Genomic DNA, 63,765 nt, shown 5'->3' on the forward strand with positions numbered 1-63,765 from the left:
AAAATGAAGGTTTTCCAGCACAGGCCAGAACCTCTGGGTCTCAGCCACTCTAGTCACAAAACCCCATGCAGCCAGTTCACCCCACATCCAAAATCAGGCATTAAGCACCCTCTCCATTTGTCACACCACTCCCATGGGGCTTCTGGACCCCTGCTCCTACTTGGCTGTCTTCTGTACACTCTTATCCTATGCTTGCCAGAGATCATTAAATGAACCACAGCACTAAAGTGATCTTTCATATCACTCTTGACTAACTTCTCTAGGAAGACAAGACCTCAGGACCTTTGCACCTCCTAAGAGTATCATTGTCATTGACCTAGGGGCAGGGTGAAACTGGCCCAAGGACCAGGGCACCTTATCTACAAACCCCAAGCCCCAAATAAACAGTTCTTTTATCTCTTCACAGAGCAGTAACAAGATTCAAAAGTCTCACTACCACCTAAACCAGGTTTAGATAGACCTTTTTTTTTTAAGATTTTATTTATTCATGAGAGAGACACACACACACAGAGAGGGTGAGAGAGAGAGAGAAAGAGAGAGGCAGACACAAGCAGAGGGAGAAGGAGGCTCCATGCAGGGAGCCTGACATGTGCCTAGACCCCGTGTCTCCAGGATCACACCCCCAGGGTTGAAGACCGAGCTAAACCGCTGAGCCACCAGGGCTGCCCTTAGATAGCTCTTTTATAAAGAACCTGGTTTATAGCTTGAGGGGGAAAGAGAAAGAAAACCACTATTTCTCTTCCCAAGTTACCTTGTACCTACCAACCAATACTCCTCTGATTTAGGGTTCAGATAGGTAGGACTTAGGAAGGAACTTCATAAAGAAAAGCCAGGCAGAGCCCCAAAGGAACATTGACCTCAACTACCTTCTCCGTGACTTCAAAGTTCCGCTTATCAATATTTGCTCCCAATTTAGTATCTTACAGATTATTTCCTCCTAACCCTAGAATAGTCTGACCTGGTTTCTGCTCTCTAGTTAATCATCCACAGACACCAACCAGCTGACCAGGGGCCTGAACTCCAGTGCCCGCAAGACAGGAGGCATTTTCAGGACGAGGCTACCGAAGGGATATTAACTATTATTATTAAAATGTTTTTTTTAAAGTATTTATTTATTCATGAGAGACACACAGAGAGGCAGAGAGAGAAGCAGGCTCCATGCAAGAAGCCCAATGCAGGACTTGATCCTGGGACTCCAAGATCACAACCTGAGCCGAAGGCAGATGTTCAACCGCTGAGCCACTCAGGCGTCCCCAAAATTTTATTTAAGTAATCTCTGCACCCAATGTGGGACTCAAACTCACAACCATGATATCAAGAATTGCATGCTTTACCTTCTGAGCCAGCCCGGTGCCCCCCGCTCAAAGAGATAAATCAGAGTGGCCATAAGGGTAACCTACTTTGGAGCTCTAATGATTGGAGGGAAGGTGAGAAACAGCAGTGCTTTTGACACCGTGTCCTGGAGACTAGTATTATGAAGGCTTTATGGGCTTGTTTTGAAGTTGTTTAGTCTTGACGTCAACTACTATAAAGCCAGTGGGAAAGCCCAGGGATCAGAAGGACTAAATGTTACCTCCCAGAAGCTAACTTAGAATCTCTTTCTAAATGTGAATGGGACCTGGGGAAGAGAGAAGAAAGGGAGGACTGCTATGAATAAAGCAACCAAATGAGCATTAGGTCCAAATACAACTAAGTGCCTGAGGAAAGGGGGCAATGGAGAGAAGGCTGACAATTGAGGTCATGTTGACCTTGCAAGGTCCTCTTTAAAATGAAGAGGCAATGGTGCCCCCTGGTGGCTATGGGTAAGCTGGGGGTGGGGGAATGCAATCCAAACTTCAACTTAAACTGCCTATATTAGTAATAGCTAAAATTTATACTTACAGGGATGCCCAGGTGACTCAGCAGTTGAGCATCTGCCTTTGGCTCAGGGCCTGATCCCAGAGTCCTGGGATTGAGTCCCACATTGGGCTCCCCAAATGGAGCCTGCTTCTCCCTTTGCCTGTCTCTGCCTCTCATGAGTAAATAAATAAAATCTTAAAAAAAAAAATGTATACTTACAATTTTCAAGTACTATATAAATATGGTACACCCATTATCTTAAAATTAATCCTCACAACAAGTCTAAGGGATGTAGGTAATAGTATCTTTACAGAGGAGGAAACCAAGGTTTAAAGTATCCAGCTAAGGATTATAGTTCATAATTGGCCAGAAGCTGTATCTTAACTAAGCTGTATTGTTTTTATGGTGATGAATGTGAATTATCAGCTGCAACTCAGGATGGGGACTTCTGAGTCATTGTTAACTGCCTCCTGGGCACATCAGCTCAATGTGTTCTATATTTTTAAATATTTTACAAAATAAAAACTATAGTCTTACTCATCTGTAAAACCTTTGTACATCCATACCTGAAATAAAGGTAGGAGAGACGAACATTTAGCACCTAAAGTGACCAAGGAGTAGGATAGATTTCTTCAATGAATAATCCGTCTGGAGAGATAGTTGAAAGTTGGATAGAATGCCTTTTCACTATTGATTATTAGAGTCAGAGGGCATGTGTCCAAACTTAGAGGTAGTTTTCAAACAAAAGTACTAGTGTACACAGCCACTGGGGACTACATGGAGAATCCACTACAGGGAATGAGATATAGCAGAAAAACCACTGGCCTAGGGATAAGACGATCACTAAGTCTTGGCTCATGGAAGTCTTGACTCCCCATGACACAACCTCTTTGAGCTTAGTTTCTTCATCTGTAAAATGGGAATAACATCTACTTCTTAGAACTGTAAAGATTAAATAAAGTATGTGCTTGTTATGAATATTCACCATATACTAGTGCCTTTGCCCTTCCTAGTCATCCCTGTCCTATATTTAAAGGACTCTTATCCCTGCTCTTAATCCTCTTTAACAGAATAAAAACTCTCTAAAACTTATTTTTATTTTTTGTTAAAGATTTTATTTGAAAGAGTAAGCAAGAGAGAGAGAAGCAGGCTCCTCGTTGTGCAGGAAGCCCAATGCAGGGCTTGACCCAGGACCCTGGGATCATGACCTGAGCCAAAGGTAGATGCTCAATTGACTGAGCCACCCAGGTGCCCCTAAAACTTATTTTTAAAGGACTAGATTTTCACATAAAAAATTTTCTTAGTCACATCCAGATCTCATTGAATACTGTCTTTGAGGAGGTTTCTTTAAGTTCTAACATTTTGATAAACTCATTTAGAAGGCACCTAAAGCTTAAGGTGTAGTAACCAGATATGTGACGTTACTATTTGATCTGCCAAATACTGGGCTAGAATAATTTGTTGTAGGGAGCCTCCAGAAGGGTTCAGACAAATTCATGAATTCCTGTGGTAACCTGTGATATGAATAAAGAGATGTGCAAACTGTATCCTCCTAACCTTCTGAAGATCAAGTCAAGGCAGATAATGTCCAGTCTTTCCTATGTAGGACACACCTCTGTGTAGCAATGGCAAGACTCTGGGCTGGAGAGTTAACTGCTGACCTTGACAGGCTAGGGGGACATATCAAAAGTAACTTATTACCAACTAACAGTATTTTATTAAAATTTGTAACTAATTTTCTTTCTTGTACATTAAAACAATTTCAAGTTCCCTATAAGAGTACTCTCACACTTCTGATAAGCTCTCTGATGGAAGAGTAAGTTTTTGGACACAAGGCAATGGACAGAATCCTGGGTAATACAGGGGTATGAAGCATGTGAACATTATTCATGTGCATCACAGAAGAAAAAAATGGTTAGTAACAGCTGGTCTGGAAAATGGACTTGACAGGATACAGCATTTCCTATGTCTGATGAGAAAAGAAAGAATTAATACGGGGATCCCTGGGTGGCTCAATGGTTTGGCGCCTGCCCCTTTGGCCCAGGGCATGATCCTGGAGTCCCAGGATCGAGTCCCATATCGGGCTCCCTGCATGGAGCCTGCTTCTCCCTCTGCCTGTGTCTCTGCCTCTCTCTCTCTGTGTCTCTCATGAATAAATAAATAAAATCTTAAAAAAAAATGGATTAATACTAGATCCTGAGTTTAGCTGTCAACTAATATCAGGATGCTTGCTCCAAACTAGTGCTTCTGTTAGATTTCACAGGGACTTATGGTACAAGAAAGCTTCATTGAACCCAATCACTTTGTGTGCCAGGCTTAGTGCAAGGTATTATTAAGAGAAAAAAAGAAAATAGAAGCTACTTTATAGCTATCTTAGATCAGACTGACACTTGGGAACTTTAACTTATTGATCCAATTTTGGCACTACAGAACTTCAGGACCTGTGGTATCCCTGGAACTCAGTTTTTTCATCTATAAAATGGGCAGAGGTGAATGAGATGACCTCCAAGGTCCCTTTAGATTCAAAATGTTTAATTTTAAAAGCTTCCAAAATGTTTATTCAGGTGTTCTCTCCCTGAGGCATTCTGGGATAGAAATGTTCCATTCCAAAAAAAGAAAAAAAGAAAGAAAGAAATGTTCCATTCCAAACCCCGAGACAGACACACCTCTCGGGATCAGGGTGTTTAAGAAGCTCCTCAAAGAAGGTATCCTTTAGGTTTTCATCCCTGTGTCCCAGTACAGAATCTCCACACATACAAAGTGGGGACAGACTTACAGTCCAGAGTGATAGATGGAGATGATAAAGGTATACTTTAGTGTTGCAGTTGGCATCAAATCTAAAAGCTTAGGCCAGCAAGCAAGGGGCTTCATTAAATAACCCTCATCTCTCCTTATCTGATAAAGCCCTTACTTTTCAGATGAGTTGATCATATCCATTTCCCCTGTGTGCTACTGCTGATCCCTCCATCTGGAAGAGCAGGAAGGGAAGAATAATGCATGTCTATTATTTCTTTCAAGATCAAGCTCTGTCTTACTTTATGCTTCATCAGTATAAATACAAGAAATTTCTAGAATCCCGTACTACCATACACTTACCTATGTTCCCTTGCTTATTCACAGAAGTTCCTCTTCTCTCCACAATTATACTCTAAACACATGGTATTGAGTAAGCACTGATAAATGCTTATCTAGTTTGTGAGTCCAGCAGGAATCTCAGACGGCAAAAGAATGAAAGGCTCATCAGACTCCTCCTACCTTCATGCTACACCACTTCCAAAGCTCTTCCCTCCCTTTCCTTTCCTACCTGGAATCCCCTATCTTCAAAGCCTACTTGTAAGGGTTGATTCTGGGCATGAAAAGACAACACAGTTCATACTTTGGGTTTCACAATTTTTCAGTTCATTTCAGTAAAAACATAATATAAAAGGCATTGCCACCCTCTTCCCCTCCTGGGGGTGATCCATCAAGCCTGCCAGTCTGGGCCGCTCCAGTGGTTCATAGCTCATCATGCGATATGTGCAGGGCATGGTCACATAGATCTGCAAATAGCATATAACAGTTTGAAGGAAAATGCCACTCTCATACCCATATGTGCCACTGTCAAGAAAATACCCAACACCAAACAAGCACACACCATCATTTTCCAGAGCAAATCCTGTTAAATGACAAAACATTCCCCCTGTCCTTTCATCTGTATCTCAGATGAGGGAGCCACAAATTCTGAAAGCTGATAAGAGCATGGAGAGGAACAACCCTAGTCCCTAAGTCACAGGTAATGGAAAGCAACTCTTGACCTAATATCAGAGGATGGGAGGTGGGGGTGGGAGGTAGAGGAACATGCTAGAGAATGTGCCAAATTCCAAAGGACTGTGAGGACAGGCAGTAAAGCGGGAGTTGTTTACCTGTTCTCTTACTACAAAGTTTGTCTTTAACATTGTCAGCCTCTCGGGAAAAGAATTCAATGAGTTCGTCCTCATATTCCTCCACAATGCTCTCACACTGTCAACCCAAGGGAGAAATGAGTGAGAGAGGGCAGCAAGAAGCCTTTTGCCTCCACCTCCAGAGAGGAGGAGGATTTTAGCACAACTTGCCATTAGGCTCTCCAATAACTCCCAATCTTCAAACACCAGCTACCCACTCCCAAAGCTCACCGCAAACTTGAGAGTGCCACTGATGTCTGAATCAATTCGGATGCCCTGTAGGTCCAGTTCACTGGATTCTCCATTCCGGCCCACTACACGTACGTAGTTCTTGCGGTGCGTGGAGGGGTCAATCTGTTCCCCATACTCCTTCATCCGGTCACATACCTCCTCTAGCAGCTCTGTGAGGTGGGCCTCTGAGCGAGCATAAGGCACCTAGAAATGTCCTCAGCCTTGGGTCACATTCTTCTACGTCTGTACATCAGTAATTTACATCCTTACTTTTCCTTCCAAATCTAGTTCAACCAACCTATTCTAAAAAGCCTTCCCTAATTAAAAACAATACAGTTTATTGTATAGTTCCTAAGTGCTTTCAAATATATAATCTTATTTTACCTCACTATACAATCCCAAGAAATAAAACAAGTGTCCTCGGCTACAAATTCTAGATAAACAGAGACCTCTTTGCTTAATCTTAGTCAACTATGTGTCCTTTCCCCTTGAATTTCCTTAATTCTTTTGGGTGTAAGCTAATGTTTTTCTTTCTTTGTATTAAATAATACTAATATCTGTCCTCAATAGGAGCATTAGTGAGATAGTGTAGGCTTTGAGGATAACAATTATTAAAGCATCTCACAAACATCATAGCCTTAACTTTTCTTTACAGATGCTCACTAGATACAGCTTTGTATATTTGCTATGTTTACCACTAAAACATAAATTTCCTAAATACAAGGATAAGACCTCCTTTTTTCTTTTTTTGAATGAATGTTTGTATATATACGAATTGTGCCACAGTAAAAACTGAGTGACATGAATTAAGGATGTGGAGAAGGGGGTTGATTAGGGTTTGCTAACAACTACAGCAGAAATAAAGTATTAAGGTTTGGAGCCAGGAAGCAAGCACATAGAGTATAAGGCTCTAACCTCTTACAAAGGAGACAGCCCAATCTTTTAGATACCTCTCTGGGTCAATGTTTTCTTCACTTCTATTAAACCAAGGTCCTTCTTAATTAGTTGACTTCTCATTCAAAGTCAGAGTGAGCTACTTTATTTGGGGGAGCAGTAACAGTTACCTCCACCACTGACTGGCTGCCATCTGGATTGATTCGGAAAGAGCCCATCTGAATGGTCTTCTTGGGATCCACCTGGGCAATTTCCCACTCTAGTTCATCCACCAGAGCCCTGCAAGCTGGTGTGAGGGGAGGGAAAGGAGGAGGGAGGAGGGGAGAAAGGAATCACCCAGGGATTTCCATTCATCCTTCTCCCAGACCCTGGATCTCTTGCTCTCCCAAGGCTCTGTCTTCCCACCCTCCTTCTCACTTCTTCTCTTTGTGCCCTTACCTCCACAGTGTAGATCCTGGCTCCTCCGAGCCCAGGCAGTTCCCAGCAGGGCCCCCAGAAGCAGGGCCAGACAACCCCAGCCTTTCATCTTTAGCGTGATGGGGTGGCTCCACCTGGGTTTGGGTTGGAATAAAACATAGGTGTGAGCAGCCGGCTCCATTCCCAACCCCCGCAATCCCTCATCCCGAGGCCTACAAAGGCCGCACTGTGACTCTGGCTCTCCTTTTCAGGAAATGGCCAGGACACAAAGGGGCTCCTGTGTGCCCAGCGCTAGAGGGCTCAGCCTCAGACACTGCGGCGACAGGTGAGGCCCCACGTGTCGGTCCTTCAGCTTCGGCCGCGGGGGCTCCCAGGGTGACGCGGCAGCTGCGGAGCGGCGGCGGGCGAGGAGCGGGGCGGCCGACTGCGGCCGGGAAGCGGCGCGGCGGCGGGCGGGAGACGAGCGCTCGGCGACCGGCCTACGTGCAGCCAGCAGCGTGGATGCCCGCGCCCGCGCCCCCGCCCCCGCCTGCTGCCTACTCCCGCGCGCACCAGCCCCCTTCTCGGGACGCCGCCGCTGCCCTCGCTCCGGGCCACCCCCGACTCTCGGTGCCGCTCGCATCCGTCCCACCTCTGCTCCCGGGGCCGCCGCCGTGGCCCAGGCGCTCCGGACCGCCGCACTCGCCCTTCGGCGCCGGACCCAGCACCTGGCGGCTGGGGAGCGGGCTGCCCAGGCTTCCCCGGGGCGCGCCGGCTCTTCCCGGGCACCTCCGCCCCGGCGACTGCCGGCCCCGGATCCCCGCGCTCTAAGCCGGCGCCCAAGCGGGGTCCGGGGCGCGGCGGCGCGAGCCCCACACCGGGGACCGACCCCACACCCGCCCCTCCAAACTCTCGCGCGAACAGGCAGCTCCGGAGCGCCTTCCCGGCAGCGAGGACCCCGGGGGCTCGCAGAAGGACCCAGACTTGCGTGGCGAGCAGCTCCACGTGACCACCAGGGGTCAGCCGAAGAATAGGAGTGGCCGGAGCGCGGCCGGAGCGCGGCGTGGCGTCGGCAGGCGCAGGGCCGCGCGCCGGGCCAGGTGGGCCAGGGCCTTCCCCGAGAGGTGCGCGGCCGGCGGGCGACCGCCCTCGTTTCAGGTCAGCAGACTACATCTCCCAGGAAGCACTGCTGCAGCACGGACCCGTAGTACCAGCGGGGCTTAAGATAGCCCGAAACCTGTGTAGCCCGTCAGCTTCCCCAACTTTCCATCTACGCAATTAACCAGGAAACCAAGCCGCCCGTCTTAAAGGAATCCAGTGTTAGGGTACTCGGCAGCCATAAGGAAGACCTAACATCATCCAGGAAAGACACACTTCTATTTCTCCAATATCCTCGACCTTGAACTCCAGAGCTTCACCTTCATTTCCATGTGGGAACTTGAAAAGTTGTTTTTGTTTTTTCCCAGTTGTTATAGAAAGCCAACACAAAGAAAGAAGAGGAGGGCTGAAGTTAGAGCATCCCATACTCGCAGGTCTCTAATGACATAGATGCCAGCCAATAATATTTTTGATTTTATTTTATAAAACATGCAGTTTAAAACAAAATTTTAAAAAATAACAGAACTTGGGACAGGAGAGTGGATGGAAGACAGATGCTTCTCAGCTGTCAGCAGGAGTGAAGCCAGCAGCCAAGCTTTGTCTAGGACCCAAAGGGCCTTTTGGCAATGATGGTGTTGGCAACACTGGTTCGCTAGGGCCACCGATGCTCCTATGTCCTGGCCCCTCCAGGCATCCCTCAAGCAGTCAGAGACCTGAGCTGTCTTAAGTTACTGTTGTTAAGCCTGTCACTGTCCAGGGCTTCAGTCCTTGGCCAACTAGGAACCAAGAGTACTGGTTCCCGGAGTGGGTTGTTTGTTTGCCTGGATATTAATTACCCAGGATATTTATTGAGAATACAAATTACTTTCCATTTGGGTCAATCCTAGACTCTTTTTCTGGCCTGCTATTTTGCAAAGGATGAAAAAGGAATCTGGGTCCTCTTCCCTTTGCAACAACTCTGCTGCATTCCAGTTCTATTAATAGCACCATCTGTAGACCCTGAGCAGGTCCAGTTCTGGAAGCAGATAAGGTAGAGCCAACTTGGGAAGCCATCTCCTGGTTCTGGGGCCACAGAACTTCCACAGAAGGGAGAGGGCGTAGTTTGCTGGGAGAAGGTGAGGTCAAAGCGCCAACACTGAAGAGAAGACAGCTGCATCTGTCAGAGACAAAACCAAGAGCGTTGACTTTTAAGGTGAGTGGAGAAAAAGCAGAGCAAACCTGTGGCAAACATTTTAGAACTGGGCAAGAGGAGGTTAGGATCAATGGAGAGTTTCAATCAAAAAAATTTATTTTACTGAAGATTAAGTGCTTTGTAAACTTTTGAGTGCTTTACAAATATAAGGTAGGGGTGGTACGGTTGTTGACATCACTATGATCGTTATTATAATCGTGGGCATAATCTTCATATACGCAATCAAAACCCACCCTGTCCCATCCCAGGTCTTACTCTTGGGACTTGTCTGGCCCTCAGGTTCAGGCACCTTCCAGTCCATCTTCCGGCCCTTCTCATAAAGACCCTTGAGCACTTTGTGGAAGGACTCAGGCTCAGTGCCATTTTTGCTTAGCTCCAGATATTTTCGGTAGAGCTGAAGGGCTGTGCGGGCATCCTCAATACTGTCATGGGTTTCCCCTTGAATCTTCAAGTCTACGGGAATTAGAGGTGGAATAGTTTGGGACCTAGCAAAGGAAGATAAGAACATGTCCCCAACTCACATCTCCAGCCCCCAATAAATAATGAAAAACTTGACTACCCCTGCAGGAAAGAGCCAAACACCATCCCTAGTGCAGAGGAATACTGAAGCTACTTAAATCCATTAGTAAGTCTTACTACTCAGGGCCCTCCCTACTCCTTTGACAACTCCCAACATTTTTTCCTGCTCTTAATGAGCACTACAAGGACCTACAAGGTACACCAACTCACCTAAAAAGTACCAAGCAAGGAATCGCAGGGAAATCATTCGTTTTCGGGGCATATGAAAGAGATAGACAGTGTCAAGGACTTGGTCCTTGGGCACCTGGCAGAGATAAAAGAGTGGGAGACTGAAGGCAAGCGATCTGTAATTTCCCATTCTCCAAAAGCACAATATATACCCTAAAGGGCCCACATTCACAGAGTCTTAAAAGAACCCTGCCCGAACCATGAGGTTGATGACCCGGAAGTCCTTCTGTAGACCGTGACCCACAAACTTGACTCCAATGTCTATAAGAAAACGAAGCTTTAAGTAGGTAGACTTGAGAGTTGTGAGGTGCTTAGAGGAAATCTTGGCATCTAGGTCTCCTGGCTTTATCCCCGAGTACTGAGTCAAGTAATCCACCACCTAGGCATACAGAAAAGGATAAGTCACTCAGGAACTGAAGGGCAGAGTCTCCTCCTACGCCTCTTCCCTGTGTTCTAGAGCACTCTACATAAGCACAAGGTCTGCCTCACTTGTGAGACTCTGGTCTGTCCATATCTTAATACCTGTTCCTGGGTAGAAATGTAGTCATCAATGAAGGGGATACCCTCATTGGGTCCTTGGCCTCGAACACAGGTAATCCTTGCTACTGACATCTGGCTTGGTTTGATGGTAGACTTGGTGCCATCACTGCGTAACTCTGCTTCCTCCTACGTGAGAAGAGTTGATAAGGAAATCAGAGAACTGCTTATGACTTCTAGTATCTCCAGAGTTCAGGTCTAACACCACATCCTTTTGGACTTGATTACCTCATTAAGGGTGACAAACTCAGCATCCAGGCCCACCAAGTCCCCAACCTGTGGCATCTCATTCAGCATCAGTGGAATAAAAGTAGTGTGTGTTTTCCGTTGCTTCCGTGCTAGTGAGGCTTCAGCCAGCAGGACACTGGCTTCAATAGGGTTCTTGACTGGAAGAGAAAATCCAGAAAACATAGGGCTGGGGATAGGGAAGTAACCAGGGGAGGGAAACCCACAATGGCTGACCAGAGACTGGGTCTACACTGTGACCCTTCAATAATCAATGAATGGGAGTAAAAAGATCATGTCTGATAAACAGATAGATGGAACACATCAACACTATTAAGAGAGATGCTAAGAAAAAAAACAAAAAAGCAGAGAGGAAAGAGTAAAGCCGTGGACTTTAGCTTAAAAAATCCAGAAGAATAAAGTTGCAGGGAAACTATGTCTAAAGGCACCAAAAAGGAACTTAGTAAGGAGCTAATCTCCAAAAGAAGGAAGCTTCACTTGGGGAGAAGAATGGTTAGACTCAAAATCAAAACCTTAGCCATTCTGATCAGATTTCCCCCTAGTACCTCTTCCCCAATATACCTCAGGATCTCCAGGTTCTAATTTTAAGGCCTGATGAACAGGAATCTCTTTAGTATCCCTGGAAATAGTGAACACTGTTACCTATCCTCACCTTAACAAGCTCTCTTTCTAAAGACTAATTTTTTTTTTTTTTCCTAAAGACCAATTTACACTGCCCACACCCTTCAGTCTATTCTGTATCACTTACTGTTCAGGTTGTATTTGGAATTAAGATTCCTTTTGACGTAATAAAGGATAGCAGGCACTTTCCAACTCATGTCAAACTGCACAGCTTCATGCTATAAAAGAAAAAGCACTTAATGGCCTATGTATATGCCCCCTTTTCCTTTTTTCCTAGCCAGACAGAAGACAGAAATCAGATGCTATTTTTAATTCTGCTAATGCTTTTTATTCTTGAGGATCCATCCCTCCCTCCTGAATCTGCCTGGCATTCTCTAGGGCACTGAGGATGAGAATGCTAGGAAAATGGGAGATAGAGAAAATGGAAATGTGTTACAACTAACCTTATCAATAGGTTCAATAAGAAAGTCATTGAAGAGATACCACTGCTGGTGGGTAACACCCTGTGGAGAAGATACAGAAAAAGACTGATGCCAAAGTGACAGCTGGACCACTCCGGCTAAGACCTGGGACACCACTGTGGCTACCACCAGGAGTGTCCCTGCCTTGTGTAGTCTCACTCACCTCCTTACGCTGGTGGTAGGTCTCTCCAACTTTGATGTGAGCCACCAGGCTGCCCCCTGTGCGTGAGTCCAGGATGTGTACCACAGTAGCCATCAGGTCATACACATAGACACCATGCTCCTCCTCTGCCCTGGCTGGGCCCCACTGTGAGGGGGGTACCCAGGCTGCTAAGCTAAGTTTAAGGATGGGGAAGGAAGGGGAATGGGGATGGAGGGCAGGGAGTTTGGGGAATGAGGATGGGGGACCAGGGCAGGTTATCTCTATCCTAGCCCATCTATGATTCTCAATATTGAACTGAGTCACTCTGGAAAAGCCCACAACTGGTAAATACGTGGCTTTATGCCCTTCCTTTTCCCTATACCAAGTTCCATCTACCCCTTGTCCTGCTTCTGTCCCAACCTTCTCTCCCTTATTCCCCTTTCTCTTCCCAGTTGTTCAACAACCTGTATCTCATCGCCATCAGTCCAATTGCAAACATCCAGCCCTTTGTTCTTGGTCATCTTCATGCGAATGGAGAAAGGAAGCCAGACGTTCTTCAGTTCCTCAATGGAGGAACACATCAGCATACCCTCTGGACTCCCTAGTTCTTTCCTATCAGGACAAGAGAATTAGAAATTTGTTCTGAAATCTAGCCAGTGACAAGAGGAGCCACAGGGTAGGTAGCTCAATCCTTTGACTACACCCCCAAGTCAGTACCTACCAATCAGCCAAAGCAAACTCTTTGTTTTTGGAGATTTCCCCACCATGCTTCTTTATGGCCATCTTAAAGGCAACCTGAACACAAAAGAAAAACTGATTTCCAGGGTGCGTGGGTGGCTCAGTTGGTTAAACGTCTGACTTTTAAACCTCCGACTCTTGGTTTCAGCTCAACTCATGATCTCAATGTCATGGGATAGAGCCCTGAGTCAGGCTCTGCACATAGCAGAGTGCGTTTGTCCCTTTCCCTCTGCTCCTCCCCCTCCATGCATGCGCATGCGCGCGCTCTCTCTCCCTCCATCCCTTAAATGGATACATAAAATCTTTAAAAAAAAAAATCTGATTCCCCAGAATATTCATCATAAATGGAGCACAGAAGGGAGAGAAAATGAAAAAGTACACCTAAAGCTCTGCTTCCAGACCTGGCCCTTACCTCAGCCTGTACTCTCCAGAAATCAGCTTCTTTCAAGCTGTTCACCTCACAGTTGATGACAAGAATATCTGGCAGATGGCGGATGTTGCGGGTCTGAATCTGAGAGAGAAAAAAAACAACAACAACCAAGGAATGGCAGGGAGCCTACGGGACAGAAACCAGGACAGGAAGAGTAAAACCTGGACCTGTGCTTTCAAGCTGAGGTCTTCCCACTCCCTAAATCCCTGGATGGCAGCGCTGACCCAGCCAGTCCCGGACGCGACCACAGGCAAGTCAGTCCCCAACATGGGAGGACTCACCGTGGGCTGGTACTTCTCACAGTTGTCACACCAAGCCTGTGTATTCTGCTCCAGGCAGATGCTTCGCTTCAGCACCTGAGCAAAGTCACAACTCTTCCCGGTTTTATCTGAGGAGAAACTGGATGCTTCACTCTACGTTCTTCCTTCGGCCCACTGTTAGCCCCCCAACACCCTTTGCTTGATGTTATGGGACATCTGGGGGAGCCTTCCCACCCCAGCTGCAGGATATACCGCTGGTGCTACCCTCGGGGTAGGAGAGCGTGAAGAGCAGGGTGGATGAGGCTCGCACGGTCTCACTGCCACAGCGGCAGAGGCTGCAGTTCTCCATCTCACAGCTGAACAGCTGCCCGATGACAGAGTCCCCCGATGAGCAAAAGCTGCTAAGAGTGGGGAAGGCAACGCATGCACATGGACGCAGTTAGGAGACCCTCTAAGTCACAGAGGGGCCTGTCACATGGCTTTCACTGTTCATGGCCTGATTTCATACCTGCCTCCAGCACCTCGATAAGCCTGGGGTACTTCGAGCTCCTGCATATCCTGATGCAGCTGAGTAAGAATGAAGCGATTCCACCTCTGAATAAGCCTGGCCAGACTGCCTTTGCCTGACGCCTCATCTGAGTCAGCCAGGATCAGACCAAGCGCCGATGCCTCAGGGATGGTGCGGAATGCCCGAAGAAAATTACTGCCCTGGAATCCAGGAAGTGTGTTGGTAAAATGGGGCAGTTTTTTCTTTTGTGGCCATTTGCACAGCACTGTCCCTGCCTGCTCTCCACCCCCCTTCCCCTTTTATGCTCTCAAGTCTCTAGACACTGACCTGACAAGGGTCACCTCGAGAGAGATCCAACATGTGGAAGAGGAAGCCCAGCTCACATGCCAGGCAGAACTCCTTCTGGCAAAGATGGTTCTGGATTAGACAGCGGACAGGCTCCAGGAAGTAGAGCACCTGGGGGGAGAGCGAGAGAACTTGAGGCAGGAAGCCAGTATAGGGAAGAAAAAAGATAGGAAAGTTAAGCGAGCTGGTGAAGAACCCAGAGCAGGAGTCCACTGCAGGATGGAGCGCACAGAGGAGACCTGAAGGCTGTACAGCAAAAAAGAGCAGTAGCAGAGGCCATGATAAAGTGGGCTTGGTTGGAGAGGCCTAGAAAGAGAGTGGCTGTGGGACCCCAGAGAAGGACCAAGGCAGTAGGTATGTTCAAGTCACAGGCATACCCACTCTTACCTGGATCATGCAGTTACAGTAGGCATTGGGGATGTGGGGCTCTAATCCAGCAAACAGGGTCTTATTGTAGTGTTTGAAGTCAAAGTCCTCCAGCCCTAGCTTGGAGTATTTGATGGTTACCTGAGGCAGAAACAGTCTGAGCAAGATGAAGATATCCTCAGGGTCCCCTAAATCTTCACAGTAGTCATACCTTCCCCAGAACTTCCCCCCGGAGTCCAGGTGGTAGGTGAAGGCTTCTCAACAGTCCTTCAGTCCTTTCCCTTATGACACCCTTTCCCCAGGGAACCTTTCCCCACATCCCAGAGGGCTCCGTCCTTGGTATCCCCCCGCACCTTGCGGTATTTCTTAGAGACCATGTGGAGATGTGGCTCCTCTTCCCGCCCTATCGGTGACTCAGTGACCTGGCTGAAGCTGTCAAATTCACTGTCTGACTCCTTGAGTCGGTAAGGAATCTAGAATTTTTAAGAAGTAATTTTATTGGATGTCTTAATTATCTTTGGTTTCTCTCTCTCTCTCTCTCTCTCTCTCACACACACACACACACACACACCTTTATCCCCACACTGAACCTTCTAATTTCATGGGGTTTTCAGCAGCCACTGCTTCCTTTTTATTCCTGCTGCTACCACCCCACCTCATCACAGCTGGACAACTAAGATGGCTTCCACACCAGGCTCTGCACATTCACTCTATCGGGTTCCCCCTAACAAACTCTCCCAAAATTTCAGTGCATCACTTCCCCCACTATACACTGGCATTCAAGGCTTCACAACTGGGCCTTTCCGACCTTAACATCTTGCGATTTCCCCACACTAACCACTGCTCTAGCCAGACAGGTCCAATCACAGTCCCCATCAGACATGCCTTTTGCAGTTATGCTTCTTGAGACCTCTGCCAACACTAATCTCTCATCTTGAACATGCTCCCGTGTTACCTTCTACCTATCCATCTTTCATCTTTCCAGCTCAATATCAGTACCTTTCTCAGTACGTCTTCCCCGACCACTCTGGCCCAGAGTAACCCTTTCCCTGGCACTGAATACTTAAAAACACTCCTTCAGCATTTAACAAGAGAACTTGTCACAGACAGGTCTTATCTTTGCCAACCAAATACTAAACTTCTTAACAGCAAAGACCGTCTTCTGTGTCTCTGAATTCCCCCTAATACCCAGCATGGTACCTTCAATTCAGTAGGCCTCAAAAAAACCTTTAATGACTAAAAGGAAAACCTGAGGACCAGTAAGGAAACAAGACAGGAGAAATGCCAGGGGCTGCTTTTGGCGCTGAGCCTCTCTCCCCTGAACGTACCTGATTGCGCAGCCTGGTGCGGGGGTTGGGCGCATAGCCAATGAAGCCCACCTTCTTCATGGTGCGGAGAATCTCTGCATCCACAGGGGGCGCTCGCCTGTAATGCAGTAGAGTTCTATGGCTTGAAGGTTGTGGTGTCTGGCCATCAAATCCCCAACCCCCAAGGAACCAGAAAAAAAGAAGATACTGAGGGCAGACAAAAATCAGGAAAGGAAGAGACTACTACAGGGCTTCCTGAGAAATCAGGTATCTCAGCCCTTTCCCCCTCCCTCCTTTTGGCTCAGATGCAAGGTATAACCTGGGGGCTGGCGCTGAGTTGGCGGCAGGCCAATCCGAGAGAAGCGCGTCGGTAGTGAGTGGGACAGGGATGAGGGAAAGAGGCAGCAGGTCCTGACTCCAGTCCAGAGGAGGCAGTGAGTCCACGAGACAGGGCAGAGCAAACTCGGTCTCACGGGAGTAAGGGTTGAAGGAAGGCTCAGGGGAATCAGTCCAGAGGTGCACACAGCCCTCAGAATCCCCAAAGGCTAGGGCCTGCTTGCTGGCCGATACATCAAATGTCATTAGTAGAGGCCCCACAGGATTCACATGAAAGATGTCTGCTGGGTTGGCCAGGCCTGTGGGCTCACAAAACTGGCACTGCCCTAGAAGAGAAGAGGAAGCCCAGTGAGCCCTGGAAGCTGAAAGGGGGCCATCCTGTTATGCCCCTCCTACCCTCTTGCCCTGGTGTCAAAGAAAGATGGGGCCTAAATTCATGCCTAGAGATACAAAGAATACCATCAGATGCCTTCCCATAAACCACAGGCAAGTTTGCTCCTCAGTAAAGGCAGTTCTAAAGCTGTTTTGCCTGCCCCACCTTTATCTTTTTCTGTGTTCTTCACATTCAGGAAGAAATTAAAGCTCTAATCTCTGATCCAACCTAAGTGAGACCCTGATAGCCTGCTAAAAGGTTCCTAGTTCCTCCGACAAAGAGGTTCCTGGGAGTATAGTCCTTCTGCTGCCTAGTTCTCCTTCATACATCAGCCCCTCCTACCCCTCCCTACATTCCTTCCTACCTGACTGGGAGATGATAGCAAGTCGGGACGTGTAGGTAGGGATGAAGCGCAAAAAGGCAGGATCCACGTGTACTTGAAGTGGTGTGATGGCACGCATCATACGCAGATCATACACCTTCAGGAAACGGTCACAGGCCAGGCCAGTGAGGCGACTGGAGAAGCCACAGGCGGCCAGCAGGTTGCCATGCACATCAAAATCTGACAGACTCCCTGAGAAAGCGTCGAATTCATGCTCCACCTTAAAAGTGCGAAGGTCTCGCAGGGAAACCTGAGGAAGAGATGCCTCGGTTATCTTCCAACACTGTCATCAAGAAAAGTACCTGCCACCTACCTAACCCTGTGAGGCCCCTGCCCAAAGAACTAAGGCTCTAGGATACAGGCAATGAAAACACAGAAAAGGCATTAAAAAGAAAAAAAAAAAAAAAAAGAAAGAAAGAAAGAAAAGCCAAGAGCTGGAAGGGACCCCAAAGAGAATTCTTGTTTATTCCTTTGCCTCCAAGGTACAATCTCATTACCATAGAAAACATGAGGCTAAAAGATAATCTAGAAGAACGTGGCTGAGGAGGAACTTGGTTGATTCCTCCCGTCCCTCCCGCTACCCAGAATGCGAGGGAAAGGAGGAGCCCAAGCACATGTGTAATGAAACAGGGCCTTGTGGTAGGAAGAAATACAGAACCAAGCCACCTTGCCAGATGTGTGGCCACAGAAGAAGAAGCGATTTGTCTGTCTCATAATGGTGACTCCGGGCGTCTCGACTGCGTACTGCGGAGGAAAGCAGGAAATACCCGTGAGAATAATTCTTCCCACAGACCAAAGGAATAGAAAGGTCGCGCACACACTTAGGCATGTTCATAGCCCAGCTACATCCCCGGCCCCCAGAATGTCTCAGACCCGGCCTGGGTCTTTCCTGCCCCAGGCCTGTACCTTCTGAGTCTCCTGGACAGTGTTAAGGTCAATCTCCAGTATGTGGTTCTGCAGCCCGCCAACAAGCAGAGTGCTGCTATCCGTCAGCAGGACACTGTGCATATCCTCACTCTCATCTAGCCTGTGGGGGGAGGAAAGGCTAAGGGACCTGGTTCTCAAAAGCTTCCAATTCTTTAGCCTTCCCATTCTAGGAGGGACCCTCTTTCCCAGGCCAGAGCTGAGAAGCCACTTACAGGTAATCAAATATAATGAGGCCCCCACGGGCCATATACTTGAGGTTGTTCTTGGTGAGAAAAAGGATACCATTTTCCAGGCTCTGGATCTGTCGAATGTCATCACTGCCATTGACCTGAAAGGATGAATAACGCTCCAAGGCTGGGCCAAAAAATGAAGTGGCATGGCCCTGTGGGGGACAGAAAGATGAGACACACCCTGAATGGTAGGGCAGCGCCATCCCAGATACAGGTCAGGGAATGGATGGATGTTGCTCAGCTTTCCTCCACTCTTGCTTGGCCTTTCTGGTTGGCAGCACCTGAGGTGTAAGGCCAGGATCCAATCTAAGTGATAAAGACACTGAGAATACTATCTGTGTTTAATGCTTTACAAAGTACTTTGTAAACTCTACCTCATTTTATCCTCACAGTGACCCTGCTGAATAGGTAATGGCTCAGCTGGTTAGAACAGTTTCAGGTCAGGGATGTGGGTCCAATCCTCCACTGGCTTGCTTGCTTTCTTTCTTTCTTTTTTTTTTTTAAAGATTTTACTTATTTATTCATGAGAGACAGAGAGAGAGAGAGAGGCAGAGACACAGGCAGAGGGAGAAGCAGGCTCCATGCAGGGAGCCCAACGTGGGACTCGATCCCAGGTCTCCAGGATCACGCCCTGGGCTGAAGGCAGGCTCTAAACTGCTGAGCCACCCAGGGATCCCCTCCATTGGCTTTCTTATGGTCCAGTCAAGTCTTAACGTCTACCAGCCACGTGGGAAATATGTACTGTGGGTCACAGGCTGGAATAGAGAGAATGTGAAACTCATTCCACCCTTGGCTCCTATGACATCATTCATCATCATCTCTCCTGACTCTTAGCTCACATCTTCTCCTTATGTGCTTCCGTTCAGACCACTCTTAAAAAATAGCTATTTCCAGTTCACCACTTGCTCACTTGAGTCTTCCTAGGTAATCTCATCCACTCTCAAGGTTTTAACCACCCCTGGTCTTAGACTGATGGATTCTAACTCCCTTCCCTAGCCCAAACCACTGCCTCAAGCTTCGGACTTATATATCTTAATACCTACCAAACATTGCTCTTTAGATATTCTGTGAAAACCCCAAACTCATTACATTCCAAACTAAATTCATCAATTTTACATCTCAATCTTCTTAACTGTATTCCCTATGGTAGCACGATCAATGTAATGGACTAAGTCACTGGTCATCAACTTAAATCTTACTTACTTCCAAAATATTTCCCAAATCTTTTCTCACGTATAAATCTCTACAGTGCTTCATTCAGGCCTTCATGTTGTATATGAACTGCTACAATAACCTACAAACTGATCTCAGAGTGTCCCCCTTAAACTCTAAATTCTGCTACCACGGTACTCATATCTGATACAAACCTAACCTTATCATTTTTTTTATTATTATTATTCATGACAGAGAGAAAGAGAGAAAAAGAAAGAGGCAGAGACACAGGCAGAGGGAGAAGCAGACTCCATGAAGGGAGCCCAACGTGGGACTCGATCCTGGGTCTCCAGGATCACACCCCGGGCCGAAGGTGGTGCTAAACCGCTGGGCCACCAGGGCTGCCCTAACCTTATCATTCTGGATAAAAATCTTCAATAGTGTGAAAGCTCAACTTCAAGCTCTTATAACCCTGCATGTGGTTTTTCTAGAATGTTTTCCCCCCAGATATCTCCATGGCTTCCTCTCTACATTCTAGAAAACTTAGAATGGACATCCTGGCCTCCAGGTCGCTACTCAAATGTGCCTTTATGAGAGAGACCTTTCCCTGACCAAATAATCTAAACAGTAACACCTCCCACCCTTCATTACCTCAACCACCTTACTCCACTTTATTTTCCTTAAAGATGCTAAACGATACCTAATATATTATAAATATATTTTGGTTGGGGACGCCTGAGTGGCTCAGCAGTTGAGCATCTGCCTTTGGCTCAGGGCGTGATCCCAGGGTCCGAGATCAAGTCCCACATCAGACTCCTTGTGGGGAGCCTGCTTCTCCCTCTTCCTGTATCTCCGCTTCTCTCTATATATCTCTCATGACTAAATAAAATCTTTAAAAACATATGTATATGTATATATATTTTGTTGTTGTCTTTTTAAATGTTTTTTTCTAAACCTAGACCACAGAGCAAGGTCTGGCACCTAGTAGGTGCTCAAAAAACACTAGTTGAATGGAATAATGTCTAACTCTTCACCTTTATCTTCCAGTACAGTAAATCTTAATTGCTTATAGTTCCTGCACTCTGAAGTCAGTGTATATCATCCTGGGAATGTTATATTCTATTGCTTTTGCCAAGATAGCATTTCCTCCTCTTTTCACCGGACTCCCACTCACCTCTCAGAAAAGGACTTCGGTGTCACTTCCTTCTGGAGGCCCTCTGACCCTTCTCCACCCAGTACATATTTTTATACTGGCACTTAGTCTATATCTTACATTTATAATTAATAAGTGAAACAATTTAGTTTCTTCTAAAATATCACAAAGTTATCTGTTTATGTATCATTTCTTCCTCATTATTCTATAAATTCCTCAGGGCAAGGATTATGTTTTATTCTGCTTTATTCCCTACACCAAGCATAACAAACACTGCCTACTGAAATGAATGTATTAACAAAAAAGGTCATTCTTTCTGATTAAAAAAAAAAAAGCACAAATCATGCTCTATGGAAGGTAAATTAGTAAACCAACGATAACATGTTATTTCTTACAGAATCTTAGGCTCTCTAGCATATTGGCAATATAGATGCACATTTTTTTAAAAATTAACATTGATAACTGCTCTTAAGAGAGATTAAAATCAGCCAGAGAAGACAAAATGACTCCATATAAGGTATTCAGAAACACGTTTGTTACATTCTATAATTATAAAAATGGAAAACAAAGGAACAGCATTAGAGATTGGATTTGGACACTACAGACTTAACTGATGAGTACACTTATCAAGATTAATCAAAGCTTGGAATGGGCAAATAGTGGTAGAAAAATATGCCTCTGAATCTTCTCCCTAGATCCTATGGCTCCGTCCACTCCCCTCCTCCTGACTTGACTTAGAACCCAACTAACTGGGATCCCTGGGTGGCGCAGCAGTTTGGCGCCTGCCTTTGGCCCAGGGCGCGATCCTGGAGACCTGGGATCGAATCCCACATCGGGCTCCCAGTGCATGGAGCCTGCTTCTCCCTCTGCCTGTGTCTCTGCCCCTCTCTCTCTGTGACTATCATAAATAAATTTTTAAAAAAATTAAAAAAAAAAAAGAACCCAACTAACTCTCATCACCTCAACTCAGTTCTGCCTCCCAGTAAAGCAGCTGCCCTTGGGCTAAAGCCAGATAAAAGACCTCCAACATCTCCTTTCATCCCTTACAAAGGGGTACAGTTCTTACCCCGTGGCTTCCCACCCACAGCATCTCCTCGTGCAAGTCAAAGTGGGAGACGGAGACAGGCACACCCACTTCGGCCACCACACTGTGCAATTCAGAGTAGACACCTTCCATTATGTGTACTGACTCCGGGACGGGAAGAGCCTCCAAGGCCACCCCGTCCGGATCCAGCTCCACATTCTGTAGCAGACTTGAATTCAGGTGGGCATCCAGGACAGGGTCCAGGGCAGAATGCATGGCGGGGGCATACTCTGCCAGTCCAGGGTCCAGGCCCTCGAAGTTCATGATAACGACGGCAGATTAGACCCGTGGCACACCCTCCCTTGCAACAGGCCCTTAAGGGGCCTGACCCAACCTTCAGCAGAACAGCACCAGTGGGCCTAGAAGGGACATCCTGGCCTGCAAAGGGAAAGAGGTAGCTGAGTCAGTGGCAGGCCCAGGTACTTGTATTCAGTGTGTTCCCGATTATCTGGGCAGGAGGGAGATGAGGCAGGCAGATGTGAGAATGCCAGGTAGGGGAAGAAGCAGGCAGGAAGGGCATGGGCAGGGCGGGTAGGGGTGGAAGTCCTGTCCCCTCTTCTCCCCCAGGCCCTCTGTACTCCCCACCACCCTACTATCTAACCTAAGACTTGGCTTCCTTTCCATCTCCCTTCAGGCCTGCTCACTTGCCTGGTTCACCCCAGAACCATCAGTGGAAGGGGCAGCAACTGCGAGACAGGAGTTAGGCAGTGGGGCTAGGGTGCTTGTTTCCCAAAATTAGGGATGAGAGGTGGGGGGTTGGGAGGTGAGACCAAGAGGAGTCAGTTTCCCAGAATCCTCTGCAGTGTTACCCAGGATTCTTCAGGGAAAAATAAGAACGTCCAGTTACCCACAATTGGGGCGGGGGTGGGGGGACATGATGAAAGTGGCTAGTTACCCACAATTCTCTAGGGGAGCCAGAGAAATCAATTACCCACAATTCTTCCCCGGCAGCGGGGAGGGGAGGGATTAGGGCAGGGGTCAGATGTGTTCTTGGGATGCTTACGGGGATTGGGTCATTACCAAGATTTCTCCATGGCGGATATTTTGGAGCGCGTGGAATTAAAACGAGTAGGGGGAGAGCAAGCGCCGTCAGCTCCGCGGGAAATTCCAGTTTCCCCAATTCTCCCCCGCGCCTGATGCTCAACCAAACCCTACGGCGGGAAGGATGGCGCGTGCCCAGTCGCAGCGTCCAATCAGGAAGGGCGCGGGGCTGCCCTCGGCCAATCAGGAGCAGCCAGATGCCGCCGGCGCCGCGGCAGACGCGTGACGCACGCGCTGGGGCCGCGGGCTACGGGCCGCCGGCGGGGACACACGCGGCCGCCCCGCTGTGCTACGCGTCGGCAGCGCGGCCGGTTCTCTTTCAGGCTTCCTTAGAACCGAGCTGGAGAACTGGCTGGGAAGCCGAGCTTCCGGCTCGCCGCGACTCGCGCCTCTGGGAGCGGGGCGCCCGGGGTGGAGCCCTGGGAACGCTGGGTATTCCCGGCAGGGCCGGCGCGCGCCCTCCTCCCGCGGTGCTCGCGGCAGCCGCGCCGCCACCTCACCCCGCTGCCCCCGAAACTCGCCGAAATTCGCCGGCATTTCCTATCATTTCCAGGCATGGGGGAGAAAACAGGAAGCGGGAGCCTGGCCCTTGGCCGGCCGGCCGCGCCCTCCGCGGCCCCGCTCGCATCCGTCTGAAACTCCCCGTCCGAGAGGCGCCGCCGCACACGCCCGGTCGTCCCGGGCAGCGAGACCCTCGCCGTGCAGTTCCCCGGCCCCGGAGCCGGCCGTTGTGCCTCGGGGATGAGCACGGCAGGCCGGGACGTCCGCCCGCCCCGACGCTCACGCACTGAGCATGGGCGGTAGTCAGGGATTCGGAGCTTGAGCTGCTGCAGGATGGGAGTTGGGGAGCGGCCTCCACGCCCGTCTGCTCAGCTTCCAAAGGACGCGTAGGGGTCCGCCCCGAGGGAAGGCTCTCACGGGGGCAGAGTTCGCGCATTCTCTCCCAATACTTGGCTGCCAGATACGCTGCAAGGAAAGAACTCCAGGATTTAGACTTCTGGAACTCAGGGATCCTAGAGTCCGTTGGAAAAGTCAAAGACGCCTTAATTCAGAGGGTCTCTCAAACTGATCTGACTTCACAGGTCCCTAGATTTAAAATCTCGGAAAAAGGGATCCCTGCGTGGCTCAGCGGGTGAGCGTCTGCCTGCGGCCCAGGGCCTGACCCCAGGGTCCCTGCACGGAGCCTGCTTCTCCCTCTGCCTGTGTCTCTGCCTCTCTCTGTGTGTCTCTCCTGAATAAATACATAAAATCTCTAAAAATAAAAAAAAAAATCTTGGGAAAAGATGGGTGCTGAGAGATTGGACAGTTTGCACATCGTACACTTGGAGAAATTTCCATGTTGAGGTCTCAGATTGAGAAAGGCTTCGCAGACCTATGAGAATTACATGGGGGAAGACCCATGGCAGAGACAGACACCTGGGCTAGATGAGCTGCTTTATAAAGCTGCTTCGTGTCTCCTCGTGGTGTCTAGTGTAATAGAATGATGGAGAATGCAGGATCTGAAGCCACATTGTCTGCCCCCGAATTCTGGCCACGCAGATCCGTGATCTTGTATAAATTACTCATTTCTTTCTTCCTCTGTAATATAGGGATGATAATAGTACCTACCTCACTGGGCTGTTGTGAGAATTAAATGGGTTAATACATGAAAAGGCCTTGCACCAAGTACTTGGCATAAAGTGAGAGTTGCGTGTATATTAGCCCCAGTATTAATTACCTAGGGGAACTTCAGCTGGATTTGGAGTTTGGGCATCCAACTGAAAAGGCTGCTTAGGAGTGTCTTGTGAATGTGATTTGCATAACGGTTGTGGCCCTGCTGACGTCAAGGGGTCACGGCAGCTCCAGGTCAGATCAGTCCTGGAAGTAGTTCCTGCCACAGAACAGTCCCACAATCACCCCACCAACCTTGCTTCCTACCCAAATCTCTGAAGCATCAGGAAGTGAAACAAAGCAGCAGAGCCCCGTGCCTACAACTCACCCTTGTCTCAGTCATCCCATCCCCCAGGAGTCTACTTCCTCCTCCTCCTTTTACCTTTCATCTCCTGTCCCTTAGGCCTCCCAGAATGGGGCCACAGGAGATACTAAACACAGTAAGGTGAGCTCCTCTCCTCCCCCTACAATCCCCGTTTCCTTATTCCATTTGTGTCTACATAGGTAGACAGAGGCAAACCATTTCCCACTCACACTGAGATTTATCTCTCCTGATGCTGGAAATATTTTATCCAAAGGAAAGTTACCACAGAGTCATAATATTTGAATCAAAGGTTTCATTGGGCAGTTTTGAATAGTTCTAAGGGAAGGGAGACCTCTATCAAGGGTAAGTTACTCAGAGAAGGGTGAACTTCTTGGGGAGGCCTTAAGGACCATCTGTGTGGTCAGCCATGTCCTCATTCTGACGTCCAAATTGTTCTGGGACCCTCCACTGGGGTTGGGGCAGTCCCAGATTTGGACCACCCCCCACTCCCACGCCCAACTTCACATTCTCAGCTGTTTCACTGGATGTTGCATCAGGGAGGGTGATGAAATCAGTGTCAGTGGATTTTACCCATGGATGCAACAGGCTGAAGGACTGGCCAGGGTCACTGACATAGCGCACCTCAACTCCCTAGACCTCCTGGACTTCCTAGCTGTGGGACAGGGATTAGGCGTTAGAATATCTAGCCCTTGCTTACCCTGGCATCCCAAAAGAACCACCACCTGAACCCCACAGATCCTATGAAACATTGGGCCACTAAGGCTGAGGAGTCAGAAGGTTCTCAGCAACAATTCTCTCCCTCCAAGAGCCCCCAAGCCCTCCTAGTCTCCACAATGAGGCCTGAAGTGGGGGCAGTAATGTTTTATGGCATTATATGGCTTCCCAGTTCACAAAGTACCATCGAGTCCATTCTCTTCCAGTGAAAATAATTGTTCTCAAGAGAGAAAAAGAAGCCCCCTGGTTCTTAGATAGAGGGCACCAGGTGGAAACCAAACTTCATTCCAAACAGCTCACTATCCTATTGGGAAATAAATGAATGCTTGTTTTTTATTTTTCTCAGGCAGGAGGTAAGGAAATTAGGTGCTAGGGGGAAGTATATAGCTTTCAGAGGCAAAAAGATGAGGGAAAAGTTAAACAGGAAGGAACTTGAGACTAGATTCATTTAAATATTCGTTCCTCCTACCCCCACCCCCTCTACAGCCACTTCGATTCATGGAGAGCATTACACATATGCCCCATCCTAGGCCTCCAGCCACAGCAACCACACGTCTCATTTCCCTTGGAACTAAGGCTGCATACCTGGGCTCCCCACGGAGGGGGATGATGCAGGGAGGGGAATCCCACCTGCTGTGAGTCACCTGCTAGTATAAAGGGCGGGTCTTACAATGCAGGGACCTTAAAAAGAGACTCAGAGACAAGGGGAGAAAAACAGCAGGAAGCAGTTCAGAAACAGAACAGAAGGAACCAAACCAGAGACTCACAGAGCGGAGAGCATCAGGCTCAGCACAGGGAAGTGGGCAGAGATTCCACAAGGACCAGTGCAAGGCCCAGAGCCAGCCAGATTTGAGAAGCAGGCAGCGAGATGCTGGGAAGCAGGGCTGTGATGCTGCTGCTGCTGCTGCTGCTGCTGCTGCTGCCCTGGACTGCTGAGCCCCGGGCCATGCCTGAGGGCAGTAGCCCTGCCTGGATTCAGGGCCAGCAGCTCTCACAGAAGCTCTGCACGCTGGTGTGGAGTGCACATCCTCCCATGGGACATGTGGTAAGTGGCAGGCTCGGGCACCAAACAGGAGCCTATCCAAGCTCTCCAAGGATGCAGTGGGAGACTCTCTAGCTTTGGAGGAAGCTGGAGGGTCCGGAGGTCATCAGAGAGTAAGAGAGGACAGGGGAGTGAGGTTCTGGGGAGAGTCATGGGCCTAGTGGAGTTTGAAAACATTTCTCTTATCTCTTTAATCTTCCCATTCCCTCCTGCATTCCAGGACCTACCAAGAGAAGAGGGAGATGGCGAGACTACAAGTGATGTCCCCCGCATCCAGTGCGGGGATGGCTGTGATCCCCAAGGACTCAAAGACAACAGCCAGGTAGTAAGATGAGGGTAGACCACAAGGACGAGGGGACTGGTACATCATTGGGTATTGTGGTGAATTAGTAAAAGTTCGATCTGTCCTTGTCCGTTCAGCCTACTGTAACCAATATCACAGACTGGGTGGCTTATAAACATCCAAAATTTAGTTCTCACTGTTCTGGGGGCTGGAAGTCGGAGATCAGGGTGCTAGCATGGTAGGTAAGGGCATTCAAGACTGCAGGCTTCTGGGACCTTTTTCTTTCTTTCCTTTTTTCTTTTTTTTTTTAAGAATTTATTTATTTATTTATGACAGACACAGAGAGAGAAAGAGGCAGAGACACAGGCAGAGGGAGAAGCAGGCTCCATGCAAGGAGCCCGACATGGGACTCGATCCCTGGTCTCCAAGATCACACCCTGGGCTGAAGGCGACACTAAACCACTGGGCCACCGGGGCTGCCCAGACTTCTGGGATCTTCATACAGCAGAGGGCCTTGGGAGTTCCATGGGTCTCTTTTAGAAGAGTACTAATTGAGTTCAAGAGGCCTCCACCCTCATGACATCATCACTTTGTGAAGGCCTTTCCTCCTAATACCATTATGCTAGGGGATTAGAATTCAACATCTGAATTTTGTGGGGACACAAACATCCAGACCATAGTGGTGTCTAAGAACAAAGCACTGGGTGGGTCTTTGGTGAATGGAGTAGGAAGAAGGATGTTTTCTTTCACTGCTTTCTTTCCTCCCACCAGTTCTGCTTACAAAGGATCCACCAGGGCCTGGTTTTTTATGAGAAACTGCTGGGCTCAGACATTTTCACAGGGGAGCCTTCTCTACTCTCTGATGGCCCTGTGGGCCAGCTTCACGCCAACCTTCTGGGCCTTAGGCAACTCTTGCAGGTATGAACTAGGGGCCTGGAGAATGGGGGCTTGCAGGTATCAGACACAGGGACTGGACGAGGGACTGGACGGTGAAGGATCTAGAGTTCTGATTGTGTACTGTATCCTTTCAGCCAGAGGGTCACCACTGGGAGACTGAGCAAACTCCAAGCCCCAGTCCCAGCCAGCCATGGCAGCGCCTCCTCCTCCGCCTCAAGATCCTTCGCAGCCTCCAGGCCTTTGTGGCTGTAGCTGCCCGGGTCTTTGCCCACGGAGCAGCAACCCTAAGCCTGTAAAGCCAATGGCTTAAGGATGGTACCCAGATCTCCATGGCTCAGCAGTGCTAAATGAATCAGCCCGGGCACCTGTGAGCCAATAAGTTATCAGTCCATTAATTCTAATGAGACTTGCATATGTTGCATACTGACTAACTTATGATGCTGACCTAGGACAAAGTTGAATATTTATTCAATAGGAAGGGAAAACTTAAGATTATTTATCCTCATGGCAGCAGCTTGGGGAGGATTATTTATTATATTTATATTGAATTATGTACTTTTTTCAATAAAGACTTATTTATGTGGATATCTGAGTCTGATTTCTAGGCTTGGTTGGGAAAAGGAAAAAGAGGGCCAAAGGACTACTGTATGCATCCTTCTGCAGGGCTCCAGTGGACAAGGATATATTTTCCTGACCTACTGGTATATACATAGAGTATCAAGGATCTTTTAGGTCTAGATCCTGGCATAGCTAAGCAAGCTGAATCGGATTACAAAGGGTTAAGATGAGGAAGCTGGGCCCCTAAATGTGACTCCCTTTGCCACCTGACCCTGTGCCTCCTTACTTTCTTGGCCAAGAGTGTATTTGGCCAAAGACAGGAGTCCCGATCACTGCAGGATCAAAAGTCAGAGCTGTTTTGAGCAGAAAGGGTATTCCAGGAAGATGGTGGTAAATCCCCCAAATTAATGGGATTATCCCTTAAGGACATCTGTGAGCCCCATCGGAGGGCCTGACTACCCAAGGGGAGGTAAACTATCTTTGAAGCAAAGAGAAGGGGGAGGCTACTGTGATCATTTCCCTTCCTTTTCTCCATAGTCACAACATTAAAAAAGCACAGGCTTTGAAGTCAAACAGAACCAGGCTTGTATCTTGGCTTTGTCACTAAACAGCCAAGTGACAATGGGCTAGTTCAAAACTGCCCATTCTAGAACCGTACCCACCCCCCCAACTTATATATGGCTCACAGACTTCTGGAAGAATCTAAGGGACAGGAAAGGCTGTTCTAAACAGGGGAGTAAGAAAAAAATTACAAGGGAGTGCCTACTGGGGTGAGTGGAATATGGGTCCTGATTTGCTGACCTTGATCTTACATGGCCTGCTAGTGTCTCCAAGGACATTAGTCTTTGTGAGCCGAGAAGTAAAGAAGTTCAGAGAGGAAACACTTCTAGGTCAGCACGAAGTTTATTAGCCACATCTGCTCAGAAGGGCCTCTTTCTGAACAGGACTATTCCTCTAACATACCAGCCAGAAAACAGCCCCATGTGCAGGGCCTCACTTCTGTTACGTCTCAAGTCATACTAGAAACATATTTTAGAACAAAGGCAGTTGTCCTGGGGTTCCCTGGGAATGACTAATGTGTGAGATTGTCTGGAGCCCCATGAAAAACATTCAAGGTTCTAAGTTCCAGGAACCTGGTTTTTGCCCAGGTCCACACCCAAGGAACAGAAACTCTTTCAGAAAAACAATATATTGCACAAAAGAATGAATGATATCTTAACAGAGAAATATCCAAGACGCAGAGCAAGATCTTGCTCTGTAAAAATATCAAATTCTACCTATACTATAAAAAGCGATTCCTAAATGCCCAGCAACTCCACCATCCTTGACCTCCAAGAGTAACAGCTGGTCTCCTAAGCAGTGAGGAAGTGGAGACTAGACAGAGAGAATTATTGTGCAAAGCTTCACAGGCATATTAGATTGGCAGGATCATTTTAGGGGAAGGAATGGGTGTGGCCAGCTTGGGAGGCAGGGGAGGAGACTGTTAAGCAGAGGAGGTTTATCTCCTATTCCCTTCTTTTGAGGGGAGCTTCACATGATAGGCTGAAGCAGAAAGCTCTCAATTTCTGCAGGAAACAAAGGAATTTAGGACTTGAATCAGGAGTGAGAAGAAGAAGGAAGGAAAAGATTATTCTAGATCTAGACATGAGGGACCCAGAAGAGAGAAATGGAATCCCATACATGTCTCTGTTCCCTACCAATGGCCAATGCTGTGGGCACCACCACATTAGCCTTACCAACTATTCGAATGTTGACATTCCTCCCACACTGGAAAGAAGCCACTCCGAGTGCCTGAGCCTTCTAAGTACCTCCTAACTGTCCTGGCCTACCCTCAGAACTCCTGTACCTCCCAAAACAGGCCTAAAATACTAGTTAGAGCCATCGCTAACATCTATTCTGATTCATTGGTGCCTCTTTCGTACCCGTAGTATGGTTTTACTTTCCACTCCAAAACCCAGAGTTAACTTAACCAGCTTAGAATGGGTTTTCCATTCTTAGAAAGCAACATCATGATGTAGGGGGTAGCAGGGACAAAAGATACAGGAAGAACAGGAAATGCAGTTCCTAGTAGTCAGAAGGAATCAAAGGTCCATCCGTGTAGAAATGGCTGGAGTGGAAGACGTAAGCCTCATCCATGATGTTCTGGCCAGCCAACAGTGGGTCACCATTTGGCATGATTTCCTCAATCTTCATACTGTTTCTGAAAACTAGACAGTCCAGAAAAAGAAATCAGTCCCCGATCTTTGGTAAGAAGTTCCCAATCCCGCAGGGAAAATGAAGGAGGATGGCAGTAGAGGCCTGGACAAGGTGTGAGGAGGCACTTAGGTCAGGGAAGGAGAAGGCGTGTACATTTCATAATAAAAGGGATCACAAAGAAATGAGCCTCCCTCCAATGAGGAGCTTAGAGTTTAGCCTTTTCTATAATGGGAAAGGGAGGGCAGTTGGTAAAGGGAATGTGTCCCCACTTCCCCAGGCCCATCTCACCACTTACTTTCCATTTCCTCAGTGTTCAAGTGTCTCAGATCATGGGGCAGATCTGGCTCTGGCACTGCCTGTGATGCAAGGTCTGGGAGAGGCTCCAGCCTCAGCTCTGGTCCCAAGTCTGGCTCTGACACTCCCTGGGGTACCATGTCTAGCGTAGGCTCCAGCATGGGCTCCAGTGGTGGCCCCAGATCCAGCCCAGCCGCTAGCAGTGGCTCTAACTCCAGGCATGGCTCTTGCTGTGGCAACGGGGCTAGTCCTGTCTCCAGCTCCAAGGACTCTGCTTCTGGCTCCGGCTTAAGCTCCAGCGGTTGTTGCAGCTCATCCACCTGTCTGGATGCGGTAATACACACAAAAGGGCAGGGCTTAGTTGTTTAGGTGAACTGGAGAATGGCGGAGCAAGCGGAGACTATCTCTCTCGACTGAGAAGGCAAGAAAGCAAGGGCACCTGGGTGACTCCGTTGGTTAAGCATCTGACTCTTGATTTCTGCTCAGGTCATGATCTCAGGGTGGTGAGATTGAGCCCTGCGTCGGGCTCCATGCTCAGAGCGGAGTCCACTTGAGATTCTCTCTGCTTGTCCCTCTACTCCTACCCCGGCCCTACTCGTGCATTCTCTCTCTCTTTAAATAAATAAATAAATAAATAAATAAATAAATAAATTTTTTTAAAAGGCGGCAACAGGGCAATACAGCAGAGGGTTTAAGAGCACAGGCTTTGGAGTTAGGCTTGCCAGAGTTTGAATCCTATCATTTATTAGATAGGTAATCTTCAGCTTTCTGTGCCTCAGATTTATCATCGATAAAATGGAACCATCACCACCTAATAACGCTTCAGAGAGTAGGATGGTTAAAAGCAGGACTTTGGAATCTGACAGACCTGGATCATTTACCAGCCATGTACCTTAGGCATGCCATTTCACCACACTAAACCTCAGGTTCTTCGGCTGAAATACCCATGTCTGCCTCACAGGACTATTATGGAGATTCAATAAATAAGAAACTAAATGCAAAATATTTAGTCCAGTACCTGCCACATAATAAACTTTCTTAAATGTGGCTGTTATCACCTAATTGGATGGGTTCTCAGAAGAATTCAATAAAATAAAAAGAAACCTGTTTCTAAAAAAAAAAAAAAAAAATCTAGTACTATGCTTCAAGTAGATGCCCATTAACGTCAGTGATTATGACTCTGATTAGCAGGGAAGCCCTGTGGAAACAACCTAAGGATAGCAGCAGAGCACTAGGGAAGAAAGAGGCTAGCAGAACGAGGAAAAAAACCTAGAGGTTGGAGACTATGGGCCCGTAGGAGAGAAGGCCAGAGAGGCAAACTGAGCAGGTTTGGGTCACCACATCAGCCAGCAAAGGCCAGGGAGGATGGGCAAGAAATGCATCTCTCACCTGTTAGAGACCACAATGAGCCTATGTTTCAGGTATTTCCTCCGTTCTTCGAGATTAACTGTGGGGGACATATGCAGGAGGACAGGGAGGTCAGTGGACTGGACACCTGGCCCAAGGACCCCTCGTGTAAACAGTTTTGATAATTGTATTTCCCTACTAACTAGCTGTGTCCCAGGGACAAATCCTTTCATTTCTCTGGCTACCAGTTTTTCCATGTCTGGAAGAAAGGAGCTGGATCTGTAGATGCCTGAGAATCCCTGCAATCTTCAGTGACATACATCAACGATCCTTACCTTTCTCCTGGTAATAGCACCCAAAGGCCTCATCCCGGGGGATTCGGGGGTAGAGGAAGCACAGTGGGTTCTCAGGTATGTTCTCTTCGGTAAGCAGCTGGTAGTGGCGAATGATTTTGGTCAGTGGGAGAGACTGTAGCACTTCCTTGGTGAAGGGTTGCAGAGAGTTGATGAGCACCTTATCTGCAGAATGGATGTGGGAAGAGGCAGGCCTGAAACAGTCGGGTCTGGGAGTCCCCCACCCTGGCCATCTAAGCCCCAACCTGCTGAGGGATTCAAGACAGAACCAGGAAAGCCAAGGGCTGGCAGAGGGACAGAAAGGACAGGCTGTGGGAACATCGGGGTGAAGCAGCTGACCATCATCCTGGTGTTCCACCCAGGAGCAGGTGATGCCCCCTTCTGATGTTTCACTGAAGCGCAGGAGAAAGGTGCCAGAGATGGTCTTCTTCAGCAGCCTGCGTTCCTTGCTCCGGCTCACGAAGCCCATGATGCGTCTGAAACAGAAAGCTGCTGTGAGGCCCTCATGCCTCCCTGCTGTCCTGCTGTCCTGCTCTCCTTGTACAGGGAGACAGCGCCAGGGTTTGGCCCTTGCTCTTGGCTAAGTCACTTCCTCTTACTGACGGTATCCACCTTGCAGGGCTGGAAGAGGTTTGAGGATTCAGTGTGGTCACAGATGAAAAAGCACCTTGGAAAGGCAAATGAGCAGGTGGTGTGATGGGAGGAGCACAGGCTTGCAGTCAGATGAGGCCTGGGTTTGAGTCCCAAGCAGGCCCGTTGAGTGAATTATTTTTTTTTCATTGAGTGAATTCTTTTTTTTTTTTTTTTTGAGTGAATTATTTAACTTCTCTTTGACTCCACACGGTTGTAAGGATTACACGAGAGAGTTCATATGGAGCATCCAGCAGGTTCTGGAGCACAACAGATGCTAGGACTATTATCATGAGCGGAAAAAGTCAGGCGCGTGACCTTGCACCAGCATTTGCTTGCTCTCTCCCTTTCTGCCACATGAGGGCGCACAGAGTCCACTCGAGCCCAGAAAGGCGGAAAGCTAGGGGTGGGGTGAGGGAGGCTGACCAAGGCCTTACCCATCATTCCAGAGATCCTTCAAGTGGTCATGTACCAGCTCCAGAATTTTGTCTAACCACGTCCAGAATGGTAGCTTGCCAGGAGGGCTCTCTCGCTGCAGGAGGAATGGAAAGGCAGGAAGAGACATGATTAGTTGCTCCCAGTGAACAGATGGGAGTAAGGAGGACAAGGACTAGTGTTTGCACAGGGGCTAGACGTAGTCGCACAGGATGCAGGGAGTTACCTTAGTGAAGTCGGCCCATGATAACAATGCGCCCTCAGTCCTAGAGTTCTGACCTGTGGACAGACAGACAGTTCAGGTAATCGATGCAGGCAAGGCCAGGGTCCTTGGAATAGAAAGGGTGGAGGGCTGGGGAGACTACGGCTGGGGAAAGGCTGGGAGAAAAGGAGGTTTGTACCAAAGAGCTTGTTCCTCAGCATGCTCAGCTGGTCTGGGTCAAGGCCTCGGCCAACATAGGAGGAGAACTGCCAGCTGAGAGCAGGGCCCAGCAAGCTCCAGGGTGCCATGGGAGGGCTGGAGAAGAACTGCTGATTCTGCAAGAGTGGGAAAAGGCAGGATGGCTCAGAAGGAGCACCCTCAGGCCAAGCGTCCACACCCTTCCTTGCCACCCTGCACCATCAGCACCATCTCCTACCTGGGGGTTTGAGCTAAGCAGATTGAACCAAAGAACTGAGGCCCAGGCAATGGAAACTTGGTTCATATTGGAAATAATCACCACAGGGAGGGTGTCCGTCTGAAGAGAAAACAAAAGTCAGAGAGAGGGATGGGATGTTTCTAGCTTTGACAGAGGCAAAGGAGAACTTCCCGCCGGAGAGGCTTCCTTTAACCCCTCCTGAATGCCTTCCGCCAGATCTGCTTCATCTCTCCCTGCCCTCCATTTCCACTCACCTTCAGCTCTTCCTTCAGACCCTGGTAGGTGTATTTGACTGTAATGCTGATAATGTGCAGTTCCTCCGTCACACCCAGCATGCCCTAGGACAGCCGAAGACACAGCGGTCAGCGGGCCCTGTGGCAAGCTCCTCCCATCCCCCCGCTGCTCTGGCCAGGCCTCACCTTATTGCAGCCCTTTCCTGGGCCACCTGAACGTTGTTCTACCAGAGTCTGTGAGTTGAGAGGAAATAAAATAAATGCCAGAGTGAGGACTCCAGGGTCCCGGGAACCCCTATTTCGCCTCAAGACTTCCCAAGGCCTGGGAACTTCCCTCAGCCCGTTGCACCGGACCAGAACCTTAGGCTGCTAGCCCTTCTTACCAGGTAACCAAAGTCCCAAATTAAGCCCTGACTCTGCCCCTTCTCGGGGGTCAGGGTTTTCTGGTTTGAGGTTAGAATGTTGAACTTCCGGAAGCTATTCCAGGAGGAAGAAGATATATGGAGAAGAGGAGAAGAGTTATTCTAAATACTCACCAGGAAAACAACAAAAATCCTACTTCATTCCAGACCTCCCCTCCTCCCTTTGTCCAACCCCCAACCAAGTCAACCTCCTTCTTGTCTGAGCCCCCATGTGGTTATTATGCAGGTTGTGCAGTGCACCCAAGTCGGCAGCATCCTTATCAGACACCTACCCTTGTGATTGAGGATTCCTGAAAAAAAAAAAAAATCACTGAGAACCAAAACAGTGCAGAAGTTAGGAATTTAGTCTTTAGAATCAGACAGACCTGGACTCAAACCCAAATCTGTGCTCACGAGTCTTATGGCCTTGCACAAGAGACACAATCTCTCTGGGCTTGTCTCTCCACCTGAACTGTGCGCTGCTAATACCTAACTCACAGGGTTCCTGGGACAAATGAGGACTGGACAAGCCGCATGTCACATAGTGCTCAACAAGAGCGAGGAGGCGGGATAGGAACACAGCCCCAGGGCCCTCAGGTGAAGAGTGGGTCTCCTCTGCCTCAGCAGCCCATGTCCCTGCCACCCTGTGGCCCCACGTGCCCCAACTTACTTGTCAATGGAGACTTCTGCAGTCAGTGACTCGTTGCCTTCCTGGAGTCTCACCAGGAGCCTAAGTGGAAGAGGGGAAAGTGGTCAGCTTCAATCTCCTAGAGAGATCAAATGTTGGGAAAAGATAAGGTAAGAGATTAGAAGAGGTAGGTGGGAAAAAGAAAAAGAAAGAGAGGTAGGTGGATTAAAGAGAAAAGGGAGAAGACAAGAGTGGAAAGATCTAAAGCCAGAAAGCAAACAGTAGTACGAGGGCTGGAAAAAGGAAGCAGGAATGAGTCCTGAAATGCCAACCTTGTTCGGATGGTGAACTTGCTCCCAGTCTTGAGGATGAGGGGTCGGTGGGGAGTTTGGGGCATGCAGGGCTGGGTTTCTACCACGAAGGCTCTGGGGAGAGAGGTGGCCGAGAGAATATAGAGCTCAGTCTCTGCAGGAATAGCTCCTCTTGTTCTTTCCTTCTGCCCTCCCTGGAGGTCCCTCCCCGGCCTCTAGACCTGTGGAGCAGGCGCTGTAGCAACTCCAGGACCTGGGCCTTCCGCAGGTCGACCCCTGCGGTCAGAGGGTCATCCTGATAGCTAACCAGGTGACTTAATCCCTTCAGCTCCTCCAACAGCTGGCGCAGGTGGAACAACAGCTTGGCTCCAGCTGTGAACCTGGGTGATAGGATTCCAGAGACAGAGAGCAAACTGATGAGTTTCCTGGTCTTCCCCAGACAGGCTCCAGAAGCTTCCCTTTTACTATGTGGAGAGGCAGAAAGTGATTGGTATAAAAAAAGAACCCAGAAAGCCTAGGAAAGATTATGCAACATGATTCATAATCCAAGAAATAAAAATCAAAGCCACTTCCACATATAAAACTGGTAAAAAGGGGATCCCTGGGTGGTGCAGCGGTTTGGCGCCTGCCTTTGGCCCAGGGCGCGATCCTGGAGACCCGGGATCGAATCCCACATCAGGCTCCCAGTGCATGGAGCCTGCTTCTCTCTCTGCCTCTCTCTCTCTCTCTCTCTCTCTCTCTCTCCCCCTCTGCCTCTCTCTCTCTCTGTGTGTGACTATCATAAATAAATAAAAATTTTAAAAAAATACAAATAAAAATAAAACTGGTAAAAGGGACGCCTGGATGGCTCAGCGGTTGAGCATCAGCCTTTAGCCCAGGGTGTGATCCCAGAGTCCAAGATCGAGTCCCGCATCGGGCTCCCTGCATGGAGCCTGCTTCTTCATCTGCCTATGTCTGCCTCTCTCTCTGTGTCTCTCACGAATAAATAAAATCAAATCTTAAAAAAAAAATGGTGAAAGATTTATTTCTGTAATGAAACTACTTTTCTTTTTTTTTAAATTTTTATTTATTTATTTATGATAGTCACAGAGAGAGAGAGAGAGAGGCAGAGACATAGGCAGAGGGAGAAGCAGGCTCCATGCACTGGGAGCCCGATGTGGGATTCGATCCCGAGTCTCCAGGATCGCGCCCTGGGCCAAAGGCAGGCGCCAAACCGCTGCGCCACCCAGGGATCCCTGAAGCTACTTTTCATAGGACCCTTCGGGGCAGCCTGGTGGCTCAGCGGTTTAGCCTTCAGCCAGGGTGTGATCCTGGGGTCCTGGGATCAAGTCCCACATCGGGCTCCCTGCATGGAGCCTGCTTCTCCCTCTGCCTGGGTCTCTGCCTCTTTCTGTGTCTCATGAATAAATAAATAAAATCTTAAAAAAAAAATCATATGACCCTTCATATGTACTATTATTCTAAGTGCTTATTGTATTTAATCCTTATAACAACCCTATGAGACAGCTATTATTATTATCCTCATTTTACAGATAATTAAACTCTAGAGAAAGGTTAAGTGACTTGCTTGAGGTCACAGAACTAGTATGGAGTAAGCTGTATGTGATCTGGACATTCTGGCTGCACAGTCCATACTTTTTTAAATAGGCTCCACACCCAGCATGGGGCTCAAACTCATGACCCCCAGATCAGGACTCACAGCCCTACTGACTGAGCCAGTCATAACATTTTTAATTTATTTTATTTTTTTTATTTCTGGGACACCTGGGTGGCTCAGCAATTGGGCATCTGCCTTTGGCTCAGGGTGTGATCCTGAGGTCCCGGGATGGAGTCCCGCATACGGCTCCCTGCATGGAGCCTGCTTCTCCCTCTGTCTGTGTCTCTGCCTCTCTCTCTCTGTCTCTCATGAACAGATAAATAAAATCTTTAAAAAAATAAACAAATAAAATTTTATTTCAACTGAATTAACATATAATGCTATAATACACATGCAAGCTCAGGCACTTGGGTGGTTCAGTGGTTGAGCTCTGCCTTTGGCTCAGGTCGTGATCCCAGGGTCCTGGGATCGAGTCCCACATTGGGCTCCCCATGGGGAGCCTGTTTCTCCTTCTGCTTATGTCTCTGCCTCTTTCTCCATGTCTCTCATGAATAAATTTTAAAAATCTTAAAAAAAAAAATGAGTTGCAAGTTCCACAAACTAAGCCAGCCAGGTGACCCAGGCTCAAATTTTTTTTTTAATTTTTATTTATTTATGATAGTCACAGAGAGAGAGGGGCAGAGGCACAGGCAGAGGGAGAAGCAGGCTCCATGCACCCGGAGCCCGACGTGGGACTCAATCCAGGGTCTCCAGGATCACGCCCTGGGCTGCAGGAGGCGCTAAACCGCTGTGCCACCGGGGCTGCCCCCAGGCTCAAATTTTTAACATGGGAAAATACCTAAAAATATTAAATTTTTTAAAACCACAAGATAAAAAAAATAAAATAAAATAAAAAATAAAAACCACAAGATAGTACATTTATGATATGACCTGCCCTTGTTTTTTTTTTTTTCAAAGATTTTATTTATTTATTCATGAGAGACAAAGAGAGAGAGAAAGGCAGAGACAGAGGCCGAGGCAGAGGGAGAAGCAGGCTCCATGCAGGAAGCCTGACATGGGACTCGATCCTGGGTATCCAGGATCATGCCTTGGACTAAAGGTGGTGCTAAACTGCTGAGCCACCAGGGCTGCCCTGCCCTCTTTTAAAATAAATGTATATTTGGGGGATCCCTGGGTGGCTCAGTAGTTTGGCGCCTGCCTTTGGCCCAGGGCGTGATCCTGGAGTCCCGGGATAGAGTCCCACGTCGGGCTCCCGGCATGGAGCCTGCTTCTCCCTCCTCCTGTGTCTCTGCCTCTCTCCCTCTCTCTCCCTGTCTCTCTCTCTATCATAAATAAATAAATAAATCTTTAAAAAAATAAAAAAATGTATATTTGGGGCACCCAACTGGCTCAGTCACTGGAACATGTGACTCTTGATCTTGGGGTTGTAAATTCAAACCTCATATTAGATGTAGAGATTACTTAAATATAAAACCTTTGGTAGGTGGGTGCCTGGGTGGCTCAGCCAGTTGAGCCTTTGGCTTGGGTCATGATTTCCTGGGACTGAGCCCTGCATCAGGCTCCCTGCTTAGCGGGGAGGCTGCTTCTCCCTCTCCCTTTGCTGTTCCCCCTGCTTGTGCTTGCTTTCTCTTTCTCCTTGTCAAAAAGATAAATCTTAAAAAAATTTAAAACCTTTAAAATAGATGGATTGTATATTTATGTATATACATAGGGAAAATCTGCAAAAAATGTATTCAAAAGCCCTAACACTGAGTACCTCTGCATGATCAGGTTATGCAGATAGGCAGTTTTTACTTTCTTTTAAGTTGTCTGAATTTTTTTTCCAATTGCGACACATTATATTTATAATAAAAAAAATCAATAAAGCTCTTTCTTTTTTCTTTTTTTTAGATTTTATTTATTTGAGAGAGAGAGAGAGGGAGAGAGAGAGAGAGAGAACATGAGCAGGGAGAGGGGCAGAGAGAAGCAGACTCTCCACTAGGCAGGGAGCCTGATGCAGGGCTTGATCCCAGGACCCGGGGATCATGACCCAAGCTGAAGGCAGACACAACTGACTGAATCAGTCAAGCGCCCCCCACCTTTTTTTAAGAATTTCTTTATTTAGGGTAGCCCCAGTGGCACAGCAGTTTAGTGCTGCCTGCAGCCCATGGCGTGATCCTGGAGACCCTGGATCGAGTCCCACGTCAGGCTCTCCGCATGGAGTCTGCTTCTCCCTCTGCCTGTGTCTCTGCCTCTCTCTCTCTGTCTCTATGAATAAATAAATAAAATCTTAAAACAATAAAAAAAAGAATTTCTTTATTTATTCATAAGAGACAGAGGGAGAGGCACAGACATAGGCAGAGAGAGAAGCAGGCTCCATGTAGAGAGCCCGATGTGGGATTAGATCCCAGAACCTTGGGATCATGCTCTGAGCCAAAGGCAGATGCTCAACCACTGAGCCACCCAGGCGTCCCCCCCCTACCTTTTTAAAATATGCTATCTATTTTATTTATTTGAGAGAGAAAGAGAGTGAGGGAGAGTGGAGGCACAGAGGAGCAGAAGGGGAGGGAGAGGGAGGGGGCAAGAATCTCAAGCAGACTCTGTGTTGAGGGGGAGCTCCACATGGGGCTCAGTCCCACAACCCCAAGACTATGATCTGCCTAAACAAAGAGTTGGATGCTTAACCGACTGACTTAGGCTCTGGTCATGATCTCAGGGTCCTGGGATCAAGGCCCACATTGGGCTCCACACTCAGTGGGGAGTCTGCTTCTTGCCCTCTCCCTCTGCCCCTCCCCCTTACTCATATTTTCTCTTAAATAAATAAAATCTTTAAAAACAAAACAAATAACAAAACAAAGGATCAACATAACACCACCAAAAAGGAAAGCTATATACTTTAACCCAGGAATACCACTTCTAGGAATTTATATTACAGAAATAATTAGGGATGTAAATAAAGATGTAGTTATGAGGATTTTTACTCCAACAGTATAAAATAGCAAGAAATCTGGGTGCTCAGCTGGCTTAGTGGGAAGAGCACATAACTCTTGATCTCAGGGTTGTGAGTTTGAGCCCCCATTGGGTGCAGAGATTGTTTAAGTAAGTTAAATAAACTTAAAAAAAGAATCCTTTCCCATCTTGCAAGATGGTGGGTGAAAAGATAAGAAGCCGATACTAAGGAGAAGAAACCTGGAGCCAAGAAGGCTGATGCTTGTGGCAAGATTAAAAAGGGTGACCTCAAGGTTAAAATGCCAAAGAAGGGGACGCCCCATTGCAGCCAAAAGTGTCCTAGTCAGAGGAAACTGGCACATATTTCCCATTGGCCATGTATTCCAGAAAAGCCATGTACAACAGGAAGCATTCAGTAGCTAAATCCAGAGTTAAAAAGAAAAAGGAGAAGATTCTTGCTACGGTCACAAAACCAGTTGGTGGTAACAAGAATGGCAGTACCTGAATGATTAAATGCCTAGGCATTATCCTGTCGCTGTGCCTCAAAAGCTCTTGAGCCAGAGCAAAAAAAAAAAAACCCATTCAGTCAGCATGGAGAATTCTGAAAGCTAGCATCATTCCTGGCACCATTATTTTTAAAAAGATTTTATTTATTTATTTGAGAGAGAGAGGGAAAAAAAAGTGAGAACATGAGCTGGGGGAGGGGCAGAGAGAGTGAGGAAGAAGGAGACACAGACTCTCCACTGAGCAGGGAACCCCAAGCAGGGTTTGATCCCGGGGCCCGGAGATCATGATCTGAACTGAAGGCAGATGCTTAACCCACTAAGCCACCAAGGTCCCCTCCTGGCACCATTCTGATCATCCTCACTGGGCTCCACAGAGGCAAGAAGGTGGTTTTCCTGAAGCATTTGAGCAGTGGGGGTTGCTACCTGTGACTGGACCTCGGGCCCTCAATCGAATTCCTCTACATAGAACACACCAGAAATTTGTTATTGCCACCTCCACCAAAATTGCTATCAGCAGTGTGAAAATTCTCAAACATTTCACTGATGTTTACTTCCAAAAGAAGCTGCATAAACCCAGATACCAGGAAGGAGAGATCTTCGACAGCAAGAAAGAGGAAATGTGAGACTACAGCACAGCACTAGGTTGATCAGCATGCTGTGGATTCGAAAATTCTGTCAAAAATCAAACCTGTTCCTCACCTTTAGGGCTACCTCCATTCTGTGTTTTCTCCCACAAATGGAGTTTGCCCTCACAAATGAGTGTTCTACATTTCTTACAAAGAACCTAATACTGACCCATTTCCACAAAAACAACAACTTGGGGGGAAAAACCCAAAATATTTGTTGAATATATACAATGGAATATTATTCATAATAAAAAATAAAGTCTTGGGACACCTGGGTGGCTCAGTGGTTAAGCGTCTGCCTTCAGCTTAGGGCATGATCCTGGAGTCCAGAGATCGAGTCCCGCATCGGGCTCCCTGCATGGAGCCTGCTTGTCCCTCTGCCTGTGTCTCTGCCTCTCTCTCTCTCTCTCTCTCTCTGTCTCTCATGAAAAATAAATAAAATCTCTAAAAAAAGGTAAAAAAAAAAAAAAGAATAAAGTCTCGCCATTTGCAATGATGTGAATGGAGCTAAGAAAGAATTATGCTAAGTGAAATAAGTCAGAGAAAGACAAATACTGTAAGATTTCACTCATAAATGGAATTTAACAAAACAGGTAATAATTATTTAAATTAAAAGACAACTCAAATGTCCAAAATAGGAGTTCATTAATTAAATTATGTTACCTCCATATAGGGAACTATGAGGCAATCGTCAAAAATAACATGGGTGGGTGCCTGGGTGGCTCAGTCAGTTAAGTGTATGCCTTTGGCTTGGGTCCTGGTCCTAGGGTCCTGGGATCGAGTCCAGCATCGGGCTCTGTGCTCAGTGAGGAGTCTGCTTCTCTTTCTCCTTCTGCCCCTCCCTACTGTTCGTGCTGTCTCTCTCTCAAATAAATAAAATCTTTAAAAATAATAATAATAGTAATAACATGGGCATGAGGTGCCTAGGTAGCTCAGTCAGTTAAGCGTCTGACCCTTGCTCTCAGCTCAGGTATTGATCTCAGGGTTGTAAGTTCAGGCCTCCTGTTGGGTTCTATGCTGGCAAGGAGTCTACTTAAAGAAACAAAACTAAAAACATGGGTAGGGGTGCCTGGCTAGCTCATTTGGTAGAGCACGCAACTCAGTCTTGGGGTGGTAAGTTCGAGCCCCCAGCTGGGTGTAGAGTACTTAATAAATAAAAATAAATTAAATTAAAAAAGAAACATCAGCCTGTCTCATTTAAAAAAATAAATAACATGGGTAAGTACCACAATATACAGCTAAGTTAAAAAACAAAAACCACAGTTCTCAAAATAGTTCTTAATTTTTGTATATTATAGTAGCTACACATGGACAGTAAGATAATAGGTAATTTTTTTTTTTTTACATTATAGTGATTACAATTAAAAAAAAAAGTAGAGGGGTGCCTGGGTGGCTCAGCTGGTTAAGCGGTGGCTAGCTCTTGATTTCAGCCCAGGTCATGATCTCAGGGTTCTGAGATTGAGGAGTCTGCTTGAGAATTCTCTCTCTCCCTCTTCCTCCCTCCCTCTCCCCACACCTCACGTTCTCTCTCTCTCTAAAATAAATAAGTAAATCCTAAAAAATAAAGTAAAAAATATATTTCTTGGGTAGTTAAAAAGGAAGGAGAAACCAGCTTGGAGATTAATCCATTCCTTTTACCAAAGCAAAGACTAGGCTCTGGATTATCTGAATGGTAAGAATAAAGAGAGGGTCACTGTGGTCAGACAAGGGAGCTGGGATCATTTCGGGGAGCAGAAAGTAAGGACAATGATGGCTCTTGCCTAGATAAGCAATTCATTACATGAATAGGAAAATTCATTACAATTCACAATTTACAATTTACAAAGCACAGCACGGTGGCTGGGACAGGGGCTGGGTAGGAGCTGCCTCTTACCACTTCTCCAGCTGTTCCAATCCTCCTTCCTGAGGGGCTCCAATGCAGGCTTTCTGCTGCTGGGCTTTCCATTCCTCCAACTTGGGCAGCAGTAGCTCAATAAGGGTTGTTAATCGGCCTAGCAATGCTTTGGTGGCATCCAGTACTTCCTAAGAAAGACATAAAGTGAGTGATGAGCACTTCTCACCATCACCTTCCACCACCCAACCGGGGAGGAAGAGACAAAGAAGCCAAGGCTAAGAGGGCAGGGCTCCCACATCCCTCATCTTCCCCAGTTCCCCGTTGCCCACTCCCTCTGTCTGCCTCCCACCTTTCTCCTTCTGTCCAGTTCATTGAGAGTTTCCTGCAGAAGCTGGTGCTGTCTCATCTGATGGGGGTCTAAGGAGAATTTCTTCACTGGATGGCGGGAGCAGGAGTGAGACAAATGCTCAGACCTAGGGCTCCTTCCCCCCTACATCCTGATCAGGACCTCAGTCAGTCGGGCAGAGGGAATTTTGAAGGGAGAAGAAGAGGAACCAAGCAAAGCAGAGGCACCTCTGGGCCCTCAGGCAAGTTGTGAATTGAACCAAAAGCCCACTTAATCTGCTAAGGCAGTTTTCCACGCACCTCCCCCAACATACACCAGCCGTCCCTCAGCCACAACCTCCATAACATAGGCTGGCACTTTTAGCTTTGCATGGCAGCAGGGCTATAGCCACTACAGCCGGCTGTAGTAGCCAGAGGAGAGTATCGCTTACTGGAGCTTTTCCCTTCTCCTCTCTTCCACCCCTGCCTCCCAGCATGCACCTGTCTTTCTCCCACACTTCGGTGTGCTTCCTACCTTGGGCCTGGATCTTATATCGGAAGCAGAAGACATCCTGCTGGTCTTTCAGTTGGGAGATGGATTTCACCACCCTCTGTAGAGGGGATAAGACCCAGATGGGGCTGTTTCTGTGGGAGGAGGCAGGCTGAGCCCTACCCATCCTGACTCCTGCCACATCTACTAACCTCCATCATAGCCTTTAATTCCAGGATCCGGGATTCAATCTCATCCTGCTGGCTTTCTACAGGTGTTTTGAGGGCTGGATCTCCTTGCTCCTGAAATAAGAGACTCAGCACATTTCAATTCTGACCTTTCATCCCTGAAACCTCTGCCTGCAGTTATATCACCGGATGGGGGGCTGGGGATCTTGTTCTTTTTTTTTTTTTTTTGGAGTTCAATTTGTCAACATATAGCATAACACCCAGTGCTCATCCCACCAAGTGCCCCCCTCAGTGCCCATCACCCAGTCACCCCAACCCCCCACCCACTTCCCCTTCCACTACCCCTTGTTCATTTCCCAGAGTTAGGAGTCTCTCATGTTTTGTCATCCTCACTGATATTTTCACTCATTTTCTCTCCTTTCGCTTTATTCCCTTTCACTAATTTTTATATTCCCCAAATGAATGAGACCATATAATGTTTGTCCTTTTCCGATTGACTTATTTCACTCAGCATAATACCCTCCAGGTCCTTCCACATCGAAGCAAATGGTGGGTATTTGTCGTTTCTAATGGCTGAGGAATATTCCATTGTATACACAGACCACATCTTCTTTATCCATTCATCTTTCGATGGACACCGAGGCTCCTTCCACAGTTTGGCTATTGTGGACACTGCTGCTATAAACATTGGGGTGCAGGTGGGGGATCTTGTTCTTGTTCTGAGACAAATATCCCGAGTCCCTTCCACAGTCACTCTCTACTCTAGGAGCTTTCAAAATCACTACAAATTGTTCTTACCAACTGAGCCCTCTGAGCCTGGGTCAGAATTCTTTTTTCTTCCAGAAGGAGATTGAAGATCATCTCAGCCAACTGGGTAGGGCCCTGGGGAAGGGCCTATAGTAGGAAGAGAAAGAAGTGATCGAAGCATCTTCAATGATCTAGCATTCCAGACCTTCCCTACCAGTGGCCCCAGTACTTCCCCCTCCTTCAGGGTCTCTAGCCCCTCCCTTCTTCACCAACGGTACCCTAAAACCTAGCCTTTTCCCAACAGGGTCACCTAGACTCTGCCTTTCTCTCTGACAGTGACCCTCCAAGTCCAGATCTGCCCTGGACTTGTCCCTCTTTTCCCCAGATCTGCCCCCATCCCTTTACATCTCCAGGTCCTGTTTCATACCCTAAACCATACTCCTCTACATTCAGTTTCCTTTATATTCAGCTTTTTGCCCATTCCTGGCTCCTCCAAGTACCTGAATGTCCCGATAGAATTTTCGCAAGTTGTGCTGTAATAAAAAGTACTCAGGGTCCTGGCTGCAGCGGCCACACTCATACTTCAGTTGGTCCAAGAAGTGGAAGAACAGCATGTTCACCTTGGAATCATCATTGCTCAGGGCAGCCTCCTGCCTGGGGACCAGGAATGATTAGTATCCTTGCAGCATTCCTACTGTCTTTTGTGGCCTCCTAACCCCTTCTAGACAACTTTGGTGTCTCCAGGATCCTGGGGGCTCAGAAGAAACTACTTTCCACACCCCACTTCCTGAGGAACTCACCAGTTCTGATCTTCAATCCAGACAGCCAAGTGCTGTCGAATGTCCACTGGCAGGAGGCTATCTGAGTAGAGCTGATGCAGCTGATCCTGAAATGGGTTGTCAAGATTCTGTAGCATCTCCCACTGCGCCATTTGGGGTCTGAGTCTGAAGGATGCACGTTCCCAACTGGAAATTTTGCTGGACTAAATCATCCACAGTCTCATGATTGCTTATCACTATAATAAAAAAAATTAATTATAAAGGTAAGAAAAAAACCTGGAGCTACACTGATCCTACTCCTAATGTTGGTCTCTTCCTCTTCTCTCCACAGGTAACCAATATTATCAGTTTAGTTCATATTCTTTCAGACAGTACTATTTAGGAGCTGAAATATGTGGGTCTTTTTGTTTTAATGATCAGTTCTTTTTTTTTTTTTAAAGCCTTTATTTATTTATTCATGAGAGACACACAGAGAGAGAGAGGCAGAGACACAGGCAGAGGGAGAAGCAGGCTCCCTGCAGGGAGCTGGAAGTGGGACTCAATCTCGGGTCTCCAGGATCACGCCCTAAGCCCAAGGCAGACACCCAACTGCGGAGCCACCCAGGTGTCCCTTAATGACGATTTTCAAACACACACCGAAGTAGAGTGAATAGTACAAGAATCATCCATTTACCCATCATTCAACTTTACTAAACATTAATATTTCCACCATCTTAATTTCATCTATCTCCCCCAGTGAATTTATTTTAAATTTGTATTCGTGTTTACTTATGCTAGAACATTTCAAGATCATAAATGGGTTATAAATATTTATTTCAGCATGATCCCTGATGGTCCCAAAGCTTTATCAAGGGCTGAAACCTTAACAATCTGCTCTCCATGTAGGAAGGAGAGACAGCCTTCCAAATATTTATTTTTTTCCAAATATTTAAATACTTAAAAAAAAACACAAATATTGGGGATCCCTGGGTGGCGCAGCGGTTTGGCCCAGGGCGCGATCCTGGAGACCCGGGATGGAGTCTCACGTCGGGCTTCTGGTGCATGGAGCCTGCTTCTCCCTCTGCTTGTGTCTCTGCCTCTCTCTCTCTCTGTGTGACTATCATCAATAAATAAAAAATTAAAAAATATATTAAAAAAAACCACACAAATATTTAAATACTCTACAAGGAGGTCACTCAATCTCTAAGACTGTGATACTTTTAAGACCTCTATCAACCTCTGACTCTTCATGTATATTATCAACTTTGTGAGAGACCCAGAAATTCCCCCCCACCCACAGAGGCAGGGTTGGGCAAAGAAAGCAGAGGCTTTTTTTTTTTTTTTTTCAAGCAGAGGCTTTTGTTTGTTTTTCACCATGAAACTTCACTCAAAACTGGTATTTGGAAAAAAAAACAAAAACAAAACAAAAAAAAAACCTGGTATTTGCCGGCTACCAAGTAGGCTGGGCTAAGAATCTTTCTTCCTCTCTTTCCCCGCCCCCTGCCAACTGCCTGCTTAGGAAATCAAAACCTATTCTTGTTGCAGATTAAACCTAACAGAAAAGAGTATTTACATACATCCGTGGTCCAAAAAAGGTGACATGATCTTATTACCAATGAAAGAAAAATGTCTGGGGTGGGAGAGATTGTGTTCCGTCAGTATGAATAATCGTGAGATGCTTTTCTACCTCTTTGAAGTAGGAACGGGGAGGAAAGGATTGGTCAGGGACTCCTATTTTTCATTTTAATGCTTTTACCAGTGCTTGGCTTTGAAATCTATGCACCTGTACTGCTTTAAAAAAAACAAATGGAGAGTCTCCACTTCTTAAGGAAGGAATCTCGACTGTTATGAAAAGAGCAAGGTGGCAAGTTAACCGTAAGGTTTAAATATGAGAAAACAAAACAAAAAACCATGGTCTTCCCAAAATAGACCGCAAACACGAGGCCTAAAGGCTGTAACGCTTTTCCCCCAGCTATCCCTCACTCTCTTGGGCATACATTTTTTGCTCAATGAGCTTTTTGGAAAAGAACTGCATCTTGTATGTGACCTTAGGCAAATTGTTTCACCTTTCTGTCCCTTACGGTTTTTTTGTTTTTTAAGATTTTATGGGTTCATGAGAGACACCCAGAGAGGCCGAGACGCAGGCAGAGGGAGAAGCAGGCTCCAAGCAGGGAGCCGACGCGGGGCTCGGCCCGGACCCGGGGTCACGCCCTGGGCCCAAGGCGCCGCTGAACCGCTGAGCCACCGGGCTGCGCCGCCCCTTACACTTCGTAAGATAACAGTGAAGGAAGTGAAATCGTATCTACCTTCAGACATCCTTTTTTCTTTTTTTGGCGAGAATCAAACCTAACGCAGCCCGGAGGGTCAAGGCGCTGGCTAAGGGATTCGGAGGCTGCCGGGGCGGGGGGGGGGGGGGTCTGGGGAGCCGAGTGTCAGCGCCGGCGGCCGGGCTGGATGGGAGACTCGCTCACGCAGCAGGGGACAGCTATTTCAACTTAGAGACGAAGGCTCACGACGAGCGGGCGCACCCCAGGGCCTGCCGCCTTCCCCGGGGAGCGACGCGCGCCCGCACCCCGGCCCCGCGCAGCCCCCTGGGCCCGTACCTGCCGAGAGGCTCCGGCTCCCCTCCGTCCCGCGGCTCCGGGAGAGGCTTCCGGCCCGGGGAGGGAGCTCAGGGCCCCGCGCGCGCCCCGCCCGGCCCCGCCCCCGCCCCTCGGCCCCGCCCCCGCTCTTCGGCCCCGCCCCCTCGGAGCCCGCAGGCGAACGCGCGGCTGAACCCGGGAGCTCGCAGTGCGCAGCCTGGCAACCGCGACGCTGGCGGCCGTTCAGCCAATGCCCTCCGCCCGTTGGCGTCGCCACAACTCCTCCCCCGCGGGGCGGGACGAGCGGCGCCGAAACCACAGCTCCCGCCCCACGATTGGTGGGATCGCTCAAGGACGCCCCGCCCCCGTCCCCGGAGGGAGGAGTCCCATTGACGGAACAGCCGCGCGGCGCCTCAGCTGATTTCCGAGAATCCTCGCGGCGGGAGCGAAACCGAGACGCGCCCGGGGCGCTGCAGGCGCCCAGCGCTCCCGGAGGGGCCCGGAACGTCGATTCTTTGGGATGGGAAGCGACGAGCTGTGCCAATAAATAACCGTTTACTTACCTTGCTAAGCACTGACGTTCCTTGTATCATTTTTAATTTCCACAAAACCCATCCAGGGAAGATGATTATCACTACTTTAGACGTTTTGTTTCTTTTTAAAGATTTTTATTTATTTATTCATGAGAAACACAGAGACCTAGGCCGAGGGAGAAGCAGGCTCGCCATGCGGAGCCCAATGCAGGACTCCAGGACCACGACCTGAGCCACCAGGCGTCCCACGTCTCTACTTTTAGATGTTTTATTTTATTTTATTTTTTTAAGTACATATTTTATTTGTCTACTATAGATGTTTTAAAAACTGAGTGTGGGGATCCCTGGGTGGCGCAGTGGTTTGGCGCCTGCCTTTGGCCCAGGGCGCGATCCTGGAGACCCGGGATCGAATCCCACGTCAGGCTCCCGGTGCATGGAGCCTGCTTCTCCCTCTGCCTGTGTCTCTGCCTCTCTCTCTCTCTCTCTCTGCATGACTATTGTAAATAAATAAATAAATAAAAATTAAAAAAAAAAAAAAAGAAAGCTTCTCCCTTTAAAAAAAAAAATAAAATAAAAAATAAAATAAAAACTGAGTGTGGGGGATCCCTGGGTGGCGCAGCGGTTTGGCGCCTGCCTTTGGCCCAGGGCGCGATCCTGGAGACCCGGGATCGAGTCCCACGTCGGGCTCCCGGTGCAAGGAGCCTGCTTCTCCCTCTGCCTGTGTCTCTGCCTCTCTCTCTCTCTCTGTGTGACTATCATAAATAAATAAATAAATAAATAAATAAATAAATAAATAAATAAATAAATAAATAAATAAATAAAAACTGAGTGTGGAGAAGAATTGTAATTGAGGCTCCTACAGGTGAAGCATGGATTCAAATCCAAATCTTCTGACTCCAAACCCCAGACTTTAAAATCCCTGCATTTTAGAGCATTGCCTTCTTCCCTGATAACCAGGGATTTCGATTTTGAACACATATACATTACAGCTTGTCAAAATATTACATTTATTCATTCTGTGATCACCACCTTTTATACCCCAAGACTACCATCCCCAGCATCTAAGTCAGAGTCATTAAATAAACCCTAAACTAATAAGAGAGCTGAACTAATACCAAAGCGCCGTGGTAGTTGTTTCTTCCAGGTCACCCACATCTGAGATACCCCCCAAGGCCTTCCTGCTGATCACTGGCAGAGCTGTGTTAGCCTCTTGCTCATAGTAATACTGGATCAACTGTTGAATCCCTGCCTTCACTGCAGGTTTAAGTGCAGAGCTGATTAGTACTCCTGTGGGTCCCCCAGACCATCCAGCAAGGGTCATCAGAAGGTCATAACCCATGTCTACGAGCCCATCTTGGCCTCGTTCCTTGGCCTTGTCTGAACAGCTCTGAGCAGCGTAGTACAAAGCTGTGCCCAGATTGTAGTAGGTTCCCACTACTGGAAACAACCGGACTACATTATGCACATTTTCCTCCTGCGCCTGCTCACAGTCATTGATAGGAAGGGAGCGTCGAGCCCTTTCTGGGCCTGGTTGCTCCCTGGCCAACAGCTGTAGAGCAGAGGCCAGGGCATCCATGGAAACTGCCCTTCCCGTGCTTCTCCTTTTCTGGAGCTCTTGAAGATGTCGGATGAGGATCTGTGTAGCTTTTACACCCCCTTGACGGTACAGCTGAAGTTGCAGGGGCCAGACATCAGCCTGGCAACCAGCTTTCTCCAGGGCAATCACTAGTGGCAAGCCCACCAGGAACTTGGGCAGAGGAGCCATGTAGGTGAAGCCAGGCAGGGACTTTGGGAGCAGAGTCTGGCAGGACAAGGAGTCTGAGGAAGGTGGCCAGGATCTCAAGGATGAGGGAATGTTTGTCCAGTTTCCATGTGAAATGACATCCACAGGGTGCAGCAGGAGGTAGCAAAAAACCAGTTCAACTTGTATCATGATGAATCTGAGGCCACACATGTCTGAAACAGAATACACTGGCTAGGAGATAAACCAGAAACACAAAAACCATTTCCCTGAGGGCTGTGGTCTGAAAGGAGCCCATGACTCAGGGCACACTTCATCCATCATCTCTAAACTTCTGCAGGAAATGCAGCCCAATTGTTCCCACTTGGCTTTCCCCATCTTCAAGTCACCAGAAACTTCCTCTGCTCTATTTCCACCCATTTATAAGGGGCCCCAAAATACCACACTGTTCAGGTGAGAAATGAGACTGTCCTGATAGATTTGGTTGCTCCTCGATCCAGGTCTGCCCACTTCTCTGCCACGTGAAGAAAGGAGATACTTGCTCTCCCCCATAATCAGAAAGAGAGGTAATCTCTGCAAATATTTGTCCATTTGTATTGTCTGCTCAAACCTTGTCCCCTTGTCACACATTGACCTTGACACCTAAAACCCTGTTCTTTGCCATTTCCTATGTACCTGTCACTTTTCCACTCTAGCTCATGATATGAACTGGGAGACCCAGAGTCAGGAGAGATTAGGTACTATGATTCTCTATTGTATCTCTCTTTTCAGTTTTGAATTAAATTAGTGAGCTACAGCATTGGGGATTTAGTACAGGGTGGATGAATGAGAAAAAGGTTAAATTACCTGTCATGCTTAGTACATGTTACATGCACTGTATATGATGGCTGAAAGAAAAGGGGGGGAATGCAAAATGGAATAAGAATTAGGGGCTGGGAAGTCTTAAGTAGAAAGGGACAAAGCGAATACCAGTCACATGTTCAGCAGCATGAAATAAAGAACATACATCTGTCCTGAGTGCTCTTCTACATTTCTAACTACTTACAATGTCCCATCCTTGAACATAGTCCTGCGAGAAGAGACTTATTCCCTAGATGGCATTGAATATCTGAAATAAACCTTGACAAATCCCTGAATGCACCTCCCTGAATCCCATAAAGCATCTCCGAGTAACTGTGGAACATTTGCTAAGTTACATTGTCATCATCCATAGACACTGAGAGGTTCTTAACTTAGAGGTTTCTTCAGCATTTTGCCTAATTTTTTAAAAAAGATTTTATTTATTAATGAGAGGCACAGAGAGAGAGGCAGACACACCGGCAGAGGGAGAAGCAGGCTCCCTCGGGGAATCTGATGCGGGACTCGATCCTGGGACTCCAGGATCACACCAACTGCTGAGCCACCCAGGTGTGGCTTTTGCCTAATTCTTTTTGCCTAATTCTTCCTCACACTCCCAAACCTCATTCCTGCAGCTCTAGGGCATATTGACAGCAAATCTTTGAACTATGTCACCAGCAGTATGGCAGGTGGCTGGTGGATTTATCACGCCAGCGGGTGTATCTGCCACAATCAATAAATTCCACAGGTAAGTAGTTGACTGTTGGATTCATTCAAGCTTCCCCGCAGGTCCCCCTAGATCCCTCACTGACCTTAGAATTGCCAATGCTTTCCTCATTGTGCTTTTTACTCTCATGGAGGAGAGGTTCAGTTCACTTTCCTCCCATCCTAATAGGCTGAAGCTGCAGAATGTGGGCCTCAGTCGGGCAAGCAGCCTCCTCCAGGGCCACCCCCAGAGCTAAGTTGGGTAGGTACTCAGGCAGAGGGGCTAAGGAGGGAGCAGTGTGCCAGAGATCCTGGCAGGTCTCGGGATCTGGCTGGAAAGTGTGTTCGGAGGATGGCCTGTTTTTCGTGAAAGATGTCTGGAAGGTCAGGGCCCCTTTCTGGCCATTTCTTGGAAAGACAGTCAATGGGGACAGCAAGACACAACAAAGGGGCGCCTGGCTGGCTCAGTCGTTAGAACACGAGACTCTTGATCTCGGGGTCGTTAGGTTCGAGTCCTCTGTTGAGTGTAGAGATCTCTTAAAAATGAAATCTTAGGGATCCCTGGATTGCTCAGTGGTTTGGTGCCTGCCTTCGGCCCAGGCCATGGTCTTGGAGTCCCAGGATCGAGTCCCACGTCGGGCTCACTGCATGGAGCCCGCTTCTCCCTCTGCCTGTGTCTCTGCCTCTCTCTGTGTGTCTCTCATGAATAAATAAAATAAAAAAAAAAGAATAAATAAAATCTTTTTAAAAATAAATAAATAAATAAAAATAAAATCTTAAAAAAAAAAAAAAAAGGGCAGCCCGGGTGGCTCAGCAGTTTAGCGCCGCCTTCAGCCCAGGGCGTGATCCTGGAGACCCGGGATGAGTCCCCACATCGGGCTCCCTGCATGGAGACTGCTTCTCCCTCTGCCTCTCTCTCTCTCTCTCTCTCTCTCTGTCTCTGTCTCTCATGAATAAATAAGTAAAATCTTTAAAAAAAATGGCAAAGGAACAGCACAGTCTAGATCATGGGGGGTCAGTAGGAATAGCCCACAGGAAACATGAAAGTAGTGTTTGGGGTGGGAAATGGGGAAAGGATTGGGGCAGAGACACCAAGACTAGTCAGAGTTAGGAAGTGGCTCTGTCTTAGAAACTTTGATAACCCTGGACATAGCTTTGCCCCCACCCTTACAAGCTGTGGGTGGTCCTCACCTGCTCCAGAAAGAAACAAGCCAGAGGAACAAGATGGTCCAAACCCGTGCTTTCCTCAGTGCTTCTCTAATCTGAGTGACAGCTTCCTAAAGTTCACCTTCTCTACACCCCAGCCAAAAAAAATTTGGCCTTTCTGAAAACAGTGAAGGACATATGTTCAAAAATATTTATCCACCTGTTCCTGGCACAGACTTTCCCCCCTCACCTTTGCCCCATGCTGACAAATGGGCCATCGCCCTTTCTAGCTACTGCTTTTCCTGCCTCATATCCCTGTCACCTAAGGATTTCTCTAGACCCAAACCCAGATCAGGAAAAATTCCCCAGTCTCCTCTGGGGAAGCAGGGAGGCAAAAGGCAGGGATGTCAATGATTCTGAGTGGAGCCCCCAAAATAGTGTTGTTTTCTTAAATATTTTATTTGAGACAGAGAGTGAGCACGAGAGGGAGGAGTGTTAGAGGGAGTAGTAGACTTTCCTCTGAGGGAGGAGCCTGATGCAGGGCTCAATCCTGGAACTTTGGGATTATGAGCCAAAGGCAGATGCTTAACCCAGTGAGCCACCCAGGTGCTCCCACCGCCAACAGTTCTTATTCAATGGACTTACCAGGTAGAAAAATGTGAAAATAGAACCTATTGGCATGTCAGACCAAAATCAGAGCAACTTTTGTTTTTGTCTTGTTATTACAGCGCAATACAACTAACCACATTCATTACCCTGACAGTGCTTCTTTGTAAGCCTTTATTAAAACTATAGGAATTGATCTTCATTTCTCATTTCTAGGAGTCTATATGAGAAATCATAATCTGGAAAATAGGGAATGTTGGCATATGGTACCTTCTGAAAACTGATACAAAAAGCCCATCATTTTAGGCAGCCTGGGTGGCTCAGTGGTTTAGCATCACCTTCAGCCCAGGCTGTGATCCTGGAGACCTGGGATGGAGTCCCACATCGGGCTCCCTGCATGGAGTCTGCTTCTCCCTCTGCCTGTGTGTGTCTCTCATGAATAAATAAATACTTAAAAAAAATCCCACATTTTGGCATACAGTTTCCTCTCAGGTGCTCTAGCCTATTTCTGGCAGACAGCCAAAGGCATTAGGCCAGTGAACAAATCCCAGGTTCCTTCTTACTCCTCTCAGTCCCAGGAGGGGCCCCTAATGAGCATAAAGAAATTGAGGCAGGGAGGAAGGGGAAGTTCTCTAGAACAAAAGGAGTAAGTCTTCAGGGATCGCCTGGGACACAATCCTAAAACTGGAAAAAGGAAGAACTGGATTTAGAGGCATTCATTACTGTTGCCTGAAATTTCTGGACCCTAAATCCATGGAGCACAAGACTCCGCTGCTTCTGTATAGCTTAGAGAAGTTTTTGGATCCTGTCAGAGTCTTCCATTTCTGATTTGAAATGGGGCCTACCTCCACGTCCATCTATGATGGGGCCTATCTCCACGTCCATTTTGACAGCGTCACCATCTTCCTCAATATGAAAATGGCTTTTTGTTGAAGTTTCTTGAATTTCCAACTCTAGTGCCTTGAGAGTGACAGAGGAGACAGAACGAATGTGGAAATATGGTAAGAGGAGGAAAAGTGGGGATGAGTTTGTCTGTGGAACCAAGGAGAAAAATGACAGAAGGATAAAGACAAAAGTAGATCCCCTCAATCAGACTCCCTACCTTTGCTCCTGTCCTTGTCTTCCACCTGTTCTTTGTCAATTCCTGTGAGTTGTCAGCTGAATTTTTTTGGTTGTTGTTTTAATTAGTAGAGGTTTTTGTTTTTTTTTCTTAGTAGTTTATTTTTTATTATTTTATTTTATTTCATTAGTTTTTTAAGATTTTATTTATTTATTCACGAGAAACACACAGAGAGAGAGGCAGAGACACAGGCAGAGGGAGAAGCAGGCTCCATGCAGGGAGCCCGACGTGGGACTCAATCCCAGGTCTCCAGGATCACGCCCTGGGCTGAAGGTGGCGCTAAACCGCTGAGCCACCCGGGCTGCCCAGTAGTTTATTTTTTAGAGTAGTTTTAGGTTTACAGAACAATTGAGCATGAGAAACCCCCAAATATTAAAATATTGACATCGTACATTGTGTGGTACATTCAGTACAATTATTCTATTATTTTTAAAGATATTCATTTTATCTTACTATGTACTGTTATTACCTAAGTTCATAGTTTGCATTAGGGTTTAATTCTTCACATCATATAGTTCTATGGGTTTTAGGAAATACATAGTCATACATCTGCCTTTACAAGGCCATACAGAATACTTTTCACTGCCCTAAAAATCTTGGCTGCTGTATTAGCTGCCATTCCCTATCAGCCTGGTCTCCCATTGAAATAGGAGGCATCAAAGTTAACTCCATCCACCCCCTAGACCAATGTGGCTGGTACTAAGTACTCAGCAGACAGCAGTCCTATCATCCCTGCTATTATCCCATGGGGATACAGGAGGGCCCCCAGGGTTTGTGCTTAGCACTCCTCATCCAGCCCTTGCTCTCCAGAGACTTCAGGTTCCAGCTCCGGCTGAAGCTTTCCTGAGTGACTTAAAGAATCATCTAACTTTGGTGCCTGACTGGCTCAATTGGTCAAGCATGTGACTTATTTTTACTTTTTAAAAGATTCTATTTGTTCACGAGAGACACAGAGAGAGGCAGAGACATAGGCAGAGGGAAAAGTAGGCTCCCTGCAGGGAGCCTCAGGTGGGACTGGATCCTGGACTCGGGATCACACCCTGGGCCTCAGGAAGAGGCTCTACCACTGAACCACCCAGGCGTCCCAAGGCATTTGACTTTTGACCTCAACGTTGTAAATTCAAGCCCCACGTTGAGTGTAGATTACCTAAAAATAAAATCTTGGGGCACCCGGGTGGTTCAGTGGTTGAGCATCTGCCTTTGGCTCAGGTCATTATCCTGGGGTCCTGAGATCAAGTCCCACATCAGGTTCCTTGCAGGGAGTCTGCTTCTCCCTCTCTGTCTCTGCCTCTCTCATGAATAAATAAATAAAATCTTTAAAAAAAAAACAACTCTTAAAAAAATAATAAAAAAAAACAACTCTTAATCATAAGAAACAAAACTGAGGATCGCTGGAGGGGAGGGAGGTGGGGGGATGAGGTAACTGGGTGATGGACATTAAGGAGGGCACATGATGTAATGAGCACTGGTATTGAATCACTGACCTCTACCTCTGAAACCAGTAATACACTGTATGTTAATTAATTGAATTTAAATTTTAAAAAGATTGGCACTTTGTCAGGGGAATGAATAAATCCCAGCTAGAAAAGTGATTGCCTGTGATTTGAGATTCAAAGAGTGACAAAGACTGTGCCACAAAAGAAAGCACATTTGGGCTGATTCTAGAAGGATGAGATGGGAGTTGGATAGAGCAAACCAGCAGAGGGATTGTCATAATCAACAGTTGGGTGGCAGGAAAAGGCCTGCTCTGTGAGGGCGATTCAGAATAGCGTGAGGGGCTGGGGCACTTGGCTCAGTCAGTGGAGCATGCAACTCTTAATTTGAGGGTTGTAAGTTCGAGCCCCATGTTGGATGCAGAGATTATTTTTTTTAAATATTTTATTTATTAACGACAGACACACACACACACACACACACACACACACACACACACACACAGGCAGAGACACAGGCAGAGGGAGAAGCAGGCTCCATGCAGGGAGCCCGACGTGGGACTCGATGCTGGGTCCCCAGGATCACACCCCGGGCTAAAGGCGACGCTAAACCGCTGAGCCACCGGGACTGCCCACAGAGATTACTTTAAAAAAATAAAATAAAGGCGGGGGCGGGGGGGGGGGAGGACAGTGTAAAATATGGGCATGACATAAAATAAGGTGGTTGAGGCTATAAAGACTTGCCGAGATCAAATCATGCTATTCCAAATCCAGACTCTGTCCCGAAAGAAATGGGAGACCATTTCTCCCATTCAGAACCACATTTTAAAAGGAATTCTGCGGGTAGAATGGAACAAGAATGAAAGGGAAGAGGAAACTGGGACGAGGGTCATACTGTAGGAGTCAAGGTCAGAAATGAGGAAGTGTGTACTCTGGGGGTCAAACCAATGTAATATGTGACTCATTCTCTTAAGCTCCTTTGGCCACAGCTGCAGTTCAACCTTTATCTGCCCTATGAACCTGGGTGGGAGAATTTAAGGGAGAGAGAATCTGTTTCCTAGAGCCCCAATCACAGTCTCAAGAGCCCTCTTAGCCATCAGTAGCTGGATGGGGTGGGTGGGCGGATGGAACAGACCAAAAATAAAAACCCAAGAAGTGAAAGTTTTTTTTTTTTTTTTTTTTTTAAGATTTTATGGGCAGCCCGGGGGGCTCAGCGGTCTAGTGCCGCCTTCAGCCCAGGGCCTGATCCTGGAGACCTGGGATCGAGTCCCACGTCGGGCTCCCCACAGGGAGCCTGCTTCTCCCTCTGCCTATGTCTCTGCCTCTCTCTCTCTGTGTGTGTCTCTCATGAATAAATGAATTCTTAAAAAAAATACAAAACTTTGATTAGCTATAACTTCTTAAAAAAATAAAAAAGATTTTATGTGAGGGAGAGAGCAAGAGCAAGGGACGGAGGGAGTAGACTCCCCACTGAGAAGGGAGCTCCACACAGGGCTCAATCCTAGAATCCAGGTATCATGACCTGAGCCGAAGGCAGATGCTGAACCTACTGAACCACCCAGGTACCTTGTGATTACCTTGTGATTATTTATTTAACATAATGAGCATGTGGTCTCTATTTTGGATGATGAAAATGTTCTAAAATTAGACAGTGATGATGAATACAAAACACCTTGTATATAACAAAAGCCAATGAATTGTACACCTTAAAATGTTTTTTATTTTTTAAAAGATTTTATTTATTCATGAGAGACACACAGAAAGAGAGAGGTAGAGACACAGGCAGAGGGAGAAGCAGGCTCCATGCAGGGAGCCTGATGTGGGACTCGATCCTGGGACTCTAGGATCACGCCCTGGGCTGAAGGCAGACACTCAACCACTGAGCCACCTAGGGATCCCATCCTTAAAATGTTTAAAATGCTGTATTGTTATTTGAATTTTACCTTAAAAATACATTCAAAATCTCAAAGAATTCATCACCAGCAGACCTGTACCTGTACTAACTATAAGCAAGGCCCTAAATCTCTTCAGTTCTGTAAAGGCTAAGTAAGAGGTGAGGAAGCTGTAGAAGAAAAGCTGGAAGCTAGCAGAGGTTGGTTCATAAAGTTTAAGGAAAGCCATCTCCATAACATAAAAGAACAAGGTGAAGCAGGAAGCGATGATGTAGAAGCTGCAGCAAGTTTATCCACATCTAGGGGCACCTAGATCTTAAACATACAACTCTTGATTTTGGCTCAGGTTGTGATCTCAGGGTTCTGAGAGCCAGCCCCGTGTCAGGCTCTGGGCTCAGCACCGAGTCTGCTTCTTTCCCTCCCTCTGCCACCCGCCCCTTGCACTCTCTCTTCTTCAAATAAATAAATAAATCTTAAAAAAAAAATTTCATGATTCGTGGGAAGAGGCCAAAATATCAACATGAACAAGAGTTTGGAAGAAGTTGATTTGAACCCTCATGGATGACTTTGAGGGGTTCTAGACTTCAGTGGAGGAAGTCACCGCAGATGTGGAAATAGCGAGAGAACTAGAATAAGAAGTGGAGCCTAAAGATGTGGTACAAATGCTGCAATCTTACGATAAAACTTTCTCAGGGATCCCTGGGTGGCGCAGCGGTTTAGCGCCTGCCTATGGCCCAGGGCGCAATCCTGGAGACCCGGGATGGAGTCCCACGTCGGGCTCCCGGTGCATGGAGCCTGCTTCTCCCTCTGCCTATGTCTCTGCCTCTCTCTCTCTCTGTGTGACTATCATTAAAAAAAAAAAAAAAAAAAAAAAAAAGATTAAAAAAAAAAACTTTCTCAGATGAGTAGCTGCAAAGAAAGTGTTTTCTTGAGATGGAATCTACTCCTGGTGAAGATGCTGTGAAGACTGTTGAAATGAGAGCAAAAAATTTAGAATGTTACATCAACTTAGTTGATAAAGCAGGAACAGGGTTTGAGAGGATTGACTCCAATGTGAAAGCAGTTCTACTGCAGGTAAGATGCTATTGAGCAGCATCACATGCTACAGAGAAATCATTCATGAAAGGAAGAGTTGATCAATACACAAACTTTATTGTTTTATTTTAAGAAATTGCCACAATGGGGGCGCCTGGGTGGCTCAGTCAGTTGAGGGTCTGACTCTTGGTTTTGGCTCATGTCACAATTTCAGGGTCATGGGATTAAGCCCTGGGATGGGCTCTATGCTCAGTATAGCCTCTGCTTGAGATTCTCTCCCTCTCCCTCCCACTCTGCCTTTCCCCTAGCTTGTGCACCTCTCTCCCTCCCTTTCTCAATTAACAAAAAATATTTTACTTTTTATTCATGAGAGACAAAGAGAGAGAGGCAGAGGCATAGGCAGAGGGAGAAGCAGACTCCATGCAGGGAGCTGGATGGGGGACTCATCTTAGGACTCCAGGATCTAATAGGCCTGGCACTGGGGAAGCCCTGGAGCAAACTGACTACCAAGCTGAAGCCTGGACCTGCAGCTTTAGCTCTGCAGGCTGGGATGTGTGAAAGTACATAGAGCCATACCCACCAGCTCCAAGGACTCTGGAATGGCCGTACATAGGCAGCAGATACCATGTGGTACCTTGGCCTCTGCACTGCAGGTGTTGGACTCAGGGAAAGCCACATGTGTCTTTCCGCTGAGCACCAGGAGCGGGAGCAGCCAAGCACAGTGAAGTCCAGTCGTTGTCAGGAGTAGGCCCCTATTATAAACGGTGCAGCTTAGTACCGTGCTGCTTAGAGCTGCTCAGAGGCTAATATGTACGTCTGAGATGGACCATAGACCTGGTTAAAAACTTTCTGATAATTGTGGTGGTTAGAACCAATGTGCTTGTTGGTCAGCTCTGCATTTAAGCCTGTGGTAAAGGCTGAGGTTTAGCAGTTGATCCAGTACTACTAAGAGAAACATCCTCTCCCAGAGACAAGGGAGTAGCGCTTGGGGGAACCTCAGATGTGAATGAGCTGGAGGAAACAACTCCCATGACCTCAAAAGGGCCGATGTCAGAGGTAGTTTAGCTCTCTCCTGGTGATGGGTCTTGTTTAAGAGCTATACTTTAGAATCGCTTCTCAGCCTTTTGACCAAGATCAAGTGAAGAGCTATAAGAGCCTGACTAGGAGTTTTGTGCTAGAAGAAAAGTAGGTGTAGACGGAATGATTTTTTGATAAGCTGTGTTTGGCGTTCAAAATCCAAAATAAGCATTAGCTCTGATATCCAAAGGATACACAATGATGAAAAATACAACAGTATGCTAATACTTAGCATAGTATTATGACTCACTGGGGAGTCTACTAAATAACTTAAAAGTATGCTAATTTAAATTTAACAGGTTTCATACTTGGTGATTATTCTATAGATGCTTAAAAAGAATGTGATGGTTGGGTAGAGTGTTCCATAATAGCCAATTAGATTCAGTTGTTTAATAAGGTCATTAAATTCTATATCCTTGGGACGCTTGGGTGGCTCAACAGTTGAGTGTCTGCCTTTGGCTTAAGGCATGATCCTGGGGTCCTAGGATGAGTCCCACATCGGGCTCCCTGCAGGAAGCCTGCTTCTCCCCCCTGCCTGTGTCTCTGCCTGTGTCTCTCATGAATAAATAAAATATTTTAGACTTGGTTTTTATTTTTTTATTTTTATTTTTTTAAATATTTTATTTATTTATTCATGAGAGACACAGACAGAGAGAGAGAGAGAGAGGCAGAGACACAGGCAGAAGGAGAAGCAGGCTCCATGCATGGAGCCTGATGTGGGACTTGATCCCGGGACTCCAGGATCATACCCTGGACCAAAGGCAGGCACCAAACCGCTGAGCCACCCAGGGATCCCCTAGACTTGGTTTTTAAAGAGAGGTCATGTAGATGAATCCATGCAGGAACTTTAAAAACCAAGTCTAGCAGAATCAAGAGTCTGCAGAGGGTGGCTAGGATCCTGGGGATGAAAGGACATCGGGACCTCTGTCTGAGTTCCATATGAAATGGCAGCCATAGGGTGTAACATGTAGCAGTGAAGGATCAGACTATTGCTGAAGCAGGAATAGAAAACAAACTGTTGGGATCGCTGGGTGGCTCAGCGGTTGAGCATCTGCCTTTGGCTCAGGGCATGATCCTGGGCCTGGGGATCGAGTCCCACACCAGGTTTTCTGCATGGAGCCTGCTTCTCCCTCTGCCTGTGTCTCTGCCTCTCTCTCTCTCTGTGTTTCTCATGAATGAATAAATTAAATCCTGAAAAAAAAAAAGAAAGAAAAAGAAAACTGTTTCAAGGTACCTGTGTGGCTCAGTAGTTTATGCATCCGACTCTAGGTTTCATCTCAAAGGGCCTAGAGATCAAGACCCAAGTTGGGGGACGCCTGGGTGGCTCAGAGGTTGAGTGTCTGCCTTTGGCTCAGGACATGACCCCTGGGGTCCTGGGATCGAGTCCCACATCGGGCTCCCTGCATGGAGCCTGCTTCTCCCTTTGCCTGTGCCTCTGCCTCTCTCTCTCTCTCTCTGTGTTTCTCATGAATGAAAAATAAAATCTCTTAAAAAAAAAAAGACCCAGGTTGAGCTCCATACTCAGCAGGGAGTCTGCTTCTCTCCCCACCTCTCCTTCTACCTCTCCTCCTGCTCATGCTCTAAAATAAAGCTTAAAAAAAAAAAAAAAGAGAGACAAGAAACTGTTTCTGTACCTTTTAGGTTAGAGTTCATGAAATAAGAAACGGAACCAAATTGATCCCACTTGGCCTTATTCCTAGGTCACCAGGGGCTTCCTCTGCTTCACTTTCTGCTTATATACAAGAGTCCCAAATTACCACTTAGTGAGGCATATGCCTTCCCAGCAGGTTGCTCCACTCCCAGTCTCATGGCTGCTTGCCTCAATGATCAGAAGGAACACGACTGTGGCAAGTATCGGTAGTGTGGTGTTCTGTTCAGATCTCCTTTCAAGAGAACATGCAGTGAGAAGTCTCTTCGGCTGACACCTTAAGTTTTGACTCCTTAGGATCTTCTGCAGTGTTCATACCAAACAGTACTCTCTCCAGGTTGCTCAGAACCAATAACTGGTGGAGGTGCTACAGCCAGCCCACGTCTGCCAGATGGGGGGCTTCTCAACCAAGTAATCCTCGCCTGGCACTTCCTATCAGCTAGACGAGATTTTCTGAGAGCAACACTGCAAGTTTTGCCTTTCTCCTTTTGCAGGTGTCTGACTGCCATTGTGGTCTATAGACTCTCCCAATCCACACTGCTCTATCTCCCCTTCATCCTTCAAAAGCATTTCCCCAATAAATCTCTTGCATTTTTTTAAATCTTTTTTTAAAATTTATTCACTCATGAGACACACACACACACACACACACACACAGAGAGAGAGAGAGAGAGAGAGAGAGAGAGAGGCAGAGACACAGGCAGAGGGAGAAGCAGGCTCCATGCAGAAAACCTGGTGTGGGACTCGATCCCCAGGCCCAGGATCACGCCCTGGGCTGAAGGCAGCGCTAAACCGCTGAGCCACCCGGGCTGCCCCATCTCTTGCATTTCTAAAAGTTTTTCTTTTTATTATTTTTTATTTATGATAGTCAGAGAGAGAGAGAGAGAGAGAGAGAGAGAGGCAGAGACACAGGCAGAGGGAGAAGCAGGCTCCATGCACCGGGAGCCCGACGTGGGATTCGATCCTGGGTCTCCAGGATCACGCCCTGAGCCAAAGGCAGGCGCCAAACCGCTGCGCCACCCAGGGATCCCATCTCTTGCATTTCTAATTCCACCTAGGCCACTTCTTCCCGAAGATCCTGAACTGCATATGTACTGACTAGAGCTGGTCCAGTTCTCAGACATTCCCCAGTAGCCTCAGATTTCTTTCTTTTAGCAATATCTACCTCTCCCTGCCACATTCTCACTCTAGTTCAACACAGATATCCAGGGAGGCCTAGAGTGAGAAATCCAGTGGCTGGGACTCAAATATGTAAAGATAGCTTTTTATTCCTCTTTTCATTTAAAAAATAATTTCAAAATATGGGGTAAATAAATGGAAAAGGACAGCAATACTTCTGTACCCAACCACAGTAAACGGTCTATACTTGATACGACAAATTGGTAGAAGAAATTGGGGCTGGAAGTTCCAAAGAAGACTGGCAGGTCAGGGCCCCTTTCAGGGTATTTCTTGGAAAGACAGCCAATCAGCACCGCCAGACACAGCAAAGGAGCAACAGGCCTGCTGAAAAGAAGCAATGCT

General features: G+C 47.4%; 5 protein-coding genes across 14 annotated transcripts; 1 reads left to right on the plus strand and 4 right to left on the minus strand.

The window, feature by feature from the left end:
• Positions 1–5,215: 5,215 nt before the first annotated feature.
• On the minus strand, positions 5,216–8,403 carry CNPY2 (canopy FGF signaling regulator 2). 2 transcript variants are annotated; one of them, XM_055328864.1, is made up of 6 exons: positions 8,269–8,403; positions 7,323–7,435; positions 7,055–7,170; positions 5,991–6,194; positions 5,742–5,838; positions 5,216–5,378 (listed from the first exon to the last, which is right to left on the minus strand). In XM_055328864.1, exons 2-6 carry the CDS (start codon positions 7,408–7,410, stop codon positions 5,335–5,337), a joined length of 549 nt encoding a protein of 182 aa, XP_055184839.1. In that variant the 5' UTR covers positions 7,411–7,435; positions 8,269–8,403; the 3' UTR covers positions 5,216–5,334. The 2 variants fall into 2 exon arrangements, with proteins under 2 accessions (XP_055184839.1, XP_055184838.1); XM_055328863.1 differs by lacking the exon at positions 8,269–8,403 and adding an exon at positions 7,933–8,246.
• Positions 8,404–8,839: 436 nt separating this feature from the next.
• Positions 8,840–23,092, minus strand: PAN2 (poly(A) specific ribonuclease subunit PAN2). Of its 6 annotated transcripts, XM_055328854.1 has the most exons (27): positions 22,936–23,091; positions 22,517–22,601; positions 21,898–22,293; positions 18,509–18,678; positions 18,276–18,396; positions 18,036–18,113; positions 17,352–17,619; positions 16,598–16,940; positions 16,300–16,396; positions 15,325–15,444; positions 14,993–15,112; positions 14,588–14,716; positions 14,261–14,460; positions 14,005–14,153; positions 13,774–13,880; positions 13,475–13,573; positions 13,046–13,119; positions 12,789–12,936; positions 12,346–12,489; positions 12,165–12,224; positions 11,849–11,939; positions 11,083–11,240; positions 10,840–10,983; positions 10,517–10,696; positions 10,300–10,393; positions 9,826–10,023; positions 8,840–9,534 (listed from the first exon to the last, which is right to left on the minus strand). In XM_055328854.1, the coding sequence occupies exons 3-27, from the start codon at positions 22,177–22,179 to the stop codon at positions 9,500–9,502; spliced, it is 3,609 nt and encodes a 1,202-aa protein (XP_055184829.1). In that variant the 5' UTR covers positions 22,180–22,293; positions 22,517–22,601; positions 22,936–23,091; the 3' UTR covers positions 8,840–9,499. The 6 variants fall into 6 exon arrangements, with proteins under 6 accessions (XP_055184829.1, XP_055184832.1, XP_055184830.1 ...); XM_055328857.1 differs by lacking the exon at positions 22,517–22,601 and having other exon boundaries at positions 14,017–14,150; positions 22,936–23,092; XM_055328855.1 differs by lacking the exon at positions 22,517–22,601 and having other exon boundaries at positions 14,005–14,150; positions 22,936–23,092.
• Positions 9,509–29,173, plus strand: IL23A (interleukin 23 subunit alpha). 2 transcript variants are annotated; one of them, XM_055328865.1, is made up of 4 exons: positions 25,023–26,690; positions 26,908–27,009; positions 27,742–27,888; positions 28,002–29,173. In XM_055328865.1, exons 1-4 carry the CDS (start codon positions 26,514–26,516, stop codon positions 28,161–28,163), a joined length of 588 nt encoding a protein of 195 aa, XP_055184840.1. In that variant the 5' UTR covers positions 25,023–26,513; the 3' UTR covers positions 28,164–29,173. The 2 variants fall into 2 exon arrangements, 1 of the variants encoding a protein (XP_055184840.1); XR_008664902.1 differs by lacking the exon at positions 25,023–26,690 and adding an exon at positions 9,509–9,570 and having other exon boundaries at positions 26,908–28,140.
• A 441-nt stretch (positions 29,174–29,614) lies between these two features.
• STAT2 (signal transducer and activator of transcription 2) lies at positions 29,615–48,564 on the minus strand. 3 transcript variants are annotated; one of them, XM_055328861.1, is made up of 24 exons: positions 48,493–48,564; positions 45,932–46,146; positions 45,632–45,785; positions 45,183–45,278; positions 44,409–44,498; positions 44,242–44,317; positions 43,732–43,799; positions 43,422–43,570; positions 36,113–36,271; positions 35,913–36,005; positions 35,623–35,682; positions 35,246–35,263; positions 34,935–35,028; positions 34,738–34,785; positions 34,573–34,656; positions 34,319–34,417; positions 34,082–34,217; positions 33,907–33,959; positions 33,683–33,777; positions 32,955–33,091; positions 32,598–32,780; positions 32,305–32,362; positions 30,917–31,239; positions 29,615–30,632 (listed from the first exon to the last, which is right to left on the minus strand). In XM_055328861.1, the coding sequence occupies exons 2-24, from the start codon at positions 46,060–46,062 to the stop codon at positions 30,490–30,492; spliced, it is 2,547 nt and encodes an 848-aa protein (XP_055184836.1). In that variant the 5' UTR covers positions 46,063–46,146; positions 48,493–48,564; the 3' UTR covers positions 29,615–30,489. The 3 variants fall into 3 exon arrangements, with proteins under 3 accessions (XP_055184836.1, XP_055184835.1, XP_055184837.1); XM_055328860.1 differs by having other exon boundaries at positions 43,732–43,817; XM_055328862.1 differs by lacking the exon at positions 48,493–48,564 and having other exon boundaries at positions 43,732–43,817; positions 45,632–45,781; positions 45,932–46,040.
• A 1,434-nt stretch (positions 48,565–49,998) lies between these two features.
• APOF (apolipoprotein F) lies at positions 49,999–53,575 on the minus strand. The gene is made up of 2 exons (XM_055329272.1): positions 53,479–53,575; positions 49,999–50,960 (listed from the first exon to the last, which is right to left on the minus strand). The coding sequence occupies exon 2, from the start codon at positions 50,956–50,958 to the stop codon at positions 50,113–50,115; it is 846 nt and encodes a 281-aa protein (XP_055185247.1). The 5' UTR covers positions 50,959–50,960; positions 53,479–53,575; the 3' UTR covers positions 49,999–50,112.
• Positions 53,576–63,765: the final 10,190 nt, after the last annotated feature.

The sequence above is a fragment of the Nyctereutes procyonoides genome, unplaced genomic scaffold (assembly GCF_905146905.1).
Source record: "Nyctereutes procyonoides isolate TBG_1078 unplaced genomic scaffold, NYPRO_anot_genome, whole genome shotgun sequence".
In the NCBI taxonomy this organism is placed as follows: Eukaryota; Metazoa; Chordata; class Mammalia; order Carnivora; family Canidae; genus Nyctereutes; species Nyctereutes procyonoides.

What these genes read in the sequence shown, in the direction of transcription:
- STAT2 (XM_055328860.1), bottom strand. Translation starts at nt 46,062, where the DNA reads ATGGCGCAGTGGGAGATGCTACAGAATCTTGACAACCCATTTCAGGAT. An exon ending in AAGTTCACCATCCGAACAAG is followed by an intron (nt 35,683 to 35,912) that starts GTTGGCATTTCA and finishes TCTTCCACTTAG; the next exon opens with GCTCCTGGTGAGACTCCAGG. An exon ending in CTCATTGTGGTCTCTAACAG is followed by an intron (nt 31,240 to 32,304) that starts GTGAGAGATGCA and finishes TACCGCATCCAG; the next exon opens with ACAGGTGGATGAGCTGCAAC.
- IL23A (XM_055328865.1), top strand. Translation starts at nt 26,514, where the DNA reads ATGCTGGGAAGCAGGGCTGTGATGCTGCTGCTGCTGCTGCTGCTGCTG. An exon ending in GACTCAAAGACAACAGCCAG is followed by an intron (nt 27,010 to 27,741) that starts GTAGTAAGATGA and finishes TCCTCCCACCAG; the next exon opens with TTCTGCTTACAAAGGATCCA. An exon ending in GCCTTAGGCAACTCTTGCAG is followed by an intron (nt 27,889 to 28,001) that starts GTATGAACTAGG and finishes GTATCCTTTCAG; the next exon opens with CCAGAGGGTCACCACTGGGA.
- CNPY2 (XM_055328864.1), bottom strand. Translation starts at nt 7,410, where the DNA reads ATGAAAGGCTGGGGTTGTCTGGCCCTGCTTCTGGGGGCCCTGCTGGGA. An exon ending in CCAGGATCTACACTGTGGAG is followed by an intron (nt 7,171 to 7,322) that starts GTAAGGGCACAA and finishes CCCTCACACCAG; the next exon opens with CTTGCAGGGCTCTGGTGGAT. An exon ending in GTGGCACTCTCAAGTTTGCG is followed by an intron (nt 5,839 to 5,990) that starts GTGAGCTTTGGG and finishes TTGGGTTGACAG; the next exon opens with TGTGAGAGCATTGTGGAGGA.
- APOF (XM_055329272.1), bottom strand. Translation starts at nt 50,958, where the DNA reads ATGTGTGGCCTCAGATTCATCATGATACAAGTTGAACTGGTTTTTTGC.
- PAN2 (XM_055328853.1), bottom strand. Translation starts at nt 22,179, where the DNA reads ATGAACTTCGAGGGCCTGGACCCTGGACTGGCAGAGTATGCCCCCGCC. An exon ending in CTGATGGCGATGAGATACAG is followed by an intron (nt 12,490 to 12,788) that starts GTTGTTGAACAA and finishes CCCCCCTCACAG; the next exon opens with TGGGGCCCAGCCAGGGCAGA. An exon ending in CCTACCACCAGCGTAAGGAG is followed by an intron (nt 12,225 to 12,345) that starts GTGAGTGAGACT and finishes TCTTCTCCACAG; the next exon opens with GGTGTTACCCACCAGCAGTG.